The following is a 55153-nucleotide window of genomic DNA, read 5'->3' as shown; positions in this document are numbered from 1 at the left end:
CCAAGGGCTAGTTTTCACCTTTAAAAACCCTCAGATTTCTCTTCTCAGTGTGCTAGTCTAGATGCCGGGGGACTTTATGTTACTCTGATCTAGCTCCCTGACTGAGTCTCATGCCATCCCCATCATACTCCAATTGGACTCTGGACGCAAGCCTATTCTAGAGTAAGTATCTCTCAAGTGTTGCCTCAATCTATCCCACTCTAAGCCCTGATTTCCTGAGCCTTGTATGAATGTGTGTGCACTATTGGGGTGCTGTGTGATTTTCCCCTTTAATAAAAATAAGACTTTAATTGCAGAAGCCTAATTCTAATTCCCCTAATTAGAACCTTGCCTACATTGAAGAACTTACCCACTTTTGCTTTAGCCACGTGGACTGATTTTAGCAGTGAAGATGAAACACTCTGTTTTATCTTTGCTGTTCATCTTTTGGCATATCAGGCAAGAACAAACTTTTGGCAATGATAAAATATTCTAGTCTAGAATCAACCCTACTCTGGCATCTATGAGGCATGAGGCATATGGACTAACAGTACTGTGAGCCAACATTTATTGGCGTCAGGTCCAAAGCACATCCCTGTGCTCCTTGTTGAGCTAAAATTCAAATACAGTCCTATTCTGAATGGCTGCATGCCACTTTCCAGCTGGTGGCAGCCGGCAAGGGATTGCATTCCTCCTTCTTGCTAAACAAGGAAGATTGATTAGCTGGACAGACCGGTTTTAGAGCTGGACACCAGTTATTTCAAGCAAGAAAATGGAACTTTTGATTATGATAATAAATGATAGCAGGCATAGGACCATCTCAACTAGGGCTGCATAGAGTTACTTGCCTGCTATGAGCACAGGACCTGGAACAATGAATGCAAGCTACAGGAAGAGATTCCACCTCAACATTAAGAGGAACTTCCTGACAGTAAGGGCTGTTAGACAGTGGAACACACTCCCTTGGAGGATAGTGGAGTCTCCTTCCTTGTAGGTCTTTAAGCAGAGGCTGGATGGTCATCTGTTACTTTGATGGAGAGTTCCTGCATGGCAGGGGGTTGGACTAGAGTGCCCTTGTGATCTCTTCCAACCCTATGATTCTATGATACTGTCAGCACAATGAAAAACCTATCAGGTATTATCAGGCTTTTCTGCTGTGATAGCTTTGTACAGCATTGTCTGAGCCATTCACATAGAACTGAGTTTGGTATTTGCACTTGAGGTGTGGGGCAGCAATGCGAGTTGGCTTATTTTAATCAACACACTGATAACCAGCCATTGGAACAAAAGTGGTCACAGTTTTATTAGTTACAGCTGAAGAAGCTTGGCCTTAGTATATGTCAGATCCAGACATTTGACAACCCGAGTATCAACCAATGTGAGACAAACACCCAGCCCATCTTCTGGGATGACAACATTAGGATGTCATGATAATGGGCTCCCCTATTATCTGGGTGACATAGCTGAGGGGGATGGACTCTCTTCTCCTAAGTAACGCCTGAAGGAAGGTGCATTCACATACAAGATACCCTTTTGATAATGTAAGATTGCTTGCTTACCGTAAAAGTTTTCCTTTAAAGATTTTCTCTTTTCCACATAAGATTAATTTTAAAAGTCATAGAATTATAGAGCTGGAAGAGACCACAAGGACCATCTAGTCTAACACCCTGCCATAATAATAATAATAATAATAATAATAATAATAATAATAATATAATTTATTTATATTCCATCTTCTCACGCAGGAATCAAGGCTGATTACAACAGAAACAATAATAAAATAATTAACAATATTACAACATAGAATAAAAATACAAAATATAAGCAATAGTCACATTATACTGTCCCTTTACAACCCCCACCATTACATAATAGTAAAACACAATAACAGTTACAATAGTTAAACCATTAAGACCACTGCCTAAAGTCCTGGAGAGCTATTGCCAATTAGAACTGAACTAGATAGCACCATCATTGGAAACTTGTGACTCTCCATATGTCTTTGGACTGCAGTTTGCCATTGACTTGGATAGACCTGGATAGATCAGGCTATTGCAAACACTGAGACACCTGGACACCCTCTTCTGGCTTATATGAGGAAGTGCACTGTACTGAGGATTTTAGCAATCTCCAACAGCTATGTTTTATGCCATGTCAGAACTACTATGTTACTCTGTACCTCTACAGTAAGCGGATTTAGGAGCCAGTTTGCTTGGTATGAGCTGTTTGTTGTCTCCAGAGAGGAGGAGGAGGAGGAGCCATTGACTATGCATTCCAAGTGAAAATGGAAACCTTAACATTTAAGGTTTCAGTTTAGTCACTGAATCTCCATTCTGGGATTAGTCCTGCTCCAGATCTCCTAGTGGATTAATTTTGTTTCTTAAAATTTTCTTTTGTATCTTTCCCAAACCTAGGGGCTCAACAGACCACCCGAAAGCGTGGGCTGGAGCCGCCCATTTTTGCTCCTGGGGGAGGCTGCAGCAGCCAAACCTCACAGCCTCCCTCCAGAGCAAAAAGAACTCACTGAAAGCAGATTCTTTTTGTGGCACGTGGCCATCGTCATGAGTGCGCCCATTGGCGCACTGTCCCATGTGGATGGTGCAAGCACAGCACCAGAATGTGCAGACACTGCACTGTGCTTGTGTCATCATGGCAGCCCCTGTACGGATGGGAAGCCGTCATGATGGCACACACGATGTCTGGCGAAACATCAGGAATAAACTCTTCTAGAACATGGCCACATAGCCCAGAAAAACCACAAAAAACTATGGATGTCAGCCATGAAAGCCTTCAAATTTACCTCTGTTTATTGTTTTTTTTCTGTGGAGATAAAACTGAATAAGGGGGATATTCTTATGGAGGCAACATTCCTCCAGTTTGCACGTCACGACTTATCTTTCAATCTTCTGGCTGACAAAATGATTTGGAGAGATAGAGCATCTTAAAGAACATTTTTAATAGTCCTCATTTTACAAGCAAAGAACCAGTTGTGTGTGTAAACGTTTTAAAAGAAGCTGGAAAGCTGCACGTAGGCTGTCAAGCTTGAAGGTTGCCTCTACATTTGCTTCATTCTAGGGAATGTGTGGCAATGTTGGCAAACAGTGATTAGATGTATTTGTTTTATTTTACGGGCGCCACTCAGGATAAACGTAGTTCGATAGTGAAATCAGAAACTGTCTCAGGATGAAGGATGGGTGGATTTGCCCATTTTATTCTTCTAGGTTTCTTAATTTTTTAAAAAATGTTAAATTCATTCGAATCCAGCTTCCGCACAATAATTTTAAAAAGCCGGCACAATAATTCATATGGATTTCCATCCAAATTTTGCAATGAATACATTAAAGCACCAGTGTATTGAATATGTGGATGTGCCCAATGTGTAACTTTTGGTGGACAAATATATTTTGTAACTTTTGGTGGAAAAATTAGTTCAGTTCATGTGAAGATTCAGGGCCAATGCAGTTTGATTGAAAAGTCCTGGATTTTGTTCCTATTATTATTATTATTTATTTTAAACTGGGTTAAAATAAACTGACTTGGGCAGCTGGCATAAAAACTCTCTGATCCTCCCAAGTGCTTACTCAATATTCTGGAATAACCAAAATGTACCCAGATCTCCAAAATAAAACAGGAAAGAACAAACACACAATCTGGTACATTCTGGTCTTTTTAATCAGTTCAGATATGCCCTCAATATAACCTTGTGAACTCAGTATCGAGAGAGGAGATTTTTGCACTGCCTTTGCTCCCAGCATAGATAAGGGATGTAACTTTAAAAAGGTGGATCCTATTGCATTCGCTCGTGGCTAGACAGCAAAAAGTTATTAAATAGAAATCATGTCACACATGAATCTCAGGCTTTAGGATGCTGGAGGTCTGGCAACCCCATGGAAAGCACCTATGTCCTATCCTTTTCCACGCTTGATAGAAGTGTCTTGTAGAAATGTGTGTGTGTGAGAGAGAGCATGTGTAACACACTAAACATTCCAACCAAATGCCACTACAGGACCCCATTAACTTGGAGATCATGTCCATCTCTTGCATTTTATGGAAGAGGGAAAAATATTTGGCTGAGCCTGTATTTCTCCCAAGCAGGAGGAAATGCAAATAACCTACGTATTCTAGGAAGATAAGCAGAGGGGAGGTGGATCGTACTGCCCAAAGTATATAATGGGATAAAACAAGGTCTAAAGTGGGACCTATAGAATCCTACCGCAGGTGAGTAACGTAAAAGGAGATCTAAAAGATGGCAATTAAAACTTTTCACTGGGGTGACATTTCATACTTATGGGAATGTGGCCATTATTGTCACTTCTCACATTGTTAATTTCAGGTGATGATATGGGATCTAACTCTATGAAAGTGTGTGAAATAATACATGTATTAATCTTCATAGTAGGGATGGGGAAAAATTAATCTATAGGTGGCATACACCCCTGAACTACCCATTCAAAACACTCTGGAAGCCCCTAAATCCCCTCTCTAATTTTTAAAACCTTTTAAAATGTCCTAAAACATCATGCAAATATGGAGGTTTAAATATTTGAAGGGATGTCATACTGAAGATGGAGTAAATTTGTTTTCTGCAGGAGCAATGGGATCTCAGAGCAGTGGGTTCAAACTACAGGAAAAGAGATTCTACCTCGACATTAGGAGAGTGATGGAGTTTCCTTCTTTGGAAGTTTTTAAACAGAGGCTGGGTGGCCATCTGTCAGGAGGGCTTTGATTATGTATTTCTGAATGGTAGGGGGACTTGATGGCTCTTGAGGTCTCTTCCAACTCTATAGACTTTATCACATGGGGAAGATCGGGGGTTTAACCAGCCATTGACCTGTGAAAATGGTGCAATCGCGATAAAGATTTTCACACGATGTCGACATTAAAGTGCCATTATCCTGGGAATAAACTGGCAGTAAACAGCAACAAATCATTCACAGGGAAATCTCATGAATGATTTGTTGCTGTTTATTTCCTGGTTATTCCCGGGATAATGGCTCTTTAAGTGTGATGTGTGTTAACATCTTTAATTGCGATTGCATGATTTTCACAGGTTAATCTCTGGTTAAACCCCCAATTTTCCCTGGGCGATTGGAAGCAGGATTGCCAAGGTAAAATAAGGGACAGGGTGCCTGTGTAGGGTTGCCAGAACAAAAACTGGAGAAGGCTCCTGTACCTGTTATGGTTAAGAAGGCAAGCCAACAGGTGATTGCACCTGTTGAAATGCCTTCTTCTACACAGCCATTAACGTTACGGGAGCCTTCTCTTCTTTTGCTCTGGCACTCTGTTTTTTTAACCTGGCAATCCTACCAATAGAATATTAATACCAATACCAATAGAAATAGGACCATAGAGCTGAATAGTATTCCCAGAATTCCACTACATTGAGCCAGGGCAGTTAAAATGGTATCAAACTGGATTATTTCTACAATACAGATGCAGCCACAGGGCTGTTTAGCTTTTGGCTGCAGTAGCACTATCTTTTGAAATTAATTCTCAAAAACCTTTGGGAAGATGGTAGCACATTCTCCTTCCTTGTGTGCTGATAGACTGCACCTTTTTGTGGCTGGATAGCAATAAGGGGAAATTAGAAAAGGACACTGATGTTTCTTTCCAACTTTGTTAGGACTCCTTAAAAAATGTATCTCAGAGAGTCAACTTAACTGCATCCTTCTTTCTCTCTTTTTATGCAGCCATGGGGAGGATCAGGTGTCTCCTCTTTTTCATCTGGGTCTGCAACTCAGTATCCTGGGGTGAGTATTCATATGCAGTGAGGTCTTTGCATCTTAGGAATCAAGGGAGAGAAAAACTGGTTCACCTCTCAACTTTTCCCATGGTGTCAGGCCTTAATAGTTGGGTAAATAAGAGGTTGCCAAAACCCTAAAGACTGTACCATTTGGTCTGTGAAAAGAGAAACAGATAGTAGCAGTATCTTTTAGCTCTATCCCCTTCCTAGGGACCTGCATTAGTCCCCCAGGGGACTTTTCAGGGCCACCCCAGAATTTTTTTTTGGAGGGGGCTCAAATGCTGTCAAGTGGACATATACTATGCTTTTGAGCCTTACTAGGCCATTTTAGGCTCAAAAGAGGCCTTTTAAACAGGAAAAGTCATTTCTACTCACTCCCGGTTTAAAAAAAGGCTTCTCCTGGGCCTATATTGGCCAAGAAAGCCCCAAATACCCTAAAGGTCATTTTGGCTGAAACCTTTTTAATTTTTTAAATATTCTTTTTGCATTTAATTTGTTTACCCTCAAGAAGCCAGGAGCCTTCAGATATGGTGGACATGTTTTCTACCCACCCTTCAGGACATTTTAGAGCATTGTTTGCCCACTGGAAGGTCCCTGGAGCAACAAAAAAGGCTGCTGGGCTGCATATTGCCCATCCCTAAATTAAATAGATGGAGATGCCCATCTCAAATGGCTGATGTGAAGTGTCATGAAAATCCAACCAATTGGCAGTTATCTAAGGTGCTTAGTGGTTAAGATGCCAATCCTGATGATCAAAGATCAGCAGGTTGGCACTTTGAGACCCAAGTGCTCCATGATAGGGTGAGCTCCTATCTCGAGTCCCAGCTTCTGCCAACTTAGCAGTTGGAAAGCATGCAAATGCAAGTAGACAGATAGGTACCACTTCTCAGTGGGAAGGTAACAGCATTTGGTGCAGTCATGCTGGACACAAGACCACCAGAGCAGTCCTCTTTGGTTTAGAAATGGAGATGAGCACTGCCCTCTATAGCTGGTTACGACCAGACATTCATGTCAAGGGACTACCTTTACCTTACCTTTAAGGTGTTATTTTATTTTTGTTGCCAGAGAGGGGAAAGTTGTTAAGGTTTGTTCAGTTGATTCATCCCCAAACTCATATGTAGAAAACAGTCTTAACACTAGATCTGAAGATGAGTTTACCCAACAGGTTTCAATGATAAGCAAGATGTATTAAGTTCGTATATAATGCATACATCCTTTATCTCTTGTGTGTCCAAGAAAATATTAATCCTTTGCTTTTAGTCAATTAACTCCGTGGTTTCTTAGTTGCAGATCAAATGAAACAAAGGGGCGGTACAGACCGGGATGAGCTAGGGTTGAGCTAGGGATGAGCTAGGGATGAGCATTCACACTCTCCAAGCCCTGGTTCCACCACATGTGCACCATTATGGTGTGTGCCTGTCCATATGGTGTGCGCCATGATGACGCACATGTGGTACAGTGCCCAAACGACACTGCGCAGAAGAGGCATCATCATGGTGTGGCACTGCACCTATTGCACCCCTTCTGGGACCCAAAAAGAACCCATCCAGAGGCAGGTTATTTTTTGGCCCCTCTCATGACCATAGAACCTCACTGAGTGGCCTTAGGTCCTGCTCTTTCAACCTCAGAGAAAGGCTATGACAAAAACCTCCCTGAACAAATCTTGCCAAGAAAATCGTGTGATAGGTTTGCCCTAGGATAACCATTAATCAGAAACAACTTGAAGGATCATAACACAGACATCCCTCTGTTGTCTTTTTTTCCTGCAGAAAAAATATGTATGTATTTTTGTGTAGAGAAAGACAGCATTCCAGTAACATTGGGATAAACATTGTTAGTAATGGAAAAATTAGAAAACCAGTAACATTGTTTTTTACACATCCTGCCATGATGTAATGGCTGGTTCACCAGTATCACTAAGCTTGGAGTCTTCTGGTGCAGTAACTTATGGTGTCACATAGGTTGACCTCCTCCCATACCACAACATTTATTGGTGTTGTTGTATGCCTTCAAGTTGTTTTCAACTTGGAGGCACACAACAACAACAACAACAAATGCTAAGGTGGACCTATTATGGGGTTTTCCTGACAGGTTCCTTCAGAAGACGTTTGTCATCCTGTGAGGGTGAGAGAGTGTGACTTGCCCAAGGTTTACATGTCCAAGCTGGGATTCAAACCCTGGTCTCCAGAACACACCCCTCTCTGCTCCACCACTCTCTCTCTCTCTCTCTCTCTCTCTCTCTCTCTCACACACACACACACACACACATCTCGACCTTCTTTTCTGCTTTACATGTTTTTATTTTCTGGAGAACTGGGGAGGAGAAGGGGGAGACGACAAGGACGAGAGCTCTCTCAAAAATGGCAATACATTTGCTCATTAAACTTTCTCTGGTTCCGCTTTAAATTCTATAAATCAGATTTAAGCAAGGCTACTGGATTTAATCTTAATCCAGTTTACATGTTCACTGTCCAGGGTTCTGATTTCTGGCTATTGAGTAACATAGGAGAGAACCAATTTAAACACAACCTTTTCCTTCACCCTTCGCTTCCTTTAAGGCAGCCTTCCTGAACGTGGTTTCCAATAGATATTTCTGATAAATCTCATCAGCACAGCCAACATTCAGGAAAGATAGAAATTGGAAATTTACCTTTTTTTCCTGGACCACAGCTTCCAGAATACCCAGACCAATCAGTTTTCTGAGTTTGACAATCAGGATGGTATCAGAAACCCAAAACATTTAAAAGAGCAATGCCCTTTTGACACTTTGTACAGTTATAATGTACATACTTAAATGCCAGTCATTCTGATCCTGCAAAATAGCATGAAAATTCTGTCACTTCAGTTTCATTGGAGGGGGGGGATTTTTCTCTCCTTCTGTGCATGACCAAAATTAATATGACTTAATACACAGATTCAGGACTAGCTGGAGATACCTGACAACATTGTACTTGCACCCTATGAGGAAGGCCATAACTGTTAATCTCAATTTGTGAATATCTAGAAGGCATTGATCTTAAACATTTGAAGGGATGTCATATTGAGGAGGGAGCAAGCTTGTTTTCTGCTGCTCCAGAGAACAGGACCCGGAGCAATGGATGCAAGCTCCAGGAAAAGAGATTCCACCTCAACATTAGGAGGAACTTCCTGAGAGTAAGGGCTGTCCGACAGTGGAACACACTCACTTGGAAAGTGGTGGAGTCTCCCTCCTTGGAGGTTTTTAAACAGAGGCTGGATGGCCATCTGTCAGGGATGCTTTGATTTGGATTTCCTGCATGGCAGAATGGGGTTGGACTGGACGGCCCTTGTGGTCTCTTCCAACTCTACGATTCTATGATTCTATGATCCAGTGCTGCCATTCTTTTGATCTGACTTGCTATTCCACCATCTCTTTCTAAACTTTCCTTTCTCCTTTCCCTTACAGTTGCTGGCCAAGGTGGAACTCTAGGAACAAATTTCATCACTGCATATATGCAAAATTATGGAACATCTGGAAAGTTTGAACTACAGATTACAGGCCACCATGATTTAACCACTGTGACAGTCAACATCCATTCACAATTTCTGAAGAAGATTGTTGTGGACAAAGGCAAGATGCTGCAAGTTATACTCCCAACTTTTGTGGAAATCAAAGGCAGCAAACTGTTTTCAGAGGTCGTCAATATAACTGCAGACAAAGAAATATCAGTGGTGTCTGTGAACTCCAAGCCTTACACTACAGAAATTGCTTTACTGTACCCTGTGAACAGTTTAGGACATGAGCATTATGTAATAACTCCTTCTATTGGCCCAAGTGGGTCTTTTCCAGAGTTTTCTGTTTTTACCCATCAAGGGCCTAATGTAGTTGACATCTACCCGAAGGCCCAGTTGAGTTTGAATGGGAAAATATATCCTGCGGGAAGCAAACTCACAGTGACTTTAAATGCTTTCCAAGGAATCCAGTTGCAAGCAGCAGGTGATCCTTCTGGTACCAGAATTATCTCCCAGAAGCCTGTGGGTGTCCTGTCTGGTCACATCTGCTCATGGAAGAACACAAAATGTAACCATGTGTTTGAGCAGCTCCAGCCAGTATCTAACTGGGGGAAGACATTCATGGTTCCCCCTTTACCCTGGCAGACCAAAAATGACATTATCTATGTTTCAGCATCCCAAGCCACTGTCCTGACCTATCAAATTGGTGCAAATAAGCAGGCAGAAAAACTGGAAAGAGGTCAGGTTCTGCAGATTTCAGTTTTGCCCAGAAGCCCAGTCTACCTCTCAGCCAGTGTACCAGTACAGGTGTATTTCTATAGTACAGGTGCAAGCCGCCAGACCATTACCTATGACACCTTATTGATGGAGATTCCAGACTCAGACAGATACAGCCGTGTGTACACCGTGAATGCGCAGGCTGGTTTTCAGAACTTTATTTTTCTGGTGGCAAAGAGTACAGAGGTTAATGGCTTCATAATGGATGGCAAGCCACTGGTCAGTGCGCAATGGAATGCAATCCCTGGCACAGAGTACTCTTGGGGACATGTTGAGCTGCCATCAAACCTTTTGATTTACAGAGTGGTACATCCTGAATCTCCTTTTGGCCTCTTGAGTGTCGGCATTGCAAATATGAACAGCTTTGGAACACCTGGTGCTGCCCTGGAAAGTGAGTATATTGTTTTCATGGCTAATACCTTACATGTGCAACAATGATGGAGGCAGTAGAAAGAAACTTAGAAGTGCTATGCTCTCATAATTAAGGCTGCAATGATTATGTCAATTGCTTTAAGACCAGTGCCAATTCCTGGCTTAGAACAAGATACATTCACTTATGAGCCATTTCAGTTGCCCACTTTGTCTGGACCCGATTTGAAAGAAAAAGGAAATGCAAGTGGAGGGTGGTGTTCCTTAAGAGCAAAACAAGAACTCCAGTGGAGTAGACCATAGTCCTATGTAGGTCACTGCTGTATTCAAATACAGCAGTGACCTACATACTGGTCAACTAGATGCCTAAAGGAAGACCACAAGCACTACATGAGTGGAGCAACACCCTTCCACTTGTGTTCCTGACTGTAGCAGCTTGTATTGAGAGGAATAGGAACTGACTGCAATGGTTTTCAATAGTTTACTTTTTTGCTGATTTATCTTGTAGTGGAGTAGTTTTAAATGGTTTTAATACTACAGATAGTTTAATTGCATTTTAATAATCAATTTCTAATGAGAAACAGCATAGTGTAGAGTTTTGAGCATCGGACTATGACCAGGGTTTAAATTCTCCCTTCGCTATGGAAACTCACTGGGTGATCTCGGGGAAGTCACACTCTCTCAGGTTTAGAGGAAGACAAAAGCAAATGGCCCCATGAACAACTCTGGCCAGGAAAATCCTGTGATAGGGTGGTCTTAGGGTCTGCATAAGTTGAAAATAACTAGAAGGCATGCAACAATATTTTTCTGTATGTTTTTACTTATGTTTGCTTTCATCACTACAGCATTTCTTTTAGTTCTGATATTGGTGGTATTATACCCCCATCCTAACTAGTAGTAATTGATAGCTATATATGCTGGTGGCCATCTCTACATCTACCAGGGGCAAATTTCATAGCTTATCTGAAGATGCCAGCCATAGATGCTGGCGAAGCGTCAGGAAGAAACTCTTCTAGAACATGGCCACATAGCTCAAAAAACCCACAGATAAATACCTGTCCTAAGAAATCATCCTGGGATGAAATTGAAAAATGCCATCTATGATTTTACTTTCCTCACCCCCATCCATGCTTTATAATTTAAAGAGGAGGAAATAGCTATCTGAATAATGATAAACCTTATTTTGCTTGTCCTTCCCCCCTCTTTTATATCCCATCTGTCTTATATTTTCTGATATTTTCTAGATTTTAGAATTAAACATTTGGATCCCTTATTATTATTTTTAGAAATCTGTGGGAGGGGGAAAGATCAGTTTTTACCTGTATACCGCTATGATCAACACGGAATAGCAGTTTATAAATAAAACTTATTATTATTATTATTATTATTATTATTATTATTTACTTTAAAAACTCATAACACGACTCACTCCACAAGAAAGATTCCCATTTTAGTGGTTTGACTCTGGTGACCTATGCATTGTAATTCTTTAACCCTGACGTATTAGGGAAAAGCAAGAAATAGTTCTACAGACATGAAAGGGAACTAGACTTTGGCTAAAGAACCAGCTGAGAAGTGAAAAATGTATTGAGGCTTTAATTAATTTTTTACCTAAGTAAGTTTTCATTAAAAAACACTAACTTAATTGATTTTAAATAGTTCATATCACTGTCTGGTTCTAATCAAACTTCTACTGCTGACCATTGTCCATTCCAGGTAAGTCCTGGTGGGCCTTTATAGAAGGGACTTTACTGAGACCTCCATCAGCCCTGGAGGCAGTCTTGGCAGTGGGCTCACTACGATGTTAGGTTTTACTGAATTTCAAGACTGTATTAATTTTGTATAGCTTTGTTGATTCCCCTCCCCACTAATTATTAACGCTCTTTGTACCATCTTTAGAAGCACCACTACTCAGCTGTGATCATGTCCTGTGTCAGAAAGGCATGGAATGCAAGATGATCAAGGGGCAACCGAATTGTGTGCCACTTCCTGAATCGATCTGCTGGGCATGGGGCGATCCCCACTACCACACTTTTGATGGCCACAATTTCGACTTCCAAGGCACTTGCACCTACACTCTTTCCAAGACGACTGGCTATAGTATTGATCTCCCGTCCTTCCACATCTTTGCCAAGAATGAAAACAGAGGGAATCAAAAAGTGTCTTATGTGGGGAAGGTGTCTATTGAAGTTTATGGATTCCTCATCACAGTGTTGAGGTCTGAGACTGGCTTTGTGAGGGTAAGTGATGGTTGGTTTTTTGAAAAAAATGTTTCAAGCTGTGAATGAAAGACTAATTACTTTTATCGGGTTTATTATTCTTTGCCCAATGAATTGTTTTTAAAAAGGAGATTTCTCAAGCTCTAACACTGGACAAGATCTTCCTACAGCCCAGGGCTGTTTCTGCTTCTGACTCTGCTTTATTTACTGCCTTGAAAAACAAAACTCTTAGATCTGGTTAAGGGCCTTTTGCCTGTTTTTATCTTTTGTCCAACTAACTTTGTCAGCTCAGGACTGTTTCAGATTTCAGGAATAAAACTTGAGACTTAAGAACTGCCCCTTATCATGAAACAGAAAGCTAGTCTTTGTGAAGTAACAAAGCTGGGTGACATTACAAGGAGCAGTTGTGCCATTAAGTGTGATACATCAAGCACTGACCACAGTTGCCCAGAATATGCTACTGAAATTTAAAAAACAAACCCAAAACCAAGTAATGCAGCATTCTAGCCCCGAGACTGTAGAAAATCCTCCTATTCCATGGGGACTGTAGAAGAAGGTCAAGGCATTGAGAACTGGAAATTTTATGGCCAATACCAAAGTGAAAGAGAAAGAGATTCTAGCATGATGCACCAAGCATCAGCCACAAGTGTACAGAATGTGCTACTGAAATTAAAATAAAACAAAAACACTAAGTAGGGCAGCACTCTTGCCCCAAGAAGTCTTCTTTGTCCTGAGGACTGTCGAAGAGGGTCAAGACACTGAGATCTGGAAATATTATAGCCAATGCCAAAGAAAAAGAGAAGGAGAGAGAGTGAGATTCTAGCAATTCAGTTTAACCAAATTCTGTCCTTCTAACCAGGGAAGAACCCTTGCTAAAAATGTAATTGTTTTCCATCTAAACTTAGCAAAACTCATTTCTAACTGCCTATGGAATTGTTCCCCCCTACCTCCGTTTCAATGCAGGTCAATGGGATTCGGACATCCTTGCCCATCAACCTGAATGGAGGGAAATTGCGGCTTGCGCAGAGTGGCACCTCTGTCATCATTGCCACTGACTTTCAGCTCAAGGTATCTTATGACTGGAATCACCATCTCCGTATCACCATCAACAGTGCTTATAGTGGGCTTGTCTCTGGCCTTTGTGGGAACAATAATGGGGACCCTAAAGATGACTTCAACACACCAGCAGGAACATTGGCACCAAATCCCAATGCCTTTGGTGAGAGCTGGCAGGTGACGGGAGAAGATGATCACTGCTGGCACGATTGCCATGGACCTTGTGAGCCTTGCCAACCTGATCTGGCCAAAATGTATGGCTCGGAGACCTATTGTGGCCTGATAACCGCAGTTTCAAATAGCCCCTTCACCCCCTGCCATACCAAGGTCAACCCCACTTCCTTTTTTGAAAGTTGCGTCTTTGATGTTTGTGCCAATGATGGCCACAGACCAACCCTATGTGATGCCCTGAAGGCCTACGCAGATGCCTGCCAGAGAGAGGGAGTCCAGATTGGTGAATGGAGGAGAGCTGCTGGATGCCGTAAGTTCACAAGGGGATTGGCTAACGGGGTGGGGCAGTTTTGTTGCTAGAATGTAAAGTGACACTGTGCTCATTTTGTGCAATTCAGTGAGGAACCTGTAACAAAATGTTGCAGCATGCAGTTCAGCATTCCAGATACAGCATGCCTTTTCTTCTCCTTGTTTGGTTTTATGAATCTTCCCCTCCAAGAGTCAGCAATTCTTGTCCATAGAGCCTGGTCTGTTCTCATGGGCTATTTCTTTCTTTCATAGAATCATAGAATCGTAGAGTTGGAAGAGACCACAAGGGCCATCCAGTCCAACCCCATTCTGCCATGCAAGAAATCCAAATCAAAGCATCCCCGACAGATGGCCATCCAGCCTCTGCTTAAAGACCTCCAAAGAAGGAGACTCCACTACAGGAGAATCTTTCCTGGTATAGATGTCAGACTAACTGGACGATAATTGTTGGGATCCTCTTTTTTCCCTTTTTGAAGATGGGGACAATGTTTGCCCTCCTCCAGTCTGCTGGCACTTCTCCAGTCTGCTGGGACTTAAGAAGAGTGTTTAGTCTTCAATGAAGTCCCAGTGGTTAAATATCTGTACTGCAGCCACTCACTCCTGCAATTTGTAGTGGTAGCACCAGAGCTTTCTGAGAGAAGGCTAAATATATCATAAAATTACAAATCCCAGAACTCCTTAGCATTGAGCATGGCAGTGGTATCAAACTGGATTACAGTAATTCTGCAGGGCCGATACAGTTTATTAGCTGCCACTCGGTAGCCATTGCCTCCCTCCTCCCCAGGAATGTTCTGTGGCAAGATGAGCCAAGAGAGCTAATCTGGATGTCTCTGATTTCTTACAAACTTTGTAGCAAGAATGCTCCCCCTCTGGTTGTCTGTGTTGCTGGTCTGCTCCATGTTATATTTACCATTGTAATTCACTCTGTTTTTGCACAGCCCTGGAGTGCCCTCCAAACAGTGAGTACCTGCTCTGTGGAACAGCCTGCCCAGCCACTTGTGTGGACGATTCAATTCAGGGCCAACAGTTCTGCCCAGCTGTGTGTGTGGAAGGCTGCCAGTGTATGGAAGGTTTTGTGCTGAGTCAGGGGTCATGCATTCCCAGGAGCAGCTGCGGATGTCATTATGAAGGACGCCTTTATGCCCCCAATGAAAGCTTCTGGGGCGACGATCAGTGTTCAAAGAAATGTACGTGCAACCCATCCACAAGGCAGGTGGAGTGTGCACCCAGTGCTTGCAAAGACTCAGAAAAATGTGAGATACAGAAAGGTGTGCAGGGCTGCTATCCTACTGGTCATGGAAACTGCTCTGCCACAGGAGACCCCCACTATCTTACCTTTGACAAACACAGATTTGATTTCCAAGGGCCCTGTGCCTACGTGCTGACTGAAGTCTATGAAACGCCCATAGACCTGACGTGGTTCGGAGTGTATGTTCAAAATGAATATCGGGGAAATCAACAGGTGACCTGGACTCGGAGTGTGCAAGTCAATGTCTATGATATTGAGATTGTCATCAGCAGGCAATATCCTGGTAAACTCATGGTAAGTTGAGATAACATTCAAATAGCATGACCATGAGCCTCCACTGGTGCAATCTGCACAGATGGAGCCTCAGCAAATTGACACTTCAAACTACTGCTTGTGTCTTCAACATGTAGACCAAGCTTAAACCTGCCCTATGCATGTTGTGAGCAACTAAAAGCTTGATGACTCCTCAGAGGCTATGATATGTGGCCAGCTGGCTACATTTGGTTTAACTCTTTTTAAGTTAATCGAGCCTGCTGTAGGCTGTAAGGCATGGTTTCTGATTCAAGTGCACAAACCTAGAGAAGGGTCAGGGCAGTAGAGATTAGTTCTCTGTGTTGGTGCCTTGCTCTCAGTCTTCCTCTGCATTTGTTTAATCTCAGCATCCTCTCTCTTTTTCTTAGGTTGGTGGCTTGTTAACCTTCCTTCCTTATAGCTCAGTTGGAGGAAGAGTCAAGGCATTCAAGCAGGGCCTAAATGCTGTGATCCGGACCGACTTTGGGCTCTCTGTCCATTTTGACTGGGACAGCAAAGTGTTTGTCACTGTTCCCAACACGTATGCAGGCATCTTGCGTGGTTTGTGTGGGAACTTCAATGGGAACGGTGGAGATGATGCCCTTGTGCCTGGTAGCATCCTTGTTCCTAGTATCCCAGTATTTGGCATCAGCAGCCCTAAGGAACCTGACTCAAAGTGCAAGGAGATAATTGATCCCAAATGTCCAGGGCTTGAAGTCATAGAAGAGCAACAACGTGCCTCAGGCAAGGAGTGTGGGCTCATTGTTGCCAAGAATGGGCCCTTCCAGGAATGCCATGCACATATTGATCCAGAGGGCGCTTTCCGGGATTGCATCTATGACTACTGTTTCTTCAAGGGACGTTATACTGTCATTTGTGCTGGAATCTCCAGCTATGCTAGAGCTTGCCAAGCTGCTGGGATTACTGTATACCCGTGGAGATCTTCAACCTTCTGCCGTGAGTGTCACATAAAGGACAAGTCTATTTCCAGTAGTATCTGGAGGAAGAGAAAGAGGGGAAAGATAGTGTAGATGAGGGAACAGGTTGCAACACATGGTTGACTTTGCCTTTAAGATTTAAAAGCACAACAAAAGCTGGTGTGTGAAGTGTTGGGTATTATTGCAGTACAAGCAGGAATGGCAGGCAGTTATGTTTGGAGATGCAAATATGGCCTCCTAGTGCTATGTATCATCATTGCATATAGAGACCATAGCTTCTGAATAATAACTAGAGATGGATCACACACATGTATGGAACTGGTGTGTCCAATGCCTCTGTCACATAGCTAGACTGAGAGAACACAAGGCACTAGGCTGCCTATTTCTGTTCTACTTACTCCATTTACATGTTGACATTTCTGATAAGTTCTCTGAGATAGTATACATTTTCATATGATGATTTCTCTCCTGCTATGATCCAGCACAAATACTGAGAGCCCTTTCCTGGGTAAATATAAAAGGAGTAAGTGGGGAGGTATCAGCATGCTGAGGTTTGCATAAATGCAACCCCCGCTCCCCTAAAACATCTTATTTGCAAGCAGTCCCTCCAAAGAAATCCCACTGTGGTCTGAGTATTCTCGATAGCCATAGAATATTAGATGCCATTTGGAAGAAACACCTGAATATCTGGATAGGTTGATAGGTGACATGGACTAGAAAATTCTGGAAGAAAGGATGGCTAGCTGACTAGAACCCTGAATAGAAGCATTTTTGGTATGAGCTGATGGTGCATTGCAGTGGTGTTCTTCTTTTTGCAATCCATATTTTGGTAGTACTTTTATTAGGCCAAGGAAATATGCACAAAATTCACAGGATAGCTTTTGACACTAGAATTGTGATTTTGTACCTTTTGGGTTGTTCTGCTAAAGATTGAAAAAAATGTTGCTAGTAAAATTCTCTGATAAGTTTTAGGGAATGGTTTGAAGGCAAACAACAACTCCAAGCAAATCTCTCTGTTTTCATTTGCAGCTGCCCCCTGTCCTTTAAACAGTCATTATGAGGCTTGTGCCAAGGAGTGTGGGCAGAGCTGCAGCAGTCTTTATGTTCCAATTCAATGCCCTGCCAAGTGTGAGGAGGACTGTGTCTGCAATGAGGGCTTTATCAAGAGCCATGATGCTTGCGTCCCTATAGCCCAGTGTGGCTGTTTCCATCAGGGACAATACTATCCAGCCCTGGAGTCTTTCTATCCAAGTTGTGAAGAACGCTGCCAGTGCCAGGCTGGTGGCAAAGTGGTGTGTGAAGTTCTCCGCTGTGGCCCCGATGAAGAGTGCAAGCTGATGGACGGAGTCCGGAAATGTCACCCAACTGGAGGTGCCACCTGCTCTGCTATCGGCAGCCTTTACCTTACCTTTGATAAACTTCCCTTCAATTTTCAGGGCACTTGTACCTACATCCTTGCCAAACTTCAGGAAAAGAACACGGACTTAACACCCGTCACTGTTATTGTAGAGAATGAAGCCTGGCTGAATGGAGAGATCACAGTTACCAAGCTGGTCCGTGTGCAAATCTTTGGCATTGAGCTTACTCTATTCCGGAATAAAGCAGAAAGCATCATGGTAGGTCATGTAATGCCACTTTTTGCACAATAATGGAGCTAATCTTCTCACCATGGCGGGGGGGGGTGTGTGTTACTCACACATGAAGTGAGCTATGGATCTATAGCTAAGTATGGATTTATCACAAGTATGGATCCATCACGATCAAAAGAAGGGAGGATAATGTAGTGTTTGGAACTTAATCAAATTTTCTTGTTACTCACTTGGATATTCCTTTTAATTCCTCCAGGTGGATGGAATATTCCAGCGCCTTCCTGTCCATCTTTTGGGAGGACAACTTAGAATCTATCAGCATGGCCTCTATATCAATATCCAGAGTGCTTTTGGGTTTACACTGAGCTATGATCTGTTTTACCATGTGGGAATCACCATTCCCAGCACCTATAAGGGCCAGATGAGGGGCTTGTGTGGCAACTACAATGGACAGAAGGAAGATGATCTTCAGCTCCCTGATGGCAGTGTAGTGTCTGATGTGGCTGCATTTGTTGCTGCCTGGAAAATCCAAGTCCTTGGTGTATCCTGCACAGATGGATGCTCTGGAGCCAGCTGTCCAATTTGCAGTCAAGAGAAGGAAGAGCTTTATAAGCAACACAGCTACTGTGGGATCCTCACAGCATCTGATGGGCCTTTCCAGGAATGCCATGCCATCGTGGACCCCAATGTATACCTGAACAACTGTGTGGTTGAATTGTGTAAGAGTGGCGAGGACAAGGAGGCCATGTGCCAGGCTATCCACAGCTATGTTGCTGCTTGTCAGGCATCCAAGGTCAACATCCAGCCTTGGAGAAGCCCAACCTTCTGCCGTGAGTAGAAATTGGATCCAGATCCTGCTATTTCCCTTTTGTTGTTTGTGTGTAAGTGGTTCTTTGAGAAAAGAAGTCCTCCTTCCTAAATGCTAAATTTCTGCTTATCTTGTGCTCTTTCAGTGGGTCTGCACTTACAGTTTGATGCTATTTTGGTGTGTTTTTTTTGTTTGTCATGTGGCTTTGGAGTCTTTTCTGGAGCAATCTGCACTATGTATATGTAAATATATTTAGGTGGTGTGTATGATATTTTAATTTGAAAGCATAATTTTAATTTTGCTACTTGTTTAATCCTGCTGTCTCTGCTATACTGAGTTCCTTTCCACCCTCAATGATTAACTCACCTCTCCTCTTTTTTCTGCAGCCCTGACCTGCCCAGCCAACAGCTATTATACGACATGCTCTAACATCTGTGAAACAAACTGTGCTGGGATCACGGATCGCCTTAAGTGCCCAGAGCACTGTGTCGAAGGCTGCCAGTGTAACGATGGTTTCTTCTTTGATGGCCTTGAATGTGTCTCCTTGGACAAATGTGGCTGCTTTGAGAACGGCAGATACTTCCCGGTATGTATCTGCCAGAAGGTCATAGAATCATCCAGTCCAACTCCATGCAATGCAGGAACTCACAAAAATCAAAGAATCCCTGACAGATAGCCATCCAGCCTCTGTTTAAAGACCTCCAATGAAGGAGACTCCATTACACTCTCCAAGGGAGTGTGTTCCACTGTCTAATAGCTCTTACTGTCAGGAAGTTCCTCCTAACGTTGAAGTGGAATCCCTTTTCCTGTAGATCATGTTGGGGCTGAAGGTGTTGTTGGGTTGCATTTACAGCAGCCTTTTAGCTTTGATTTCTTGGATTGCTTTGGCATTTAGCATTTGTTTTGTGAGGAGTCTATGCAGCATTATTACTAAGGTTGCAAGATTGAATGTGGAATATGGCTGCTGTACCTTTAATACTGAACAAATCTGGAAAAGGAAAAACTAGCATAATGTTCTGTCAAAATTACTCAAAATCTTCTCCCTCACTTCCTCCACAAATTTAGATTCCAGCTGCTGAATCCCCTACCCTCTTTTCAACCTTATTCCTCATCCCTTTAATACAGTTCCCCATGTTGTGGTGATCTCAAAACATAAAGTTATTTTCATTGCTGCATGCAAATATGTGTTTTCTGATGGTCTTAGGTGACCCCTGTGAAAGGGTCGTTTGACCCTCAAAAGGGTCCTGACCCACAGGTTGGGAACCACTGCCCTACAACAAACCTACTTACTGGGTGGTGGATAATTGGTGGCAGTGGAAAACTCTTCAGCTATATTCTTGGCTTATCTTCCATTGTTTCCCCCCCATAACATAGTGGTTGGCCGACATGAAGCCTAATGATAATCTTGCTTGGGTCTTGTTGAAAAGCACCTATTTCTCAGGTGCAGTAGGGGAAACCTGTTGGGCGGGTGTGAGGAGATGAGGGTTGGTAACCTACAGGCTCAATGTCAAAGTGATCCGCAGGATCAGAAATGGGCTCTTCCTGACAGCTGCCCAGCTTTGCTGATTGATCCCTGTGGTTGGGGCAGCCAAATGGTATATCTCCATGAGATATTGTGAATGGCTGTCAGAGCAGGCATATCATCTGGGAAGAGTTAGTTGAATTGCTGCTGTAGAGAAAAACCTAAAAAGTTGTTCCACGTTGTGCTGAAAGGATGCAAGAATGAGAGCTTCTGAATGCAAATTGCTTTGCTATGAGACATTGCCTCATCTGGGTAATGTTAAAACATTTCTGTTCCTTTTGCCTTACCTGTGGATGTTTCTCCTGATATAAAGCCCGATGAACCTGTTCTGCTGAACAACTGCAATGAGAAATGCATCTGTAGCCCAGCTGGAGGCTTCTTCTGTGATAAAAACACTTGTTCAGAGGATGAAACTTGTACAGTAAAGGATGGTATCCTGCAATGCAAAGGTAATGTGTGACAGTTTCTGGCCTGTGAGCCTATTGTGGGTAAAGGAAGGAACCAGTGGTGGTTTATATATTGAAGAGGGGGTCACATTAGTGCTGACCATGCCAGAGAGGGGTCTAGTATGTCTGAGCAAGATTTCGGGCAGATTAGTGCAAGAAATGAGTCTTCCTCTAGAGGAGGGGGGGAAAGAGGCGATGGTATCAATCAATTTTGATATCGGTATCAATAGAAGGGGGAGGCAAGTCTAATGGATTTAATGGATGTAGCCTAGTCTGGAAAGGCCTGCCGGAAGAGTCTTAATAGCCTTTTAAAAGGCTTCCAAGGTGGTAAAATGGCGGATCTCATCTGGAGGTCATTCCAGAGCCTGGGAGCGGCTGATGAGAAGGTCTTCTGGGTCTCCGCTGAAAGTCTGGCCTTTTTAGGTTGTAGCAGATTCTTTCCAGAGGACTGAAGCGTATGGGGTGGATTATATGGAAGGAGATGCTCCCGCAAGTAGTCAGGACCCAAGCCATGTAGGGCTTTAAAGGTTAAAACCAACACCTTGTCTAGAAACTAATAGGATCTCCCATGAATAACAAAATCCATACATGCTGAAATCCCATTCAATATAATGGCAAAGCAAAATGGTGTCCCTTATATCAAATGGAAAACTAAGGTTTCCTATGTTTTTTTGAATATTTTCAAGTCGTGGATGCTTCAATCCGTGGATAAAAACTCAGTGGATAAGGAGCGCCGACTGTAGCTACCTGAATGCTGATAAACCTTATCTTGCTTCCCCCCGCTTTATATCTCATCTGTCTTATATATCTTTGCTGATATTTTCCAGATTTTATAAATCATCTGGTTCAAATAATATGGATCCTTATTATTTTTAGTAATTTGTTGGAGTGGGGGAAAGATCAGTTACATGAAAAGCTCATAATACAACTGACCCCAAAGGAATGATTCTTCAATACGTGGCTTGACTCTGGTGACCTAAGCATTGTAGGTCTGGTGGGCCCCACTAGTATAAAAGGGAGTCAGTCAGAAGGGAATTTGCTGACAGCTTTACCAGTCTTTGAGGCAGCCTTGGTAAGCATCAGCAGAGGCTCCATGGTGAGCAGTGGGCTCATCACTAGGATGTTAGGTTTTGCTGAATTTCAAGACAGTATTAATTTTGTATAGCTTTGCTGACCTCCTGTGCCCCCATCTGATTATTAATGCTCTCTGTATCATCTTTGAAACCACCAGTTCACAACTGTGAGGAAGTTCGGTGTGAGAAAGGCAAGGAATGCAAGATGATCAATGGGAAACCAAATTGTGTGCCAATTCCTGATTCGATCTGCTGGGCATGGGGCGATCCCCACTACCACACTTTTGATGGCCAAAATTTTGACTTCCAAGGCACTTGTACCTACACTCTTTCCAAGACGACTGAGTATAGTATTGGTCTCCCGTCCTTCCACATCTTTGCCAAGAATGAAAACAGAGGGAATCAAAAAGTGTCTTATGTGGGGAAGGTGTCTATTGAAGTTTATGGATTCCTCATCACAGTGTTGAGGTCTGAGACTGGCTTTGTGAGGGTAAGTGATGGTTGATTCAGAAGGGGACTCAATCCTAGAGATCCCTGAGGGTCATGGTAGCTGACATTACTGCACCCATGAAAGGGAGGGCCCATGGTCACACTACAATAGATCATGTCACAGAAGGCAAATCTGTGAATTTCCAAAGGCAGGTGACATTACAAGGAGCAGCCCATAGTTATGCCATTAAGTGTGTGCCAACATTTGTCCAGAATATGGTACTGAAATTTCAAAACAAAACAAACAAACAAACAAACAAACAAACAAACAAAAAACCCAAGTAATGCAGCACTCTTGTACTGAGGACTGTAGAAACACCTCATTTACCCTGAAGATACTAGAAGAAGGTCAAGGCCCGGAGAACAGGGAATCTTGTGGCCCATACCAAAGAGAAAAAGAAGGAAAGAGAGAGAGAGATTTTAGCGGCCATTTAACAAAACCCTGTGCTTCTAACCAGGGAAGAATCTTTGCTAAAAATGTAATTGTTTCTCATCTAAACTTAGCAAAACTCATTTCTAACTGCCTATGGAATTATTTCCCCCTACCCATATTACAATGCAGGTCAATGGGATTCGGACATCCTTGCCCATCAACCTGAATGGAGGGAAATTGTGGCTTGCGCAGAGTGGCACCTCTGTCATCATTGCCACTGACTTTCAGCTCAAGGTATCTTATGACTGGAATCACCATCTCCGTATCACCATCAACAGTGCTTATAGTGGGCTTGTCTCTGGCCTTTGTGGGAACAATAATGGGGACCCTAAAGATGACTTCAACACACCAGCAGGAACATTGGCACCAAATCCCAATGCCTTTGGTGAGAGCTGGCAGGTGACGGGAGAAGATGATCACTGTTGGCACGATTGCCATGGACCTTGTGAGCCTTGCCAACCTGATCTGGCCAAAATGTATGGCTCAGAGACCTATTGTGGCCTGATAACCGCAGTTTCAAATAGCCCCTTCACCCCCTGCCATACCAAGGTCAACCCCACTTCCTTTTTTGAAAGTTGCGTCTTTGATGTTTGTGCCAATGATGGCCACAGACCAACCCTATGTGATGCCCTGAAGGCCTACGCAGATGCCTGCCAGAGAGAGGGAGTCCAGATTGGCGAATGGAGGAGAGCTGCTGGATGCCGTAAGTTCACAAGGGGACTGGCTAACGGGGTGGGGCAGTTTTGTTGCTAGAATGTAAAGTGACACTGTGCTCATTTTGTGCAATTCAGTGAGGAACCTGTAACAAAATGTTGCAGCATGCAGTTCAGCATTCCAGATACAGCATGCCTTTTCTTCTCCTTGTTTGGTTTTATGAATCTTCCCCTCCAAGAGTCAGCAATTCTTGTCCATAGAGCCTGGTCTGTTCTCATGGGCTATTTCTTTCTTTCATAGAATCATAGAATCGTAGAGTTGGAAGAGACCACAAGGGCCATCCAGTCCAACCCCATTCTGCCATGCAAGAAATCCAAATCAAAGCATCCCCGACAGATGGCCATCCAGCCTCTGCTTAAAGACCTCCAAAGAAGGAGACTCCACTACAGGAGAATCTTTCCTGGTATAGATGTCAGACTAACTGGACGATAATTGTTGGGATCCTCTTTTTTCCCTTTTTGAAGATGGGGACAATGTTTGCCCTCCTCCAGTCTGCTGGCACTTCTCCAGTATGCTGGGACTTAAGAAGAGTGTTTAGTCTTCAATGAAGTCCCAGTGGTTCAGTGGTTAAATATCTGTACTGCAGCCACTCACTCCTGCAATTTGTAGTGGTAGCACCAGAGCTTTCTGAGACAAGGCTAAATATATCATAAAATTACAAATCCCAGAACTCCTTAGTATTGAGCATGGCAGTGGTATCAAACTGGATTACAGTAATTCTGCAGGGCCGATACAGTTTAGTAGCTGCCACTTGGTAGCCATTGCCTCCCTCCTCCCCAGGAATGTTCTGTGGCAAGATGAGCCAAGAGAGCTAATCTGGATGTCTCTGATTTCTTACAAACTTTGTAGCAAGAATGCTCCCCCTCTGGTTGTCTGTGTTGCTGGTCTGCTCCATGTTATATTTACCATTGTAATTCACTCTGTTTTTGCACAGCCCTGGAGTGCCCTCCAAACAGTGAGTACCTGCTCTGTGGAACAGCCTGCCCAGCCACTTGTGTGGACGATTCAATTCAGGGCCAACAGTTCTGCCCAGCTGTGTGTGTGGAAGGCTGCCAGTGTATGGAAGGTTTTGTGCTGAATCAGGGGTCATGCATTCCCAGGAGCAGCTGCGGATGTCATTATGAAGGACGCCTTTATGCCCCCAATGAAAGCTTCTGGGGCGACGATCAGTGTTCAAAGAAATGTACGTGCAACCCATCCACAAGGCAGGTGGAGTGTGCACCCAGTGCTTGCAAAGACTCAGAAAAATGTGAGATACAGAAAGGTGTGCGGGGCTGCTATCCTACTGGTCATGGAAACTGCTCTGCCACAGGAGACCCCCACTATCTTACCTTTGACAAACACAGATTTGATTTCCAAGGGCCCTGTGCCTACGTGCTGACTGAAGTCTATGAAACGCCCATAGACCTGACGTGGTTCGGAGTGTATGTTCAAAATGAATATCGGGGAAATCAACAGGTGACCTGGACTCGGAGTGTGCAAGTCAATGTCTATGATATTGAGATTGTCATCAGCAGGCAATATCCTGGTAAACTCATGGTAAGTTGAGATAACATTCAAATAGCATGACCATGAGCCTCCACTGGTGCAATCTGCACAGATGGAGCCTCAGAAAATTGATGCTTCAAACTACTGCTTGTGTCTTCAACATGTAGACCAAGCTTAAACCTGCCCTATGCATGTTGTGAGCAACTAAAAGCTTGATGACTCCTCAGAGGCTGGGATCTGTGGCCAGCTGGCTACAGGGCTGCTGTAGGCTGTAAGGCATGGTTTCTGATTCAAGTGCACAAACCTAGAGAAGGGTTAGGGCAGTAGAGAATAGTTCTCTGTGTTGGTGCCTTGCTCTCAGTTTTCCTCTGCATTTGTTTAATCTCAGCATCCTCTCTCTTTTTCTTAGGTTGGTGGCTTGTTAACCTTCCTTCCTTACAGCTCAGTTGGAGGAAGAGTCAAGGCATTCAAGCAGGGCCTAAATGCTGTGATCCGGACCGACTTTGGGCTCTCTGTCCATTTTGACTGGGACAGCAAAGTGTTTGTCACTGTTCCCAACACGTATGCAGGCATCTTGCGTGGTTTGTGTGGGAACTTCAATGGGAACGGTGGAGATGATGCCCTTGTGCCTGGTAGCATCCTTGTTCCTAGTATCCCAGTATTTGGCATCAGCAGCCCTAAGGAACCTGACTCAAAGTGCAAGGAGATAATTGATCCCAAATGTCCAGGGCTTGAAGTCATAGAAGAGCAACAACGTGCCTCAGGCAAGGAGTGTGGGCTCATTGTTGCCAAGAATGGGCCCTTCCAGGAATGCCATGCACATATTGATCCAGAGGGCGCTTTCCGGGATTGCATCTATGACTACTGTTTCTTCAAGGGACGTTCTGCTGTCATTTGTGCTGGAATCTCCAGCTATGCTAGCGCTTGCCAAGCTGTTGGGATTACTATATACCCGTGGAGATCTTCAACCTTCTGCCGTGAGTGTCACATAAAGGACAAGTCCATTTCCAGTAGTATCTGGAGGAAGAGAAAAGGGGAAAGATAGTGTAGATGAGGGAACAGGTTGCAACACATGGTTGACTTTGCCTTTAAGATTTAAAACATATCAAAAGCTGGTGTGTGAAATGTTGGGTGGTTTTCCAATGCAAGCAGAATTGGCAGGTAGTTATGTTTGGAGATGCAAAGATGGAATCCTAGTGCTATGTATTATCATTGCATATAGAGGCCATCGCTTCTGAAGAATAACTAGAGATGGATCACATGTATGGAACTGATGTGTCCAAAGCCTCTGTCACATAGCTATACATTTTCAAATGATGATTTCTCTCCTGCTATGATCCAGCACAATAATGAGAGCCATTTCCAGGGTAAATATAACAAAAGGGGCCTTCAAGAATATGTGGGGAGGTATCAACATGCTGAGGTTTGCAGAAATGTAACCCTCCCCTCAACCTCTTATCTGCAAGCAGTACCTCCAAAGAAATCCCACTGTGGTCAGAGTATGCTGAATAGCCATAGAATATTACGGTAGATGCTATTTGGAAGAAACACCTGAATATCTGGATAGGTTGATAGGTGACATGGACTAGAAAATTCTGGAAGAAAGGATGGCTAGCTGACTAGAACCCTGAATAGAAGCATTTTTGGTATGAGCTGATGGTGCATTGCAGTGGTGTTCTTCTTTTTGCAATCCATATTTTGGCAGTACTTTTATTAGGCCAAGGAAATATGCACAAAATTCACAGGATAGCTTTTGACACTAGAATTGTGATTTTGTACCTTTGGGTTGTTCTGGTAAAGATTGAAAGAATGTTGCTAGTAAAATTCTCTGATAAGTTTTAGGGAATGGTTTGAAGGCAAACAACAACTCCAAGCAAATCTCTCTGTTTTCATTTGCAGCTGCCCCCTGTCCTTTAAACAGTCATTATGAGGCTTGTGCCAAGGAGTGTGGGCAGAGCTGCAGCAGTCTTTATGTTCCAATTCAATGCCCTGCCAAGTGTGAGGAGGACTGTGTCTGCAATGAGGGCTTTATCAAGAGCCATGATGCTTGCGTCCCTATAGCCCAGTGTGGCTGTTTCCATCAGGGACAATACTATCCAGCCCTGGAGTCTTTCTATCCAAGTTGTGAAGAACGCTGCCAGTGCCAGGCTGGTGGCAAAGTGGTGTGTGAAGTTGTCCGCTGTGGCCCCGATGAAGAGTGCAAGCTGATGGACGGAGTCCGGAAATGTCACCCAACTGGAGGTGCCACCTGCTCTGCTATCGGCAGCCTTTACCTTACCTTTGATAAACTTCCCTTCAGTTTTCAGGGCACTTGTACCTACATCCTTGCCAAACTGCAGGAAAAGAACACGGACTTAACACCCGTCACTGTTATTGTAGAGAATGAAGCCTGGCTGAATGGAGAGATCACAGTTACCAAGTTGGTCCGTGTGCAGATCTTTGGCATTGAGCTTACTCTATTACGGAACAAAGCAGAAAGCATCATGGTAGGTCACGTAATGCCACTTTTTGTACAATAATGGAGCTAATCTTCTCATCATGGGGGAGGGTTACTCACACATGAAGTCAACTATGGATCTATAGCTAAGTATTGATCTATCACCAGTATGGATCCATCACGATCAATAGAAGGGAGAATAATGTAGTGTTTGGAACTGAATCAAGTTTTGTTGTTACTCACCAGGATATGCCTTTTAATTCCTCCAGGTGGATGGAATATTCCAGCGCCTTCCTGTGAATCTTTTGGAAGGACAACTTAGGATCTATCAGCATGGCCTCTATATCAGTATCCAGAGTGCTTTTGGGTTTACACTGAGCTATGATTTGTTTTACCATGTGAGAACCACCATTCCCAGCACCTATAAGGGCCAGATGAGGGGCTTGTGTGGCAACTACAATGGACAGAAAGATGATGATCTTCAGCTTCCTGATGGAAGTGTAGTGTCTGATGTGGCTGCATTTGCTGCTGCCTGGAAAATCCAAGTCCCTGGTGTATCCTGCACAGATGGATGCTCTGGAGCCAGCTGTCCAATTTGCAGTAAAGAGAAGGAAGAGCTTTTTAAGCAACGCAGCTACTGTGGGATCCTCACAGCATCTGATGGGCCTTTCCAGGAATGCCATGCCCTTATGGACCCCAATGTATACCTGAACAACTGTGTCTTTGATTTGTGTAACAGTGGCGAGGACAAGGAAGCCATGTGCCAGACCATCCAGAGCTATGTGGCTGCCTGTCAGGCATCCAACGCCAACATCCAGCCTTGGAGAAGCCCAACCTTCTGCCGTGAGTAGAAATTGGATTCAGATCCTGCTATTTTCCTCCTTCCTAAGTGTTATATTTCTGATTATCTTGTGCTCCTTCAGTGGGTCTGCACTATACAGTTTGTTGCCATTTTGGGGTTTTATTGTTTTGTTTGCCAAGCGACTTTGGAGTCTTTTCAGGAGTGCTTTTGGGTTTACACTGAGCTATGATCTGTTTTACCATGTGAGAACCACCATTCCCAGCACCTATAAGGGCAACATTACACATCCCCCCTCAAACAGGAAGATTTAATTTTGTCTCTGTTGTTGTTGTTATGTTTATTTATATCTTGCCCTTTTCCTGAAACTGGGACTCAGAGTGCCTTACAATATTAAAAAAACAGTACAATTAAAAGAATAACACGTTTTTCTCTGCTATACTGAGTTCCTTTCCATCCTCAATTTTTAATTCACCTCTTTTTCCTGCAGCCCTGACCTGCCCAGCCAACAGCTATTATACGACATGCTCTAACATCTGTGAAACAAACTGTGCTGGGCTCACGGATCACCTTCAGTGCCCAGAGAGCTGTGCCGAAGGTTGCCAGTGTAATGATGGTTTCTTCTTTGATGGTCTTGAATGTGTCTCCTTGGACAAATGTGGCTGCTTTGAGTACGGCAGATACTTGCTGGTACGTATCTGTTGGAAGGTCATGTTGGGGCTGAAGATATTGGATTGCCTTTTAGCTTCGATTTCTTGGATAGCTTCTGCATTAGCCATTTGATTTGTTTGGTAAGGAGTCCATGCAGTATTCTTACTAGGATTGCAAGATTGATGCTGGTGCCACCATTACCTTTTTCCTTTTTCCTGGATCCCACCAAACATTTTTCTTTTGGGACTCACAGTGCTAGTGCTCCTGAATGGGGAATGGGCTAATGCTGCATTCCTGCCACCCGCCTACCATGTCAGATATATTATAATCTAACATTTGGCCCAAAATTGACATTGGCATGGTCAAAGAATAAATAATAATAATAATAATAATAATAATAATAATAATAGTTGCTGTATGACTTCAAGTCAATTCTTTCTTATGGCAACCCTAAAGCTAACCGATCATGGGGTTTCCTTGGCAAGATTTGTTCAAAGGAGGTTTATCATTGCCTTTCCCAGAGGCTGAGAGCATGACACCTGGCCAAGGTCAGCCAGTGGATTTTATGGCCAAGTGGGGAATTGAACCCTGGTCTCCAGAGTCATACTCCAACACTCAAACCAATATGTCACAAATCACAGAACTGTAGAATTACAGAGTTTGAAGGGATGTTAGAGGCCATGTAGTCAAAATTCCTGCTATGGAGGAATCCACAGTTAAAGAACTTCTGAGAAAAGACCATGCAAACTCTGTTTAAAAACCTCCAGAAGGAGATCCCACTACTTTCTGAGGTGGTCCATTCCACTGTTAGAACTCCTACCATTAAGAAGTTCTACTTAATATTTATTAGGAGTATCTTTTTTTAGTAATTTGAATCCTTATGTAGTTCCGACTTGTGTGCTAAATAGTCCTCAAAACCAATCATGTTATTATGCAAACCAGACAAAGCCACGATGTGTAATTTGCCTGGTTGCAGAATTGTTGTTTTTCTTCTTGCTGAATTTGGTGTTTTCTTTCATTCATAAATGTTTCCTCCTTCTCCTCCTTCTTGACAGCATGGAGAAAGCTACCTTACTCCTGACTGCAAGGCACACTGCACTTGCCAAAATAACAACTCAGTGACTTGCAGGCCCCAAGGCTGTGCTGTTGGTGAAGTGTGTGAGCTGAGAGACGGGCTCCGTGGTTGCTACCGGAAAGAAGGGCATTGCACACTGATGCTGGGGGCTCACCTTTCCTCTTTTGATGGTCTTTCTGGGAATTTTCTTTCTCCCGGCATCTACCAGCTGGTTTCCCTTTGTGATATCAATTCTGATGATTGGTTCCGCGTGGTTGTGAGCGTTGCGTCATGCCCACCTGATGGAACTATTGCCCCCATGGTGCTCCATGTCTTCTTAAAGGACTTATTTATCAGTGTAAATGGACAGAACAATGTCTGGGTAAGTGGGAAAAGTAAAAAAAGAAAGGAATGTTTCCAAATGTATATTAAAACATTTATTTTCTGTCTTCTAGCTCCTCACGGACCGGCCCTCAATAAGACTAGTTCCAGTGCTTTAGCTTTCGGGGCAGGACATTATCCTGGGCCTAGGATGTTCTGTTGTACACTGGCCAAAAACTGGACCTTCTCATGTAACATGGAGGAAAAGACAACTGCTTTCCCAAAAACCATGAGCACTGGCATTTTCATGATCAAAAAACTATGCCTCGGCAGTAAAACAAATACAAAATGATCAGTCTTTCCATCCCTAGTGGATGGTGATCCAGTGCTGAGGCCCTGACAATTGCCAATGAGTGCAAGATCTTAAGAGCATGCCTAAATTAATTCCTGATACATTCAAACAAACAAGTGAAATAAAACACATTTCTCGAACTCTCATACAGTGATATATTTAAAATAATGATTGACACCATCCTTATTTTTATTCTTTTCTATTCAGGAACAGGTCAAGAGCAGACAAAACTTCAAAGCACACCCTTAATTCCCATTGTTGTTAAAATAAATTATTGGGATTTAACATAATCCTACTAATTGATCAAGAAAAGTGGTAGACAAACAGACTGTGTCAGGTTTGCTTTCGCACACATTCATGTTTTTTGTGAACGTTGGTGATTGCTAATAAAAAGGGCTCTGAAGCTAATGTCTCATCCATCTCTAGTAGGGCTGGACAAATGTGTCAGTTTTGCTTTCTCCAACAGTTCGGTGTTTTGTGAATTCTGGTAAATTCTAATGAATATTACAAATAATTTTTCACCTATTCCTGGCTTAAGTGCATTGCTCTAGTTCTGTGTCAAACACTTGGAGGGATTCCTTATTCACTGCATGCATGTGTTTCTTCTTTCTCTTAAGTTTCAACTGGTCATGGATCTTTTCTTTCTCTCTCCCAGGTGAATGGACTGCCTATTTCAATACCACACAAAGGCACCAAGTTAGTAATATCCAGCTTGGTTGGTGACACTCTCCTCCTCAGCTTACCACAGGTTCAAGTCTCAGTGAGTTCAGCTCGAGTAGTGAAGGTGGCTATCGGTCTTGCTTTGTCAGGGAGAGTATGTGGGGCATGTGGAAACTTCAACCATGATCAAATTGATGATCTGAAGGGCCCAGGTGGAGTGGCTGTAGATGATGTTCCTGGCCTGTTGACATCTTGGACTGCCAAAGACTTCACCCCCTGGTAAGTTAGCTTTCAGTTATCCTTCTGCACAGATTCCCCATGCCTAAAAAACAGAATCTTCAGTTTCCTATAAAGTCAAAATATATTATTACAGTGGGCCTTCCCCTTACGTGGGATCCGTTCTGGATCCCTCCGCGTAAGGGGAAATCAGTGTATGCTGGAGCCCCATAGGAAGTAATGGGGCTTGCGCCTGTGGCACGCGCCCCATTAGTTTTTCTGGGGTGCCCAAGGGGCTCTTCTGGCATAGCTTATTATTATTACTTTTCCCTCTTTAAAAATATATAGAGAGAGGTAATTTAGAGCTAACATAATATCCTTTTATTTGATGTGACAAGCATAGTAATTAAGATGGTATATAAAAGTTATTTACTGTAAACTGTAAACTGATGTATAACCTTTCTTGATTTCTTTTTATTATGGAAAATAAAGTTTATTAAAAATGCACTTTGCAAAGAATGGGAAACTCTTCTTCTTTCAAAAAGTGTCAGAGAAGTACAGATCAGGTGCAGGATGCCAAGATTGGGTATGCAATGCCTCCGGACTGGGCACAGAGGTGTGCAATAACACTCATTAAATTTCTTTTTATCTCTTTCTTTTCAGTCTAACATGAAAGAAGATTCACTTGGTAAACTGAAAGTTCTGGGAAATGGTGCCTTTAAGCCTTGGACTTGGAAAATTATTGCCGAATCTTCTCTGGATTTATAGAGGTTTTTGTGGAAAAGGTTCTTCCCATTCCTGACATTTGGGTTTGATTCTTGTTTGAAAATGACTTTGCTCAATGAAACCTTTCTGTTTGTGTCTTTGTATTACAGATTACTGTATGGGATGGTGGGCATCAAAACAGAACATGGCTAATAAACTGTTCTGATTTTACTTTATCTGGATTTTGAGTCTAAATCAATAAAATAATTACAACTTTTAGGAAAGGATTGTTTGTCCAGACATGCCTAAGTGTGCTCTTGCTTCAGCATGCATTACACCTATGGAAAGTCTTCTTACCTGTTTCACAGGAATACTGGATATAGTTTATTGCATTTTGATGCCCTAATAACTGACCTCCCCACTGGCAAAAGGGTAGAGTTTCCAAGCCTGGTGACCCCTCATTTCTTATCATGTATGGCTGTGTGGGTGGGAGCCAGAGTGATGTAGTGGTTTGAGCATTGGACCATAACTCTGGAGACCAGCATTTGAATCCCCACTCAGCAGAGACGTAGCCAGGATTTTGGGAAGGGGGGGTGTCCAGACTAAGTGCCACCATTATAATGGGGCTTGGGTGCAGTGGCGCAGCAGCATGCACCATTCATTGTATCTAATGGAAGGGGGGGTCCAGACCCCACAACCCCCCCCCCCCCTTTGGCTATGTCCCTGCACTCAGCCATGGAAATCCACTGGGTGGCCTTGGGCAAGTCAGATTCTTCTCAGCCTCAGAGGAAGACAATGGCAAGAAGACCCCATGGGCCGCCATAAGTCAGAAATGGCTTGAAGGCACAACAGCAACAACAACAATGGCTGCGTTACTGAATGACTGAAAGAATCAAAACCCTCTACCATCTTTTTCAACAACCACAAAAGCCCTACCATGACTGCCCTCTCTCCCTCTGTTTTCCTTTCTCTCTTTTTCTTTTGATTCACCAGAAATATATCTTTGCCTCCCCCCCAGGCTTTGTCATAACAATTCTGCAACCCCCCTCCCATTTTCTTCAGTCCACTGTAACTTAAAACCTCAGTTGAGCATTTGGAACGACAGTTTAGACACCCCAAAGGGGAAGTTACCAAGGGAACACAAACACATGCATGTATGGATGATTTTCAACGTCTCACTCTGGAGTGCGAGAAATCTGGGAATTGAAAGAAAGTTCCATGGGAAGTATCAGAATTCTTATTGGAGAGGGGCAAAACCCTCATTTTAACCCCAATCCCATATTTACACCCCTCATGGTACCATGATCACAGCTTCTGTGCCTCCTGTCTGATTTCAGCACTGGTTTCCTTATAGGGATGTGGTGGCTTAGTGGTTAAGAGACCAATTCTGATGATCAGAAGGTTGGCAGTTCAAGGCCTGAGTGCTGCATGATGGGGTGAGCTCCTGTCACTAGCCCCAGCTTTTGCCAACCTAGCATTTTGAAAGCATGCAAATGCAAGTAGATAAATAGGTACCACTTTGGTGGGAAGGTAACAGAGTTTGGTGCAGTCATGCTGGCCACGTGACCACCAGAGTAATCCTCGGACAAAGCAACTACTGTATTCTCTGTTCTTTTCTACTGCACAGTATCTCAAATGAGCTGATTTCCAAAATGAGTTGACGGAGTGAAGTAAATGCAAAGCCTTTTACCAAAAGCTTTTATTGATTTTTGTAGTGTTTCAATTGGGTGCAGGCCAATGCACTGTTATGAAACTCCAGTTGCCCAAAGACTCAGAGTCTTTAACTAAGAAAGACTTAACTCTATGGTAGGGAACAGACACCTCTAGCTGTGGAATATGAAATGTTTAAGTAAAATATTAATGCTAGCTAATTTACATAAAAAGAACAACAATGCAAATTCAAAATATTGGGGTTATAGATCAAAGCTTTGGGAAGGTAACCTGGTGTCTATAGATGTTTGAGGTTACACCTCCAGTTAGCCCTAGCCAGCACTGCCTGTGGCTAGGGATTATGGGAGTTTCAATGCTAAATATCAGGTTGCACACCACTGTTTTATGCTATGTACGCTCTCAGTGGGGTTTGTTTTTCAGCCTATAGAGCATTAGTTTTGGGAGGCAGTTGCTTTCAGATGGACAAGAGAAATTATGTTGTATTTGGGAGACCAGGTGCCTGCCCTTCCCTAGGGACACATTAAGGCAGCAAGTACTTCTCTGATGATCCATTCCAGAAGGCAGGCCTAATGGTGGTGAGTTTCCAAAGGCTGATATTAATTCTTTTCTTCAATAGGAGTGGATTTTAAAGCGAGCTAAAAAACAAACAAACAACCCAAAATGAAATAAAAGAATTCAGTTTGATGCATATCAACCAGTTGCATTTCACACCTCCAGGAGAAACAATAAAGCTATATTTAATTGTGGGTCAGGATGAAAAATTCCAAAATGGATGCAAGCACTTGGTTGGATCCAGATTTAGATCTTTCACACTGTACAAATATAGTATTTTGATACCAATTTAAATGTAGGTGCTCCATCCAATGGAATCCAGTGATTTAGTGATTTAGAATTTTCTGAACCTCACCAAACTACAAAACTCAGGTTTCTGTTGGATGTGGCCTGGCAGTTAAAGGGATACCAAAGTGTAATAATTGTATAGCATGGAAGAGATTATAGTCATAAGTGGCATAAATCAGCTGAAATTTATGAGACTTAAATTAGTCATGATTTATCTGTCTCATTGACTTCACTGGGTCTATCCAAAGCTTGGCTAAGTCAGGATCCAACCTGCTTTCTGTTAGGTAGGTGCACATCCTATTAATTCCTCTTGACAGTTCATAGAAAATGGTACCAAAAATTCTGGAACTCTGGAAGTTGTAGTTATTGAGACAGCATGTCACACAGAGAAACAGACATGACTCTCCCTTTGAAACTACAAGTTCTAGAATTTCCTGTATAATTTTTCTCTCTTCGTTCTGGAGAAATGACCACAACCTTCCGGTTCAGAATGCTACCTATTCTATTCTTCTTTGAATAGCTACAACTAGTTTCACAACACTTGCATGTCTACTAAAGAGGGGAAACCATTTGTCTCAACATCTTTGAACATGAACTACAATTTATCCTCAGTCTCTCCCATAACTGATACAGGTTTGCAACTGAGTGTTGGTGCAAGGGTATAAGAAAGGGATGCAGCAGCAGATAATGTGGGCAGTAGAAACCTACCTTCTTAACTAGCAATAGCATGTACATTTCTATACTGCTTATCAGTAAACTCAGCACTCTCTAAGTGGTTTACAATATGTAAGCCAATTGACCCCAACAGGCTAGGTACTTATTTTACCGACCTACAATTTCTATCATTTCTGTCTTCAAATAATAATAATAATAATAATAATAATAATAATAAATTTATAACCCGCCTCTCCCCAAAGGATCGAGGAGGGTAACATACCATTTTGTGTTGCTGTAGTGACATTCCAGCGGCTAATGACCTCTGTAATGGTATGTGCTACCCTGCCATTAGGTAGCTGCAGGTCATCTGAGCCATTACCGTTGAAGTTCCCACACGATTTGGATACTTTGTTGGCTAGTGTCCCACTGATTACCACTGTTAGGTCTCCTTTAGAACTGTAGAGAATTCGTACATCTGATCCGTGTGACACTGTCACCACGTTCTGGGCCACACTCAGTGATATCTCCTTTGAAGGTTGCACTGGGAGATGCGCTGGATGTCCATTCACCTAAAAAAAATGCAAAGTTGCAAGTCACCCCAAAATATCAACAGCTAGGTTTATTCATTTATTTATTTGGTAGGGTGAAGAGGAAAAAAGATAAGCAGATGTAGAGATTATAAAGACATTATAAGGTTGTGAAGGTCACTCTGGAAGGTGTATGGTTGCTGAAATGAAGGATTGGATCCAGATTTAGTTCTGTCTAGATCTAGAAATCAGTGTGACTTAACACAGGAATTTATTGCATGCAAAAATAAAGCGACTTAAAAATAAAGCATAACCTTAGATTGGATACATCAATGTCATCAACATGATTCTAACTTCTAACTTCATTCTCTTTTATAGCTGAGAAGGATGTTGCTTAGTTAGCAAAATTTCTATTTGCAAACATAAAATGGTAAAGCAGAAAGAAATACAATTGCCCCTCCAAGTTGAGATCCATGGACTTGGAAATTCACGGAGGGGTGACTGCCATTAACATGAAGGGGCGCGTGCCCATGGCATGCACCCCGCATGCATGTGCCCCGTTCAAGCCTATATGCACACTTTTTGGAACTTGTGGGGAGTCCAGAACAGATCCAAGGGCCAACTGATACAGAAAGTGATAAGGTAGGAGCAGGTAGGTAGACATTAGTTCTGTCAATGTCTGCTCTCAACTTCTTACCGAGACTGTGTTATCCTGCTTTACTAGCACAATAAACTTGTGGAAGTAGACTGTGACAGCGACAACAATGGGTGTAGGGCATTGGGGGCACTTGTGCAACTGTACCACCACCCGGAACCAAGATTTAGACTTGGCATTGTTGAGTGCAGAGATCTCATAGGACCCTTCAAGAGGAACCTTTCCAGAGACACCATCGTAAGAGGTGAAGATATGTCCATGAGCGATGGTGCAGTGTCCTTCTTTTCGAACACAACTCCACTTGGCATTACTCAAGACACAGGCTTCTCCAGCAGCACAAGGGAGTGGTGTGCACACTACCCGGCCTTGGAGTTGACAGGTGCATTGTTCTCTGCAATTGGCTGTGATCACCTTTACACCAACCTGTCAGTAAAAAAAGAACAACAGTTGAGTTCGAAATGCTGGCATGACTAGATATTGAGAGACTTAAACAAGGTCAGCAATGTTTGCAGCATATAAAGTTAAATGAGTTCACATCTTATTTTATAACTACAGTTATTTTTGAAATCCACATTTTTTTTTGACAATGTACAGCTGTCACTTGCCTTAAACCATGTACCCTTGTGGAAGCACCGGCATTGGCTAATAGGCGCACAATGGTACCCTGCCAAAAAATAACCCTTATTGCATTGACAGCCTTCAGCACAGTAATTGGGACACTTGGTGATGCTGGTTACTTCTTTGCATCTGCTGGGACAAGCTTTGGTGCAGAGTTCATAGTGACTGTTGGCTGGGCATTTCATAGCTGCAAGGAAGAGTGAAGGATAATTATTATTACATAATAGGAGTACAGAGAAATCTGTTTTATAGAAATACAGCTTTAGACAATCAGCAACTTCAGCTTGGTATTGATTACAACCAGATATTTCATCCACTTCATTCTTCTCTCGTGGGCCAAGGCTCAACTACAGTATAAGGCAGCAGTCAAGAGCTCTGTCTTATGCCAGGAAGTCAAAACTGAGAAATGGCAAAAGTCAGAGCTGAGGAATCTGATAAAACACACACCAAGAAGATGCTATTCAGGAAGACAGTCAGCCTAAATAGGACTTTATAGTTTTGTCTAGGAGGGCATAATGGCCAGCCTGACTTGATGAGATGAGTCCAGATCCTGAGGTTACTGCATTTCCTTGGGAAAGGTATATCTGCATCTGGATATCTTAGTGAACCATGGGTCCCAATGGTCTCTTCCTCTTCTTACATCACTTGGCCTAATTCTTTTAGTGTGACCAAGAGAATGTGAACACATTAAAAAAAATTGTAAATGTAAATGTTGCTCAATGTCTCACTCTCTGTAATGTTGGAAATTTGAGGACTGTAGGACAATTTCACTGGGGGGGCACTCAGAATTCATATTTAGGGGGCAAAATTCTTATCTGGGGGCAATGCCCCTATTTCACATACATCCTTGGGGACCCTTTCCTTGAAATATTGGCTCGGTAACACTACTTACGGCATAATTTTGCTGTCCTCCAGGGCTGTATCTGAATACCAGCAGCTTGGCAAGCAGTGACATAGCCATGGATAGCTCGACAGAGGATAACAGGGTTCCCTCTTGCCTTGCAGAGATCATGCACACAATTGTTGAAGAAGACTGAGGGGTTGATAGTGGAATAACAGGCACTGAAAGGACCATATTTTGCCTGCAATATGCCACACTGGGTCGTGTGTACATAGCTGGATTTCTGGCTCGTTTGGCAAGACCCACAGATCGAAGCAGCACAGTCCTCTGTACAGGCTGCCTGGAGCCCATCGACTTTCCAAGCAGCTGCAAAGGCTGAGATGCTCAAGGCTGGCTGGCCACTGGGCAGGAAGAGGTCATCTCGGGGTCTGCCATTATAATTGCCACACAGGCCACACATCTGGCCATGATAAACCGCAGGCACTTTGATGATTAGATGGTAGAGTTGGTCAAAGGAGACAAATAAGCCGAAGTCTGTCTGAACCACAACGTTGTCACCATGGTAGTATGCCCACATACCATCAGCCTCCAGTCGGAAAGGTAAGAAGGTGGTTGCTCCATTTACCTGTGGCAATGGAAATTGGATGTTAGCAGAAATCAAAGAAGCACATAGCGCTAGAGGTTAGCCTCTCTTCTGATTTGTCCAAAGAAGGACCACCTCCTCCCTCATTAGATTGCACTGTCTTCTCTGGATGCATAAGGGGGATTACTGGTGGCTGCTGGAGATGGAGCTACACACATTAGGTCCCGGTTGCTGTTGTGCATCTGGGTGAGGGATGTTGTGTAAAGAAGCACAAGATCTCCCCTTCTGCAGTGTCCTCCAAAATGATACATAGGGATTACCAGGGGCCATGACATCTTATGCTATCAAGAGGATTCTAACTTGCAGAATCATCTTGGCCAACATGGCTAGTGGCCAAAAAGGTATCTCTTCCAAGCTCTGATATAATTTCATTTTGTGTTGTTGCCTAGTGGACTGTAGTTATCAATTTTTGGTCCTTTTATACATGAACTTGGCACCTGAACGTGACATTTCAGTAGGGCCCAGTATTGCAATCAAACCTGGGTTGACCTCCTTGTCCTGGATGCCTTTTGTGAAGGACAAAATGCTGCCATCCCTTGTCAACCACAGAAGACAACTGGACTTATAGGTCAGTATTGGTAATGGGATATGTCCTTTACCATGCCTTAGGGCAGTAGGCTGTCTCTGGGAGCATAGAGCAGTCTGAATGACACACTAGGGATTGTAATAGGCCAGTTATTTCATTCTCAAAGGAAGCTACAAGTAATCTTAGCAATATTCTTCCACTTTTTCAATGTTCTTTCTTTCCAAAGAAATAATGTCTTTGAAAACTGGACAGTTTTGGACATACTGTGTGCAAAATTCATTCATAGGGTTTTGTGTGTATGTGCATTTGTGTGTGCTCATAAAGCAGCATATTTTATGCTAGAAACAGCATTTGCTCTGAAGAAAATATTATTTTGTGCAGAAATACGATTTCCTGTGCAGAAAATGTTGTCACCGAGGACCTACTGTATGCAAAATTCGTACATAGTTTTTGTGTGTGCAGAAAACAGCATTTTGCAGCTTCCAGTACAGAGAGTGTTGTCTTCTGACTAAAAGCTTGTGTGCAAATATCACAAACTGTGAAGTGTCTCATCAGTCCTAAATTCTCCTGACACATGGAAACTTTTCCTGACACTTTTCCCTGCCATTAAAAATATTTTCAGTTCTTCTTTCCTCCCCTATGACACATAGAGATCTGTCCTTTGACAGAAGGCAAGGGTCATAGGGGGTCAGTGAGAACAACCAAAGGTTTGCCACTGCTGCAGTGGATTCAGTTGTCCCATTCTGCCAAATTAAAATCTTCAGGACTTTGCAGGAAAGGCTTTGGCATAATGATGACCGTAACTCACTATCCATTTATCGGTTGTATTGTGCTAATCTAATCATGTTTCTCTGTATATCAATTGTCTATCTATCATCTATCTCTCTATCATATCTATCTATCTATCTATCTATCTATCTATCTATCTATCTATCTATCTATCTCACGTCTTTATACCAGGGATAATCATGACAGGGATGCTGAGAGGAACAAAAATAGCTGGGAAGCTGCATAGAAGCCCCCTCCCCAGCTATTTATGTGGTTCCTGCTGTCTCCTGTTGCTGCCAGCACCACTGAAAAATTGTGCCACCATGAAATGAAGGCACTTCGTCAGCAAAAAACAAACTCTGTTTTCATACCTCTCCTTCTCTGTCTGTCACATTGGTATGGCTCTATGGTGTCCAGGGGCCATCTGACATCCTTCAGCCCTGCAGCATGCTTTTGCTGATTTTCACTGATGGTGTATCCCCTCATAGGTTCTGTGGGGACAATGTGTCTCCCCATTCCCCAATACTGTCCAATCTATTTTACACCCACCTTATTGCTGTAGGTATTTCCCTCTATTTCTCTATCCATCTAATAACAACTGCCCTCTAAACAAAACACTTCATTCCTCATGTCCCTCCAGTCCACAAAGTCTTACCAAGATGATGCCTCTCTTTTCTCGTAAGATGGAGATTGTGTTGTGATAGGCTATGATCGACACAACTTTTGTTACAGAGACCTTGCCTTTGGACCTCCTCTCATTCTCCACATTGACAGAGAAAGATGCAACAGAACTCTTGCGTGTGCAGCTCTTAGCCAGAGTGTATGAGCAGTTGCTTTGGAGATCAAATGTGGATCCATCAAAAGTGATGTAGTGTGGGTCACCAGCAACATGGCATGTCCCACTGCTCTTGGAACCAAGTGAACGACACTTCTGGACACCATTCACCACACGACACTCTTCATTAGGACCACATGAAGAACGGTGACAGTCCATGATACCACCCACTTGGCAAATACATCGCTCCTTGCAGAATCCGTTGAGGTAGAAAGACTCACCCGCCTTGTAGTAGAACCCTTGATGGACACAGCCACACTGAGAGATGGGAACACACTGGTTGCCACTCAAGACAAAACCTTCATTGCACTCACACCCCTCATGGCACTTAGTAGTGCAGAGCACTGGGTTAAAGAGGCTGCGACATGTTACAGGGCAGCTGCTGGCACAAACTTTATAATGGCTGTTTGCTGGGCAGTCAGGCTCTGGAGAGACACAAGAAGACATGGGCAGCATGAGTGAACCCTTTGGCCCAACCTTGATCTCTAAATCATGAGTGAACAAATTGTGGTTCTCCTGATATTCTCCATTATCTCTCACTATTAATTATGCAGACTAGGGCCAAAGGGAGGTGCAACCCAACAATAAGTACAAATTGCTCACTCCCATTCTATATATACTTTATTATTATTATTATTATTATTATTATTATTATTATTATTATTATTATTATATACAGTTCTCTTAATAACCTCACCCTAAATCTTTTCTTATTCCATTGACATAATAAGAAGATGCACACATTTCAGATGGTCTCATACATGCTTCATGGTCATTCAAATCTTCCTGCTCCTGAAAATAGTATTATATAAGGAACCATGTTGATCCATCAGCATCTTGTTTCCCACAGCCCACAACCAAATGCCAACATGCAGGACATGGCAAAATGGGTTCTTTCTCATTGTTGGACTCTTTATTATCATGTTGCCTCTAAGCCTGGAGGTTGCTTCTAACCATTTTGATTAATGCTAGTCATAGACTGATTTATCCAGCATGAACAATTGTCTAATTTTCTTCTAAAATTATCTTAATGAGCAACTGCAAACACAACAGGGTAATCTTAATACCATAAACTGGGGGCAAGCAGAGGGTAGATCAAGATTTACAAGCTTTCTAAGGCATTTCTAGCAGATCAGCAAAGATTTCTGGCTGCCAGGCTGCTAAGATGAGCAAAATTTGGGGTAAAGAGGAATGCCCACCTATGTAAAAGGATGGAGAACTTAACTCATTTCTGGTACTCAAAAACAAGTAGCCCTTACATTTGGAAAGTGTTCAAAAGCCCCCTGCATTTTCTTTTTTAAAAAGTGCATCTTTTGTTCCTGTCTGTGATCTTTGGATTCTACTAAAAAAATATCAAAATAAATCCCAGAAGCTGTATATATGTCTCAATCTGTGATAAAGTAATTATATGCTATATAAGGAAGCAATCCTTTCATCCGTTTTAAACCAGCCTGGATGAGTTCTAATACAGGTGGAGAGAGGAAAACATCTCTTGATTCCATCATTGGAAAACCTACAGACCTACAAAAGGTGTTGAATGACAACTTCTAATCATATCTGACAGCTGAGACTGATGGGAGTTGGAGTCCAATAATATTTGGAGAACCTTTGTCTTACTTTCATCCTTTATCCTGTGGTGGGCAACCACAGAGGGGGCAGAGGCCAAGTCCTATTTGGAAGCTTAGAGATCATTGGGGAGATGGCAATAGCAATAGCAAGTATATTTCTATACCGCTTATCAGCGCACTTAAGCACTCCCTAAGCAGTTTACAAAGTGTAAGCCAATTGCCCCCAACAATCTGGATACTCATTTTAGCCACCTCCTTGGAAGGATGCAATTGCAAACCTGAGTCGAGCTTGAGCCCTTTTGTTGGTACTGAACTCGCAACCTTATGGTTTGTGAGTGAGTGGCTGCAATACAGGCATTTAACCACTGCGCCACCAGGGCTGGCAGTAAACATGTTTTAAGCCTGTTTTGCCTATGTTTGCGTAATTCAGTATGGAAAAAATTAATTGGGAAGCATTTGGGGAACTTTAAGGACTGCATTTTGGGGCCTGAAGGTAATGTACAGATCACACTTGGCCCATCCCTGCTCTCTCCTCTTTCACAGTTAAATGAAATAATCAGTTTGCTTCTCTACCACCCCTATATTTAAAAAAAACCCACTAAAACAAAAAAATCCTGACTGACGAAACCTGGCAGGAATTAGAAGTTAGTTTACTATAAACTTCTCAACCAAGAACTTACTGCAGAGATTGGTGGATCTCCATTTATCAACTGTGACACCAGCTTCGTGGCATGCTGCAGCATAGGAAGAGAGGATGTGACAGATGACATTCTTGTTGCCCTTATTGGAGCAATAGTCAAAGACACAGTCTTTGAAGTACATTTCAGGTGGCACCTTGTTGTAGCACCTTCTGAAGGGCCCTTGCTTGTGTAATAGGATGCCACATTCATTATTTGTCCTCTGCAAGTGCTCCATATTCTGAAAGTCTGGGCAGGCCTCCTTCTTCTTCTCAATACAGCCTGGGATGTCTCGAAGCTTCCAGCTTCTTCCAAAAGTTCCCGGATTAGTTGTTAAACTTCTATTTTGTTGCAACATATCATCATCTGCCCGTCCGTTGAAATTGCCACATAAGCCGCACAGGTTGTTCCTATAGGTTCCTGGTACTGTGAGGCGGATATTATTCTTCCCATCAAATGTGACAGTTAAGCCAAAATCAGTCGTGATCACAGTATCCCAGCCCTGATGATACAGGGAGATTTTGTCATATTCAATGTTATACGGCAGGTTGATCAATAGTCCATTCAGCTGGGGGGAAAAACGGAGAGGTTGGGTGGATGGATGACCTAAAATAACCTTTTCATGGTACCGATTTGAGCTGTAAATGTTCATAAATTGCATTCTTATAGGCAAGAAAGAATAATTTAACATTTTTCTCCTATTGTCTCTGCAGGAAACCTATTTTCTATGCAGAAAAAGCTATTTCCTTTGCAAAACAAAACAAAACAAAATAGCATGCACATTTTTAATCCAGAAGTCCTGAACTGTGAAGATGTTCACCCATCTAGGATTATCTTCTTCAGAGTGTGCTGACACTAAAGAAACCAATTTTCAACCCATTTTGAATATTTATAAAATCTTTCCATCACTACTACAGATTTGGAACATAGACATTGTTTGTCCCAGAAAGTGAAGAGAGCAGAGCTGGGTAGGCATCAATTCACTCCATCCTGAAAATGAATTGGGCCTATAGTGGCCATGTATCCTTCTCCCCCAAGGATAGTTCTCTCTCTTTGAAGGCTTGTCAAAAGTGAGTCCTTTCTTTGAAGACCTGTCCTGCCCAAGTCTGGTTTGAAAATAAAGAACATAGGAATGGAGAAGCATGAAAAGAAGACTTGCATTATGAAACCAAGAATCAGAACAAGCTCTAGGCTAAACCCAGGGTTATTATCAGGAAGAATGTAAAAACACATTCTATGTAGCCAAAAAGAAAGGTCATTGGATGACAGATGAAACTTCAAGTGCTTAAGCAAAGGTAAGAAGGAGAAGTAAAAGATGTCAGAAATTGGGTTAGAATACTAAATGTAACAATTCAGTGACTGGTTCCTAGAGAGAAAAAGGATTATTTATGGAAAGAAGTTTTGGAGTAAAAGAAGACTACAAAAAGACTGAATGAGAGATCATCCCCCAAAGGTAAGAGAAATAAAAGGAAAATTTAAACCAAGTGTAGGAAGCAGAGCAGAATTAAAAACTGTAGAGGAATTTGAGCTCGGTTTAAGAAACAAAGCAGGAGAGTCACTGAAAGAGGTTTGTGACAGTCTATTCAACGTAAATAGCTTCTTCATACAACCAGAGAGGAGATCTGGACATCATCATGTTGGTTGACACAAAAATCGAACAGATTACACACTAGCTTACAGAAGATGGAGAAGCTAGATTCTTTTGGCAAAAACAAGACAAGACTCGGACTGTAGCACAGACCATGAATGACTAAGATTCAAAATTAGAATAAACCTGAATGACACCAAATCAATCATCATATCAAAATATGATCTGAATAACATTCCAATATGCCTTATGAGGAAAGACTTAGGAAGATGGGTATGTTTAGCTTGGAAAAGAGATGGTTAATAGGTGATATGATAGCCCTGATAAGTATTTGAGGCGTGTCACATTGAGGATGGAGCAAGCTTGTTTTCTGCTGTTTCAAAGACTAGAACATGGAACAATGGATGCAAGCTATAGGAAAAAAGATTCCACCTCAACATTCGGAGGAACCTCCTGACAGTAAGGGCTGTTCAACAGTGGAACACACTCCCTTGTAGTGTAGTGGAGTCTCCTTCTTTGCAGGTCTTGAAGCAGAGGCTGGATGGCCATCTGTCAGAGATGCTTTGATTGTGAGTTCCTGCATGGGGTTGGACTGGATGGCCCTTGTGGTCTCTTCCAACTCTATGATTCTATGAGCTCCTATAGTTTTATCACTCACCAAGACTTGGCTATGGCTGACTGTGACTTTCATCCCATAGACCTTGATCTCAATGACTTTGGAGGATGAAGGATTCTTGAGTCCTTGCCTGTCATTCTGAACCAGGACTTGGAAGTGAGTCAGGTTGGCTCTGCTGTACTGACAGAGTTCAGCCATACGGTAAACACAAGTCCCATAGAAGTCATAGCGCAAACCATCAAAGGTGATGTAATGTAATTGGCCCAGAGTGGTGCAGGTCCCATAAAAGGTGGGATGACATTTTCTAATGCCATTGACCACATCGCATCCCTCTGTCTCCCTGCAACGGGACCCATGGCAGACCACGGTCTTGTCTTGTGCCCTGCACATGCACTGATGGTGGCATTGGCTGTCACCCCAGAAATGCTCATTGGGTGCATAGAGCTGACCATGATAGATACAGCCACATTGTTCTTTGGTAATGCATTTGCCACCATCCAGTACATAGCCTGGCTTGCATTGGCAGGTCTCCACACAGGGCAGTTTGCAATTCTTTGGAACATCAGGGTTGGTGCAGGTGGCAGGACAGGCTGAGCCACAGGGCATGTACTGACTGTAGTCAGGACAAGTCATGGCTGAAAAGAGAAGGACAAAGGAAGTCAGCAGCAGATAGTATTCTCAAACAAACCCTTATCTTTCCTTTAAAACAATCTTCCCTAATTTTTCTCCAGCTAAAATTACTATCATTTCCAGCCAGCATAGGAAGCTGTTTTGGGATGATGAGAATTGTAATCCAACATAGCCTTCCCATAATACACATAAAGGTTTTAAACCAATATCACCATCACCACCGCCATCATCATCAATTTGTTTTTATTGATATAATGAAATATTGAAGTTTATGGTACACAGACCAACAGTTCTTTCCCTGGAAGAAAACAGTGACTGTTAATCAGTTTTGTAGGGATGCAAGTCTTTGCTAATTTTCTTCTCTAAGGAAGCAGTCAATAATTTTAACATGTTTATTGGTCATGAGATTGGAAGGAGGAGGCAACTTGGAAGTACAGTATGAAAGTACCCTCCTCCAAATGTCTTCATTGTATTTCTAGCTTGACCCCTACTTCCATGAATTCCCTCCTGTACTCACGGCAGCCAGCATGTTTCCTCCAGTCAGCAATTTTTACCCCTTCTCTTTGGCAGGCATCAGCATAAGTCTTTAATGCTCGGCACAAGATCTGCTTGTAGCCATCAAAGGTACATAAATCAATCACACAGTCATTCAAATAGGGTTTGGGATCAATCACGGTATGGCACTGTCGGAAGGGGCCACCGATGTGTTTAGTGATCATGCCGCAAAAGGTCTCTGTGCTGTATCTGCTCACCAGCTCTGGAGTACAACGCATACATTTGCCATGGCAGCCATGACTACAGGCACGGTCCCCATCTTCCACCTTCCAACTCTTGCCAAATTCCACAGCACTGGTGGCCAAGCCTCCCGAGGATGTAGTAAAGTCATCATTAGCATTCCCATTGTAATTGCCACAGAGGCCACAGACGTGGTTCCGAAAAGCTGGAGTGACCTTCACCACAAAGTAATAGTTCCAGTCATAGTAAACCTCCAGGCCAAACTGTGTTCTGATTACCAGTTGGTCTCCTTGTTGATACAGTGAGAGTTTCCCATCATGCAAAGTAAGGGGCAGGCGGGAACGTAGTTGGTTGACCTAGATGTGGCAGAAGATGATGAAGAATATTATTTGATGAGATAATTCTGTGAATGAACTGCACTGAAATGATAATGGCGCATTGGGGTGGGGCACTTATGGCCTAGGACTGCATGTGGCCCATGGGCTAATTTCAAAACGCACTGCAAGTAATTGGTTTAGGTCTCTGTAAGAGTTATCTTTTGCATACTCAGCATCCTGCCACATGAGGAGGAGGCAGGAAAGAGAGTCAGGTTTGCCTACTTTGGGCTCTTTCCCTGTCCATTGCTGTCTTCAGTCCTATTAAAGCTTGGAAAAGTGTGTTCTGTTCTGTTTTGTTTTTTAGTTCAGCAGCCATAATGATTAGCATGGGAATTGGCCACAGCTTCAAAAGTCACTTTTCCAAGCTATTTACAACAAGCACACAACCTGCAGCAGACTGCTGTCAAGGGAATGCAGATCTTCACATGGAAAGGGGCTTGACATGGAGGAAAAAACCCTCCAGCCATGAGTGCACCAATGCTACATAATTATAGCAATTCTGATATCCCTTTAACTGCTAAAATTTCAACCATGAATTCCTGGAATTTGTAATCTGATAACCGACTTACAATTCTGCAGTAGTCTCCCCTGAGTTATAGCATTAGAGGTCTCTGGTAGAGGATTCTGAAAATGCTTGCTAAACTTCAAATCCCAGGACCTCATAGGATGAAATCATGGCAAATCCAGTGGTATCAAAATGCTGTAACTGTAGTGTGAATACACCTCATGTCTAGTGAGTTCAAATTTTCCTTTCAGAGTATAAAACAGCCAAAAACTTTGTACCTTTGTTTACTTAGCTAAAATAGCACCGACCATGTATAATAGGTGAAAAACTGTGCCCCTCTAGAGGTTGTTGGGCAGCAAGCCCCATTGCCTCTAGCCACCATAGTCAACAGGGAGGGATTGTGGCAGAGGTGTAGCTATAGGGGATGGGGCAGGCAAAAGGATATTATATGAATTCTCTCTCCTCAAATGGAATTGCCTTTCAGTCCCCACATTGGTAACATTGCACTGAGAAATATAGTTTAAGCATCCAAAGAAAAAGGGCAGCCAAAGTTATAAAGGGAATCCAAACACAGCAAACAGAAGTGTTCGAAGTTTGAACAATTTTCAGTGGCTCAGTCTCTGCAATGTGAGAAATTGGGGATCGAGGTGAAATTTCACTGGGAACACAATTCTGTTTTTTGGGGGAAAGGGGGAATGCTTTGAGAAAAAAACATGAAAAGGAGAAACCTTCAAAGAGCCCAATGATGACTGAACAGGCTCAGTGGCCATGAAATGCTGACTACAGGTCAACATTTGAAGGGGGAAAAAATAAGCAGAAGGGAGAGAGAATGGAACAACTGGCTCATGAATGCCAGCACTGCTATTACAAATACGACTGGTATTACTATTACAATGGCAACAAATATTGACCCATTGGTTAAGCAAACTAAGCAAACAGTACTTTCACACCAACAGTAACAAGACAGAGAAATGGATTCTTACTCTGACAAGGCCATATTCATGCATGACCATGGTGATGTTGTAATTGTAGACCGCGATGGTGACCTGGCTGATGAGAGAAAATGGGGAGTTCTTCTGGCTCTTGGTGAAGATGTGGAAGAACGGTAGCTGAGAATTGGGCTTGCAAGTCTTAACCACTGTGTACGTGCAGGTACCTTGAAAATCATAACTGTGTCCATCAAAGGTGTGATAATGGGGCTGACCAGAGGCCCAGCACGTAGGTTGGATGGGCAAACCTGGAACACATTTGGGTGAGCCATCCACAATTTTGCAGACAGTTTCTTTTCTGCACTGAATTTCATAGCATGATCGTACCATGGGTAGACATTTGGGCGAGCCTCCTACGACCTGACATGAAGTTCCCTTTTGACAGTGAGTGGTCTCACAGGAACCTGGCACAGGAACACACTGGGGCCAACCATTCACAATCTTACAGACAGTGCTGGGTCTGCAGCGGAATTGCTCACAGGCAAGTGGGATGGGCACACATTGTGGACTTCCATTAACAAGCTGGCATACAGTTCCTACATTGCAAAGTACAGAAGCACAAGGTGTTGGTAATGATGCTGGAACACATGTTGGCCAGCCATGTATAATTTGGCATACTGTTCCCTGTTGACAGTGAAATTTGTCACAGGTAGATGGAGTAGATCTACAGGTTGGTACGCCACTGATGATCTCACAAATACTGCCTTCTTTGCAATGTGACTTGTCACAGGAGGGTATCAAATGGTTTGAGATGGGGACACACTGGGGCCAACCAGAAACCATTTGACATGCAGTCCCTCTGTTGCAGGTCACATTTCTACAGGAGGATGGAATGGGAACACATTGAGGCCAACCATTTATGATGTGACAAATTGTTCCAACTTTGCATTGGATCTGGTCACAAAAAAGGGAGATGGGAATACAGGTTGGTTTTCCTTCATGTATCTCACACTGTGTTCCTACATTGCAAGTGGCCCTTTCACAAGAGACTGGGATGGGAGCATGAATGCGAGCATGAATGGGAATGGGAACACACTGAGGCCAGCCGTTATTGATATGACAAATTGTTCCAGCATTACAGGGAAATTTGTCACATGAAGGTGAGATGGGAAGACATGTGGGCTTCCCATTGTATATCTCACATTTTGTCCCTACCTTACAAGTGACTCTTTCACAGGACGTTGGGCTGAGAGTGGGAGTATGAACAGGGAGAGGAACAGGAATGGGGACACATCTGGGCCAACCATTACTGATTTCACAAACTTTTCCAGCTTTACAGGGGAATTTGTCACAGGAAGGTGATATGAGAAGACATGTGGGCTTCCCATTGTACATTTCACACTTGGTCCCTACATTGCAAGTGACCTTTTCACAGGAGGCTGGGCTGAGAGTGGGTTTAGGAACAGGGAGAGGAACAGGAATGGGGATACATCTGGGCCAACCATTACTGATTTCACAAACTGTTCCAGCTTTACAGGGGAATTTGTCACAGGAAGGTGAGATGGGAAGACATGTGGGCTTCCCATTGTATATCTCACATTTGGTCCCTACCTTACAAGTGACCCTTTCACAGGAGGCTGGGCTGAGAGTGGGAGTACGAACAGGGAGAGGAACAGGAATGGGGACACATCTGGGCCAACCGTTACTGATTTCACAAACTGTTCCAGCTTTACAGGGGAATTTGTCACAGGAAGGTGAGATGGGAAGACATGTGGGCTTCCCATTGTATATCTCACATTTGGTCCCTACCTTACAAGTGACCCTTTCACAGGAGGCTGGGCTGAGAGTGGGAGTACGAACAGAGAGAGGAACAGGAATGGGGACACATCTGGGCCAACCGTTACTGATTTCACAAACTGTTCCAGCTTTACAGGGGAATTTGTCACAGGAAGGCGAGATGGGAAGACATGTGGGCTTCCCATTGTATATCTCACACTTGGTGCCCACATTACAGTTGACCTTTTCACATGAGATTGGTGTAGGAACGGAAACACATTTAGGCCAGCCATTACTGATTTCACAAACTGTCCCTTCCTTACATTGGAACTTATCACAGGAAGGTGAGACAGGAATACATTTTGGTCCTCCATTATATATCTCACACTTGGTCCCCACACTGCAGCTAACTTTTTCACAGGAACTTGGGACAGGATGACATTCGGCCCTGCCACCAACCATTTTACAAAGAGTTCCTTGTTTGCACTGGATTTTCTCACAGGAATCTTGGATAGGAACACACATGGGCCAGTCCTCAATAATTTCACAAATGGTCCCATCTTTACATCCTATTTTGTCACAGGAAGGTGGGATAGGTACACACTGAGTTCTGCTACCAATCATTTTACAATTTGTCCCATCTGTGCATTGGATTTTGTCACAGGATCGTTGGACTGGAGTGCACTGGGGCCAACCTTCAACAATTTCACAAGTTGTCCCTACTTTGCAAAAAATGTGTTCACAGGAGGGAGGAACTGAAACACATTTAGGCTGGCCATTCACCATTTGACATATGGTTCCCACTTTACACTGCAACTTGTCACACGTAGAAGGGATGAGAACACATCTGGGCCAACCATCAACGATTTTGCAAGCAGTCCCCTGGGCACACTCTACTTTCTGACATGAAGATGGCAAAGGCACACAAGTAGGCCATCCATGCACTACTTCACAGATGGTTCCCTCTCGGCACTTATATCTTTCACAGGAAAGTGGGAAGGGTGTGCATGTTGGCGTTCCATTTACCATTTCACACACTGTCTCCTTTTTGCAAACAATGGATGCACAAGATGCTGGTGGATTTGGAACGCAGGTTGGCCAGCCATTTACCATGTTACATACTGTCCCCACTTTGCATTCAAATTTCTTGCAGGTAATTGGGATAGGCACACACCTAGGCCACTCATTCTCCATTTCACAGACAGTCCCTGCTGCACACTGGATTCTGTCACAGGATGTTATGGCAGGAACACACTTAGGGACACCATTAGTGATCTCACAGATGGTTCCTTCTTTGCAGTGGATCGTGAGGCAGGAAGGTGGAATGGGCACACATACAGGCTTACCATTTAGTATCTTACACACAGCCCCCTGTTTGCAATGAACTGTGTCACAAGACAGTGGGACTGGTAGACACTTGGGCAAGCCATTTACAGTCTTGCATTCAGTGCCAGCTTCACAATTTAACCTCTCACAGGATGTCCTGGGGATGCATGTGGGCCATCCATCAACAATATCACACACAGTCCCAAGTTTGCATTCCATATGCAGGCAGGACAGTGGCAAGGAGACACACTTGGGATGACCACCAACCACCTCACACACGGTTCCTTTTTCACACAAGAAGGTGCCACACGATGCTGGTAGTGGGACACATTTGGGATGGCCATGAACAATCTTGCATGCAGAGTCATTTTTGCATCGTATTGCGTGGCAGGAAGGCTGGTTGGGCACACATTGGGGCCAGCCATTAATGAGTTTACATGTTGTTCCTGGGTTGCATCTAGTGGTTTGGCAGGACATAGGTGCTGGGATACATTGAGGCCAATTGTTAATGATCCCACAGGTAGTGCCTTCTTTGCACTGGACAGCAGCACATGTCCTTGGTGCTGGTACACATTTAGGAAAGCCATCTGCCGTATCACATATTGTGCCTTCTCGACATTGGATATGATGACAAGATGGTGTATAGGATACACATCTGGGCAGGCCGTTAATTGTTTCACATAGTGCCCCCTCATGGCACTGGATAGTACTGCAGGACTGAGGTTCTGGGATGCACTGTGGCTGATTGTGAGTAACCTTGCAGATGTACCCCTTTCTACAACTTGTGTTGCTGCAGGGATTGGGATCAAGGCTCACTGGAGGCACAGTTGCTAGAAAACAAACACATTACTGATGAGAAATGGTCAAACAATCAGTACAAATATACCTCAGAAGGCCCACAAACGCATGAAGGTGAAGAGAAAATAATAGACTATGTGAAAATTCTTGTTCCTCATGATCAGTCATTTCTGTAAATGAAAGTTGTGGATTATTACATTGACATTCATCTCCTGAGTTTTCAACTTGCTTCTGGAGGTGGCACTGTCTGGGATAATGCTAATGCCATGTGCAGGTGGCAGCAAGGATGCACAGTTGTATATATAATATAGGAGAAAATAATGATGTGAAATAGACATATACATATTAATGTTATCTAAAACCAAATTCCAAGATGATGACAATAAAGGAAAATTGTTCCCCAACTATTATATGGTGCAGAGATCTGGGGGTATAATAGTGCTCCCAATTTGGAAACTGTTCAATATACAAGATGATACTGGCAGAAGCTGCTCCCATGAGTGTCAATAGTTGGGTTTTTTGGTGATTTTATTTTTTACCCTGGCATGCTTTCCTGTTTTGTGTGGGTGTGCTATAAAATTCTGGGAAACTATCTCTAATTCTCTGAAGAGATAGCTAAGCCATGAGGAGCATACTTACTACACAGAAGAGCAAGCCAGGTCAACAGAAGTAACATTATGGTAGCCTTCCAGTCTGGAAAGAAGAAGAAGAAATTGAATTACGTTGACCACTCAGTTTCAGTTTCTAAATGTTTCTCTAAATTCCATCTACATTTTCTTCCCATTCTTGATTTGTATCTGCTTGTGAGATGTTGGGTTTTTTGTCCTTTTCTTTTGGCCATTTTCATATACTGCCATTCTTTCCTAACTGCAGGCTTGACATCCATGGATTCGTGTATCTGCAGACGGTCCCACTCTATTCTCCTCAATGGTGGCATGTACATGTGGCTGTGCCAGTGCTGTTGCATGTCTGTCATGCCACCGCTGAGAAGAACAGAACTTGAGGTCCTGCTTTTTTGCCATCTACCTGGGTGGTGGTGGTGTCCAGAACAGAACCCCCATTAAGGGCCATTCATCCTCTTTTAAAAACCCCCCAAAGAAGGAGACTCCACTACACTCCGAGGGAGTGTGTTACATTGCGAACAGCTCTCACTGACAGGACGTTCCTCCTAATGTTTAGGTGGAATCTCTTTTCCTGTTGCTTGAATCCATTGTTTCTGGGTCCTATTCTCTGGAGCAGCAGAAAACAAGCTTGCTCCATCCTCAATATGCCACCACGTCAAATACTTAAACAAGGCTATCATACCTTAACCATCGCTTCTCCAGGCTAAACGTACCCAGCTCCCTAAGTCTCTCCTTATAGCCCATGGTATCCAGACCATTCACCATTTTGGTTACTTTCCTTTTTGAACTGTGGTGCCAGAACTGTACATGGTATTCCAGAAGAAAAGTAGCCCATTGAACCAATGGATTTGCCTATCCTTGCCCTAAAATGACAGGAACAATTTGCCTCTTTGAGTGGCTTTAAGATACAGGGGGGATGAATTTGTGTTTCTACTTACCAAATATAGACTGCTCAAGCTATAGGTAAACTGGAAGGCACTAGAGTGCCCAAATCCACACTTTTGATAATATTGTGATCCAGTTTGCAACTAAAAAGAAAAGGAAAAGTGTTTATATCTAGAAGATTCATCCACATAAAGTGGATATGTTTTTAATCCTGTTCAGATTATTTTATGCTTTTAATCTGGAATACTTTAAAATGGTTTAGATTGGTTGTATATCACATAGAGATCTCATAATAAAGGACAGGATATAAATTGATAAATAAATCCATATATAAACCTTTTACTGAGCCAGTGGAGTATAGTAGTTGGAATGCTGGGCTAGGATTCAGGAAGACCAGGGTTCAAATCCATGCTCAGCCAATGAAACCCACTATGTGGCCTTGGCCAAGTCACATTCTGTCAGCCTCAGAGGAAGGCCAAGAGGACAGGAACATTTTAGGATTGCCATGAAACAACTTAAAGGCATACACTAACAACAATAAATACAATATTGTGGAAGGCAACACTTGCAAATAGTGCACACATTAGATACAGTGCTTCAAATATATACAGATTAGGAGAAACTGTGTAAAAAATGATATGAGTTTTCATTCTTTAGGAGGATAAATTTTGCTGTGTTTTTGCAAATGTGGGATGAAACAAACTTTCAGTAAGGAAAATGAGAAACTCAACAACAATTCTTACCAGGACATTAACACTGAACCAAGCCTAGTGCATTTACCTATGGGGCAAGGGGAGCACATGGCTATAGGGGAAGACAGTCTACCCTTCTGTCTTTTCCACCTTCCTCTATTCTTGTAAAAATCTATGAAAGAGTGAAATGAACTAGAGCACATTGTAAGAAGCTTTTTGGTCCAGTGGAGAAAGTGGTTTTGAGTGGGGAGAGACCTTAAAAGAAACGTTCAATCAAGAGGAAGTGTAAGTAGCTACATGAAGTGTGTATGATATACTATATATAGTGCTACATGGTTTTCCTTGCATGTAAATAAATCTGCATATATTCTTTACCTTCATTAAAACAATGTATTTAAAAAGCAAACTGATTAAAATCAGGGTTGTGCAAACACTTAAAATAATTGTGAGCCAAATCATTCATTCTTATCAGGTGTTAATCAGACCTGAGCTTTCCGACTTTGAAAAATGGCCACCAA

General features: G+C 42.9%; 3 protein-coding genes across 3 annotated transcripts; 2 read left to right on the top strand and 1 right to left on the bottom strand.

Annotated features, from left to right (window-relative positions):
- The first annotated feature begins 12294 nt into the window (after nucleotides 1-12294).
- On the top strand, nucleotides 12295-14197 carry LOC149304894 (alpha-tectorin-like). Its single transcript, XM_089479155.1, has 3 exons — nucleotides 12295-12579; nucleotides 13522-14095; nucleotides 14184-14197. The coding sequence occupies exons 1-3, from the start codon at nucleotides 12295-12297 to the stop codon at nucleotides 14195-14197; spliced, it is 873 nt and encodes a 290-aa protein (XP_089335281.1).
- Nucleotides 14198-17115: 2918 nt separating this feature from the next.
- On the top strand, nucleotides 17116-32562 carry LOC149304893 (IgGFc-binding protein-like). The gene is made up of 14 exons (XM_089479154.1): nucleotides 17116-17123; nucleotides 17624-18188; nucleotides 18418-18991; nucleotides 19356-19555; nucleotides 22348-22500; nucleotides 23062-23635; nucleotides 24581-25185; nucleotides 25544-26111; nucleotides 27034-27620; nucleotides 27841-28414; nucleotides 28861-29060; nucleotides 30077-30457; nucleotides 31404-31687; nucleotides 32288-32562. The coding sequence occupies exons 1-14, from the start codon at nucleotides 17116-17118 to the stop codon at nucleotides 32295-32297; spliced, it is 5283 nt and encodes a 1760-aa protein (XP_089335280.1). The 3' UTR covers nucleotides 32298-32562.
- Nucleotides 32563-34609: 2047 nt separating this feature from the next.
- LOC149304892 (alpha-tectorin-like) lies at nucleotides 34610-53111 on the bottom strand. Its single transcript, XM_089479153.1, has 11 exons — nucleotides 53075-53111; nucleotides 48590-52467; nucleotides 46507-47080; nucleotides 45402-45994; nucleotides 43159-43723; nucleotides 40731-41335; nucleotides 38190-38763; nucleotides 37285-37484; nucleotides 36722-37102; nucleotides 35778-36066; nucleotides 34610-34635 (listed from the first exon to the last, which is right to left on the bottom strand). The coding sequence occupies exons 1-11, from the start codon at nucleotides 53109-53111 to the stop codon at nucleotides 34610-34612; spliced, it is 7722 nt and encodes a 2573-aa protein (XP_089335279.1).
- Between the last annotated feature and the right edge of the window lie 2042 nt (nucleotides 53112-55153).

Source organism: Sceloporus occidentalis, unplaced genomic scaffold (genome assembly GCF_023333645.1).
Source record: "Sceloporus occidentalis isolate IW3139 unplaced genomic scaffold, rSceOcc1.0.p SCAF_13, whole genome shotgun sequence".
NCBI classification, from domain to species: Eukaryota; Metazoa; Chordata; class Lepidosauria; order Squamata; family Phrynosomatidae; genus Sceloporus; species Sceloporus occidentalis.
The sequence above is the reverse complement of the archived record's forward strand: the minus strand, read 5'-3'. Positions and strand labels throughout refer to the sequence as shown.

Coding starts and splice junctions, on each gene's coding strand:
- LOC149304894 (XM_089479155.1), top strand. CDS start 12,295: ATGATCAAGGGGCAACCGAATTGTGTGCCACTTCCTGAATCGATCTGC. Junction 12,580..13,521: donor CTGAGACTGGCTTTGTGAGG/GTAAGTGATGGT, acceptor GTTTCAATGCAG/GTCAATGGGATTCGGACATC.
- LOC149304893 (XM_089479154.1), top strand. Junction 18,189..18,417: donor ATAAAGCAGAAAGCATCATG/GTAGGTCATGTA, acceptor TAATTCCTCCAG/GTGGATGGAATATTCCAGCG. Junction 23,636..24,580: donor GAGGAGAGCTGCTGGATGCC/GTAAGTTCACAA, acceptor GTTTTTGCACAG/CCCTGGAGTGCCCTCCAAAC.
- LOC149304892 (XM_089479153.1), bottom strand. CDS start 53,111: ATGTTACTTCTGTTGACCTGGCTTGCTCTTCTGTGTA. Junction 41,336..43,158: donor GAGATCCACCAATCTCTGCA/GTAAGTTCTTGG, acceptor GTGTCTCTCCAG/AGCCTGACTGCCCAGCAAAC. Junction 36,067..36,721: donor AGCAGGATAACACAGTCTCG/GTAAGAAGTTGA, acceptor CATTTTTTTTAG/GTGAATGGACATCCAGCGCA.